This window comes from Colletotrichum chrysophilum (assembly GCF_026319265.1).
Source record: "Colletotrichum chrysophilum strain AFK26 chromosome Unknown scaffold_7, whole genome shotgun sequence".
Lineage (NCBI taxonomy): Eukaryota > Fungi > Ascomycota > Sordariomycetes > Glomerellales > Glomerellaceae > Colletotrichum > Colletotrichum chrysophilum.
The window spans coordinates 84,221-153,377 of record NW_026517294.1 but is presented as its reverse complement, the minus strand read 5'-3'; the positions used below and the strand labels follow the sequence as shown (position 1 = coordinate 153,377).

Below are 69,157 nucleotides of genomic sequence, written 5' to 3'. Positions count from 1 at the left end.
TCCAGGACCCCAGATGTTCCATTTGACCGGCCTTGAAGGAGTTGACGAAAGACGTCGTCTGGAGTTTCTGAAACCCGATCATCGCAGATTTCCCGCCCCGGTGGGTGTGGAGGAGCTCTGGGCTGACCAGGACAAGACCAGACTAAAACTTGAGCCCTTAGATTTGAGCGATTAGACCTGCTTGGGTGTTTAGGATCGGGGATTGAAAGGCCTAGGCCTGGAATGACCACAAACGACACCCCCGTTTTAACAGCGTGCGTCGGAGACGCACCCCATCTTACGCATCAATTCCTCAGCGTATTCAGCTCATCCGAGTGGACTGGGTGTGCTCGGATCGAGACCCGGTGATCCATACTTCCGCTGTCCACCAACAAGCGAATGGCGGCGAGGCGCAGGTGGTCGACATCACAGGACCACGGCGCCCTGTGACGCAGCTCGAAATCGGGCAAGGGGGCGTTGCTGCTGACTGGGACGCGCAGGCCCGGGACTGGCGATACGCAGGCAAGGAAAGGTCAACATGGAAGTACCTTCGGCGTATGTGCACCAAAGAGTACAAACGGTACATTCCTCTGGCACGTATCTTGCATGTCCACACCCACAGGCGTACATGGTTCCCTGTTGCCTTCACCGCCCGCTGCCATCTTCTTGAGACGCTTCCAAGCATACCGCTGTGAGCTGTACTCACCGCACGAAGAACCGCGAGCCTGCTTCTGCAGCATCTCCGTCCCTTCACGATTTTCTGCGACGATTTTTAACGCTGCAGGTGCGCGCCGAAATTTGTTCAACATCGGCGGGTTTGGTTTGACTGCGCATTCTGTCTTCTGGGTGATTCCCTTATTCTCGTGTCGGGTCTTTTCAGCCTTCATCTCCGCATTACCGCCATCCGTTCTCGCTACCACGGCGGAGCTCACGGACTTGGAGACAGCGGGATCCCGGCCATGACGGCAAAAATCTCGCGACCGTTTGACGTCGGCGGCAAGATCCGCAGTGCAGAGAGACACGGACACAAGTGAACAACAGAGTTTGCACACCCGCGTGTGCCCTGCGGGCTACCCGTCAGATTTGGGCAGCCGTTCTGCTTGTTGCTCGAACCGATCTGACCTGACTTAGGTAGGCTTTGCCTGATTTTCTCTGGCTCGCTCGGGCCGATATTGGCTGTTTCCCAGCCGAACTACTTACTTTGTAGTGGCTTCGACACGAGTTGGCTCCAGGGCCTGGACTTCGCCAGGTTCCATCAAGCAATGGCATATGTCATGAAACGTGGTTTAATCATTGCGAAGCCTGGTCTTCTTCACTCCACCTCCCAACCCAATATGGACTTGAAAGGCCTTACGAGACACACTCGTGATTGGTGGTGGGATCGGCAGTGATTGCAGCGTGGGTGTACAGAGATCGAGGAACACAGAGGCTAGACAGGACTGTGTGAGAAGGGGCGTCCCGCTTTGAGACACATTGGCAAAGGATGGAAATACATGTCGCCAGTGTAGAGACGGTGCTCACAAAGATCAGCTCAGGAAGTGATGAGAAAGAGCAACGGCCCGTGTCCATCCCTGCAGACACCACGAAAACCTAACTCTTGTCGCGTCGCGTCGCGTTGTGTTGCGCAGTCCGGTCTTAACCCTCTATCAAGGCAATCGACATACCGAACGAATTCGTGTCGAAACGACGGAGAGAGACGTCAACAGCAGCCCCTATGATCATTGACGAGGGCGGCAACAAGCCACGACCCCAAGGCAACGCTGCGTTTTGTTCTGACTTGCGGCGAGGCAATGCGATGCTTCAGACAGCAGGCGGTGGTGGCCGCCCCCAACTACCCAAGTTCCAACACACTGTTTGGCTTGCCTGCGGCCGGATCTGCGACCTCCGCCCGGGCTGGTGGATTCAGACACGGGATTAGGCGCGGCCAGTCCAGCCAAGGCGCACGTTTACCCTGATTGGTACCGCACTCCACAGCTTCCACCACATTATTGCACCGCACCACGCACCTCACCCACAGACGACACCGGCCAGGGCCGTACCTAAGGCACTCTCTACCTTGCCTTGCCAGGGCCCGACGGGACAGGGCAGGCCAGGCCACACGAGCAGGGGGGTGAGATGAGGGGGCCGGCTCGCAGCAACAGTGTTGGATGACGGGCAACAGAGACAAACCACTGGAGAAGACCGGCCGCGAGACTTCCACGGGTCCAAAGATGCACTTGTGAACACGCCATGAAGGGATCAACGCCGTAGGTGGCTATAAGATTCTGTGGGTGTATCCCGCGATGTCCGTACTGACCAACAAGCCAACCAGCTTGGTCGCCTTTGAGCCGTCCTCCCGTCCCGGCGCCGCTCTCTGCTGCGTTCAGGGCCCCATCACCATCACCATTCCAACAGCCATCGTCGGACTCCGTGCGGGTTACGCTCCTCATTTCAACACCATGTCCTAAAATTGACACATGCACCAACACCACCTGCGTGAACGCGGCACGACAATCCGCAGCAACAAGTGGGCTCAGACGGACGGGCACGCGTCCGATTTCCCCAAGATGCGTCGAGCAGACAGGCGCCCACGTCACTTTGGACAAGATTGAACCAGCATTCAGCCGCCAACGATGAGCGACGCGGGTCTAAAATGGACCCAGGCCGCCTCCATTCTCAGCCGCCCGTCGATAGTGATTTTGACTCTTTATCCCGTAATGGCTTGGCTGGAAGGTGACACATCCAATAGCTCGAGGCCCATCCCAAAACCGTTCCCCAAGCCAGCCGTCCAGCCGCAGGTACCTGCGGAGATCCTTTGTTCTTGATTTCTTTCTACATTATTGCCGCGTCCCCGGACCCTGGTCTGTCTTTGTCACGAGGTCGTCCGAATCCAACGATCCGGTGCGCGCTGGGACCAAGCAATGACGAGAGTCATTCATTGTCCGTCTGTTCAGGGAATGGCGATGCTTGGGGGAACTACTACCCAGGATTGGCACAACGGCGGCCAAAAATCAGCGGGCAAACCCGAGCACGGGGCGGCAACAGCAACGACGCCGGCGACCACCGCCAACGGCCCGCAAAGTGTTAGAGTCTGCAGCAAAGAAATTTTGCTAGCTCGGCGTGCGAAGTAGAAGGTGAAAAAGAAGGAGGGTGAGCCCCGAGCGAGGGGGTCGCCAGTCGGGGAAGAAGGGATTGGAAGCAGACCTTGTCGGTCTAGTAAGGCGATGGACGGGATGGTATACGGAAGCCGGAACCAACACGACGCCCCAAAGTTCCAAGTTCCAAGTCCCAACAGCAAACCCGGGTCGTCTCCCCACCCCGTCAGGTGCTTCCCACCACTTACGTGTAGGATTTGCGACTCTTTCGCGGAAGTCGCCGCAAGGTGAACAATTGCGGATTAGACCTATCTTGGGCCATTCATACCTAGCCGGCAGAAAACATTGCAAAGCGGCGGAAGTACCCTTTCAATCCCTTTGTTGGCCCCTCGCGCGGGCACACATAATACACACACCCTTGGAGGGCTCATCTGTCATGGCCAAGAGGTTTGTACGACCTTGCCATCCAAATGATGACTTGGCCACCGACGTCTTTGGAAGGCGGCTCGTTTGAAGCGTATAATGGATCGGTACCATGTCGAAAGTGCCACGGTGCATGGCAAGCTACCGAGCAAGGGAGGCGGCAGAAAGAAGACAGACGGGCCGGTCAAGGGAGCCAACGAAGGCAGCTGGGTTGCGGGCTGGTTCGCCTCGATGCTTGCCCATATTACAACCGACATTTTGGTGAAAAAAGACATTGACCTCGGAAATACAGTCTCTGTGTAGCATGGGATCGGGTACGATATGGCTGGCTGTGTATGGCCGGTTGTGGTGTTGCGGGTTCCCTTGGGCAACACTGCGGACGAGAGGGTGTGACTGAATTCCGTTGTTGGATGAAGTTTCAAGACGGGTTTGGCCGTGGCTCAGCTGTTGTTGGTGCGAAGAGCATTTCAAGAAGAGGGCTGGGCGGCTGCACTGCGCGATGCAAACCGAAGTGCAGCGGCGGGGGAGTGCTAATGCCAGACCGTTTGGGCCGGTGATGGGTTCTGGATTGTGAGTGGTTCGCGGGGGCAAGTGCCAACGGAGTGTGCTACCTGTTGGAAGTTGGAAGTGAGCCCGTCTCATGGAACCGAACCCAAGGACGGGAGCCCCTAAGGGGGAAGGGGGAAAGGGTGGAAGGGAGGGGGGATACTCCCGCCTTCAAGAAAGTCACCCATTGGGCGGCGCGACATCATCCGCCCGCTCTGCCATTCCCGCTCTCCACCACGTACTTGCACCGTCCACACTTTCCAGGTTGAGTGAGGATGGATGGGATGGGATGGGATGGGATGCACCGTGATGTCGATTAGGGGGCGTGTGACCCTGGCGGCCGGGGGAAGGGGGAGGGGGTGTGCGAAGGAGAGAACGGGTAGGTACTTTGCCCACCTCAGGTTGTAAAGGTGGTTACCTTAGCTTACCTAGGTACTGTGGCAGTAAGGAAGGTGCCCGTACGAATGAATACCTCGCCTTACCGTGTGGTGTAGCGAGTGCAGTGCAGTGTAGGAACTCGCAGCTACAGCTGGCCCAGCCTGCAGGTGCTTGCAGCGTGTGCGGATGCGGGTGCGGACGCAGGGCCTACCTTAAGGTACAGTAGAGCTAGAGGCAAGATGCGATGGTGCTTCTGGTTCTGCTGTCGCGACCTGCTGCACATTGCTCCTCTACTATGCAGTAGGTACTGTTGCACTGGTGATGGGATTCGGTAAAGGTGGTACTGGGTACAGGATGCAAAAAGGCAGGCAGGCACCTCGGACTGCAGCTGGGACCTGGACCTGGGCTACCACTTCCCAGGTAGGGTAAGGAAGGTATCGTACCTTTCTTGACGAGCGAGACCTTGGTGTCCACACCGTTGCGCCTTCCTCAACTCTCACCTTCACCTTTCCTAACCTTTTGTATGCAGGCACTTGTACCATGCACATGCAGTAAGGAACCTCGATTGAAAGAGGAAGAAAAAAAAAAGTGAGGAAGGTGCGGACAGGGTAGGGTAGGGAGCGTTTGGGCTATTCAAAGGATGTGCGTTCCGTGCCTTGCCTTGCCCTGCCTTGCCTTGCCGTCCATCGCCGCCTTTCCCCGGCCGCATCCCCGTGTATTATCCCGCCCTTCTTTTTCATCGACGGGACCTCAAGGCTCTTGTTCCCTTATTACCTACCTAGCTACCTTGCCTTAATTGCTGCGTACATACGGTAAAATAAGGTACCTTACGTGCTGCAGCAAAGGCACAGATGATACCCTACCTAACTTGTCAGGTACTTACCTACCTTCCTACCTACCCAGCACCCTGCCGACTTCATCTCACCTACTTTTCGCAGGTACCTTGATTGAGACCTGGACCTTGAGAGACTGGGACTGCGCAACAAGTCGTTTTTTTTTTTTTTTACCTGCCCAGGCAGCCTGCCTACCTACTTCAACTCCTGCACCTCCTGCATCATCGACACGCTTCATCACTCTTGCCTACCTTGCCTCACGACGCCTGTCGCACGCACGCACGCTCGCTCTTCTCACCATCCATCTCTTGTTTTGGACGGCATCTCTCCTGACCTCGACCACAATAACTCGTCTCATCTTGGTCTACGACTCTGCCAACTGGCACCTTCCGCGTGTTGTGTATTGCCAATACACTGCCTGGTAAACCACAGGCCAGCAGCAAGGACGCGCTTATCTAGAGTGTCCATACGAGAGGTATGTCGTTGGGTTATTGCCAGTACCATGGTGTCTCTTCACCTTACCCTCGCTGCCTTACCTAATGCTCTGGCAAAAGTCGACCACTGACTTCACTTTCTGCTACTCACTATGTAGCACTTTGAGCTGACGACGGATGGTTGTGGTAGTAGGAATCTTCCGCACACACTCGATTCACCGCGCATCTGGGCCTTTGGGCGTGCTTCCACGGTCCCTGCCACAGCAGCCACGGCGTGTGTCCACTGCCTGCTGCTGCCCTGCTGCCGCTGCCGCCGCCGCCGCCGCCGCTCCCTCTCCTTCTTTTGGGGCCAGCCTGCCGCTGCCGCCTCCGCCTGCCTGGCTCCTCCAACCTACCTGGGTAAGCTAACGTACCTGACCCCTACACCCCCGTCCGCACTGGACCGCACCGCATCGCACCCTTACAACTTACCCACCCCCCTGGGCCGGAGCCACACACCGCGCGCACGCCTACCTACCCTGCCCTACCCTGGCCCTGTTCTTCTTCTTCTTCTCCTTCTCCTGGTCTGTCCTGGCCTCCTGGTCGCTGGTCTCTGCCCTGTCCTGGGTACCTTACCGTCCCTAGCCCAGTGCCGTCCGTACCTTCCTAGTACCGCTCCGTACCGCACCGCACGGCAACCCTTCCAAGTACGAATACTGGGTTCGCCTACCTAGCCGTACTTCTTAGTGCGAAGTTGCTGCCGCTGCTCTCTTCTTACATCTTCCCATCTTTTTGGCGCAATCCTTCCCCTCTCTCCAGTCTGTCTCTTCCACACGCCCCCCCCCCCCTCCCAGCACTCCGTCTCTCACTCTCTCCTTCTCCCCACTGCCAATACCCTTACCTGGCACCTGGCCTGGCACCTACCGACCGACCTTTAACATTACATTACCCGCCTTGCCTGCCTTGTCTGGCTTTTACTTCCGACCTCTGCTTCTACCTTTCCTCCCAGCCTGGTCGTCCTCACCTGACCATACATTACCTGCCGACTGACCAACATCTTGTCCTCCAGCGTTCATCGCAGCCACAACTATTCTCTCCAACATCACCAACGACAACGACAGCGACGCAGTCTCTTGCTTCCCGCGGCGAAGGGAATAACCCGACGAAAGCACTCGTCATCACCGCGCTGCCTTCTCTCGCGCGCCAACCGCAGCATCGGCATTTGTGATTGACTGTCGCCGACCCGAGCTCACCTACATTCCTCGACAGCAGCAGCTTCCAACTCCTGTCCCACTTGTCGCCCGCCTTTGCGTCATTCGTCGTCGCCCAAGAAAGTCGGATTGTTATCGATTTCGGCCTCTTTTAAGATTAATCATTCCAGTTGCGCCGTGCTCAAAGTCAAAGCTGCGCGCTCTCTCTTTTGTTGCCGCACTGCATCGCGCGCCGCGCCGCTCCGCTTATTATTATTTTTTGCGCCTGCGCAGTCTGACGGCTTACACGGCACACCACTCTCTGACGTTCGACTTTCTTCGCACGACAGGCTGTGTACGGACAACCCGAAATCGCCAACTCGCTGACTGCGCCAATTCTTCGCCACGCTTTGCCTGGTCATGATTCTTGACCTTCCTGCGCCTGCCCGCCGAGTTTTTCTGATAGTGGGCTTTGACGGTTAGCCCACGCGCTTGCCATCATCAAAGCAAGCTTCTTGGTTGCGACAGTCTAGACGCCAAGACCTCAGCACATTCTACCACCTTTTTTTTTACTTCACTTTCAGTACTTTAGCATCGCAAGGCGTCCAAAGGGCAGGTTTCAGTCGCGGCATCCTGCTGGATTAACCGCAACCAAGGCATGGCAGAGGAGCAAGGACGAGGGCCGCCTTCTACTACACACAGAGAAGACTTGTCCGTCCAACAGCGAGAAGACGAAGCTCGTCACCGGTTGCCTCCTGTAGGAGCCCCTGAAGATTCTAGATATCACGACGACAGACATCAAAGACCAAACATGGCCGCACCAGTATCTCTCCCATCCATCCAAGATCCTCACAGCGCATACGGCCAGCCTGCCTATGCGAGGTCATACCCGCCGCATCCTGACCCGCGAGGCGATCCACGTGCCAGCAGCTACAATGCCTCTCCCAACTCTGTGAACGGATATCCTCCGCCGCAGCCGGGCGCTCACCAGCAGTTGCCACCCTTGCAGCCTCAAGGAGGCGATCCGAGATCTCCAGGTTACCCACCACCGCCTGAATCGAGAGATGATTTTTACAGGAGACAGCAACAGGCCCCTCCTCAGCAGTATGACCCCTACTATCAGGACCATTACAATCGCCAGGGTCCTCCGCCCCCAGGGCGTTATCCCGATTACCCTCCGCCTGGTCCGGGTGCTCCGAGATACGACTACGGTCCCCCGGGCCCGCCAAGGTACGAGTATGGTCCGGGAGGCCCAAATATGCAACAAGCAGCTCCGAGACAGCGAACTTCCATCGCATGCAGATACTGCCGCAAAAGAAAGGTTGGTCAAGATTCGCCGATTCAGGTCTTCTCTTGCTAACACCAGTATCTAGATTCGCTGCAGTGGCTACCAGAGCGCACCTGGCGGCAAATGCGTGAACTGCAGCAGGATGAACCAGGAATGTATCTTCCAGCCTGTGTCTTCGTCTAGCTCGACCGCCTTCGTTCCGGTATCTGCTCTTCAAGGTGGTATTCCTCCCGGCACACCACTCTACGGAGCTTACGGTCAACCACTGCCTCAGGGCTCGCTACCTCCGCCACCTGGTCAGGGATACGCTCCTCAGCCAGGCAACGGGGGCTATTACCCACAACAGGCCCTGCCCTCGCCGACAGGCGGTTACTCACCCTACGATGCGCAGCGAGGCAGAAGGCGTCCAAGGGATGACGATGGTGATGAGCAGCTTCGACCCCCACCACCTGACCCCAATTCGGCAGATGATCCTCGCCGACGATCTCCGGCGTCAAGCTCGAACCACAGCAGTCCGGGTTACATGAACTATCAGCCACCTGGGCCCGGTGGATACGACCCGAGAGCACCTCCGGCCAGACACAGCCCAGTACAGCCGTCTTCGGCTCCTTCGCAGCCCACAGGCGACGAACGTGCGGCAGCCGCAATCCAGCGCCAGAGCAATTCATCAACCCCTGCCGCATCCTCAAGCTCTGTCATGAGCCTGAACAATTTGGTGGACAACCCTGCGCCTCATGACATTGATAGAAACATGCTGGGACGGTTGAACAGACCACCTCCCAGGAGGTAAATCGGCAGAACCGCAAAGTCGCTCTGGCCCAGCCCGCCAACATGAATGTCTGGTCTCGACCGCCTCGCCCGGCCCAAAAAGGACGAATCTGCTGGTCAGGTAATCGGTCTCTGAATTCCCGAAGACGAAGACGACAAAGAAATCTCCACTCTTACCTAATACTTGGCGATTGCTGGTGGGCCGCTGATTACCGGCAGCAACAAAGGCGTTGTATGTGGTATTGTCTTGGGCGCATACAGACGAACTTGACTCGGCTCTGTTTGTTGCGAGCACGAAGCAAACGGAGAGCTTCCTTTGGAGCAAAAGAAAAGAGCGAGGACGATATTCCATTCGATTATCGGCATACAGCCAAACGGGCCAGCATCGTCTTGATTTTATGCTTTAGGTGTTTGCTGGGGGAAAATGGTGGGAGGTATTTTGCTTGCTTACAGACCGCATGAGGCCTCGATCACATGGCCAATATCGATTTCTTTTGCGCTTGTTTCATTTCATACAGTCATTCCCCGAAGGAACGGAGAGGGTTAAGAATGGTCTGCCTCACGGCACACGTCGTTTCTTTTGATTTTTTGGTGCGCTCTTCTACGTTATCCTATCGTCCACAATTCATTGCCACGGAATGTTTTTCTTGCGTCAATTGTGCTTTACTTGTTTTCATTGTGTCATTTCCGAAACTTATGTTACCCAAACACCTCGAACTTATTACGATGTGAAATCGCGCAAGCGGTAGGGCTGGGCGGCAGAGATATCACTTTTGCGTTTATTATCGACCTTGGCAGAAATTATTGAATGGCACCGCGAGGGCTACAAAATTCAGCTTTGTGTTCCCTCCCCCCATTTTTTCTCTCTTGCTCATTCACCACATCGTTTTCTCATCTTGTTTCTCATGTTTCTGTCCCGTCCACCATCATCGGATATAATGACGCACAATCATGAAAATGGGAGGGGAACAGAAGAAGCGGCAGTAATGAGATGAAAGGAGCGTAGCATACATTTTGTCACACACAAAAAATGTCAAAGGCCAGCGTCGGCGTCGTTGGGCGTCTACTGCAATTGCTGCTGAACTTCATGGCCCTTGCGTGTTATCTCTGAATCGTGTTTGACATGCCAGATGCAGTTCATTTGTCTGCTACACGCCATAAGTCTGCCAAAACGGACGTCAAGCACTAATATATCAATACCGAAAGCGTACGTGCCAACGACACACACACCCCCCGACCGAAAAGCTTGAGCCAGCCAGTCCGGTTTGGGGGCCAAATGACGGGAGGGGAGGGGAGACTCTCGGGGGAAAGGGGGGGGGGGGGAGGGGGGAGGGACGGACGGACAGGTCAGCGCACGCGCGTGGCAGTTCCCCAGCCCAGAAACCAAACCCAACCCAAGGTTTGGGGCCGGTCCGATGCCAGCCAGCCGTTGGCCGTGCCGTCTTAGCGGTTGGGAAGAACTGTGAAAAGCGACGTATTTCTTTTTATCGTTTGCTCCGCTCTTTTTTTTTTTTTTTAATCGGTTTTTCCTTGTGTGGTACGGCGCGGTGTGCGTGCCGTGCCCTTCTCTTCTTAGGTATCCATCCCTTGTTCCATTGCCTCCTTCGGTCAAAAGCCGGCGGCGAGGTTGCTGTCTACGGCATGGTAAGACACCAGAGAGTTAAAAAAAGGCGACAAAGCCAGTTTGTTCCTCGGGGAGACTCGAACAGAGCGAATCAGTAGAGGGGGGGCAAAAAGAAAAAAAGGGCTGATTCTGTTTCCAATGGGTCAGAAGAGCAGCTCTTCGGGTATCCAGAGGAGAATACAAACACAACTCGGACAAAGGAAGACCACGTCGACGCCACTGCAACAGCTCTGCCCCAGACAACAACACACACAAAGGTCACAAAGAACAAAGATGCTCAAAACACACGTCACCAGACAAAGCCGAGAACTATTACTGACAAGAATGGATCGTAATTAAGGATATCCAAGATGAACGAACAATAGGTAGTAGATAAATCCAAAAAAGATGTCAGCTGGATCTGCGTGGTTCGAATTTTATTGGCCCACATAAAATTAACGCCGATTGTTCGTTCCACCCTCTGTGCGTATTTTCTGTTATTTGTGTGGCGGCGGCGGCGGACTGGTGTTTGTGGTGGTGGTGCTCGTGGTTGGTGGTGGTGGTGGATGGAAGTCGTGTTCACTCTTCTTTCCCCTTCTTTTTGGACCTCCTTGTTACGGATGGATGTTGGTCAAGGTCAAGGTCAGGTACGGGCGGCAACAGTACCACCGTTTACCGTCCGCTGTCCCAATTCTGGGCAGGGCCACTTTAAACAACTCCGCGCTGGATGGCCGCTGCTGCGCGAGACAGGCAAGCAGTTCGAGGCAAAAGGCCAGGTCAAGGTTGGTACATTTTGGGGAGTGGACGAGGACTCGACAGGCCATTTGTCGAGATTTCGGGGACCCTTGACGCTAGTGCTCGTTCTTACTCCTCTCTGTCTGTCTCTCTTACTGTCACATTCTCTCACTCGCTCGCTCACCTTCTCTCTCTGTATCCTTTTTTTTTTTTTTTTTCTCTTGGTCCCCTTTGCCCTCCCGCCAATTCCCAGCTCCCCAGCGGGTCAACGACAAACGAGAGGCAAGCGGATGAGTGATGGGTTGGATGAGAGGTGGCCGGGCCTCGGTGCCCCTCTCCGCAATCAACAGTCATGGAGAACTGGGATTGGGTTGATCCTAGTTGCGCAGACCGCGCGAGCGTGCCAAGGCAAGGGGGGGTGTTCAAGAGGGGAGGGGAGAGGGGGTAAGGGCGGTCACCCAAAGGAGAATGCCGTTGGCGTCGTCGAGCACTGTGGTCCGAAGAACCGGTATGTACACTCGAGTCACACACACACACCACACACGCACGCATACGTTGCTCACCGACATGACACGAGGGGTGAGGAGGCTGGAGCTCCCTTGTCTGTCTGTCGCCCTCAATATCAGAACAGAGCAACACTCACACACGCACCACCACCATTACCAACCACCACCAATCACTGCTAACTACACTAGCAAAAAAGAAGGGAAGAGCAGATTCTGGATCTTTGAAAGTTGATAGGAGGTTTCCATAGCTCTAGCTCGCAGTTAGGGCGAACACCGGCTTCTCTGTCACCCGCAGGCCCAATTACTCACATACGTGACGTCTGTGCTTGATGGATGCAAGTCAGTCGGGGCCGAAGCGCCGCAGACGCAAAGTCAGGAGGGAAGGGAAGGTGGTGGCTTCCAAGTGAGCAGCTCCTCTGCCTTGCCTGGTCAGTGTGTCCGCGTTGCGCGCGGACGGTTCATGGGCCGTTCCAAGTTCAACGGTGAGCCCAGCCCCAGCCAGTCCAGTCCAAAAATGCGAACTACTACCACGAGGTACATGACTAAACTCAAGCACCCTTCCGATGCTTTGCAGATGAGCTAGGTAGGTGCCTTGGGTTTGCGCAAGATTGAAGCGGAGGCCGGAGGCAAGTGCGCGCGGGCGAGCAGGGAACGCATTTCTATGTACTTGGAGAGCAGTCCCTAAGAAAGGACTTAGTTCGGTTTGGGCGCGCTTGGCCCGACTTCCTTGTCCCGGCCGGACAGCCAGCCAGGCCCAGTAGGAGGCAGACCAGTGGGCGGAGCGAGTCGAGAGAGAGATGTGCGTCTGCGGCAATACCAGTCGTTGATGGGGACGGAGGGTGTGAAAGGGGGCTACATTGTCACCTACAGGGACAGCAGACGACGACGGGGACAAAACTCGACGGGGGAAGCTGAAGCTGAAGCCTGAAGGGCGACATCGACTACGGGGACACGTCTTACGGGGAAGCTGAAGGGCGATAAGCCGCCGGGTTGATACTACTCGCTCCTATCCCCGTCCCTGCTTCGTGGGAAATCCTTCGGACGCAGGTCCGCATGGCACGCAGGTCTGGTCTCTCGCTTTTTTTTTTTCTTTTCTCCATCTAGTCCATTTTGCCCTCTTAAAGTGGATATGGCGTGTGCAGAAACGTTATGTGGCAGCTACTTTCTGGACTCAAATATCCTTAGTGTGTTTGGAGCTACATGGACGTACAATCAACTTCCACACCACAAGCAGCGCACTAGACACCGTGCTCTCTTATTTGTCCATTTCTGGGGGGAGAAGAGGAGCACCAGGAGAGACGCTGAATCTAAATCCCAAAACATGGAGTGGATAGATGTTCAAAGAGGAGCAGGGTCGGGAGAGTCAACCCAGGCATTGAATCTCTGTGTGTACATGGCGCAAGACTCGTGATGTGCTAAAACGTGCCTTCAGCCGATTAAAAAGGCCTTTGGCTCTTTTAGGGCCAAGTCCGAAGGGAAGGGCTTGCTAGCCGGCGGAAAGACAAAGGAACGCAGCGGACTAGAGGAATTTGATGGCGACGTGGCCATCCACCCGGCTCCTGGTACGCTTGGAAAGGTGGCGGCGAGATGACGGGCCTGGCGGCCTGCTAGCGAGGCCAAGAGAGGAGGGACAGAGGTGCTACAGGCCGATAGAAGAGGCGCTATCTGGCGGTATGAAGCGGATGAATGAGATGACATGATATTAGCGGCCTTGCGTTAGTTCCCATGGACCGTATTGTCCAGCGGCTCTAGTTCGGTTTGCTAGGCGAGGAGGGGCTCATCTTTTTTGGCCATGAAGAGATTGAAACAGACGGTCAGAAAACCAGGCGGGATAGAATGGACGAATAGAAGAGGAGGTGTAGAGTTGGGAAGATGGGAGGGGAAGGGGGTGGGATCTTGCAGCGCGCACACCACCACATGGTGTGGAGGGGGGGCAATAGAGAAGGGGGAACGAGAGAAAAAGCCATCCGAGCGGTGTAATCGTCAGGTACCATCTACTTCGCTCCAGACACTGGGCACCAAGCGGCACCTGGACTTGACGGCTCGGGGCCACCGAGGAATGAGGGGAAGATCCGAATGTCCCTACTCACAGACCTGGAGGAGGCAGGCCGACGGGCGGGCGGGACACGGGACGTAAACACCAGACGTTCATCTGGCCTCTATTCGTTCTCGTCTGGCTCTGAGGTTACATCCTGACGTGCATCAATCTTGCAGGACAGCTGTCCATCCGGAAGCATCAAGGTACGTCCGTATGATCTTGGTCTTCGATCTGTCCGTTTAAAATCACCAGGGTGGTTATTTTGTCTCTATTCGTTACAGCAAACGTCGAGGCGCATTGTGAACGGCCATTCCAATGGGTCTTCCTACCTATTGTGGTTGGGTGGTCTTCTGTCGACTGGTTCGAAAAGGGATGTCACATGTCCTTGACGCTATGCGGGCGCAAATCCCCAGGATATGGCGACGTCTCTGCCTGCCGCCTGCCGCCGTGGGCAGTACAAACTGCGATACAACACCCTGAGGTACGTGTGTCAGACAACATCGGAGGCTGTACGGCCTTGTACCTGAGTGTCGTCTTGTGGCCAGGCACATACGTATTCATAGTCTCTGGGAATGAGAGAACCCGGGAAGAGTCCAAAGACGCACACTGGACAGACCAGACGGGGTTGGAGGGGGAAAGGACGATACGAACCCGAAGCTCGGACGATGGACGTGCCGCAGATGACGGAAGGGCGGCCAGTTGGTTTTGAAGGGGGTGGTGTGGGAATTGGGCGTGAGGGGCAACGAAGGAAGGGATGGAACGAGGCGTGCTGACTGAAAACGGCGGCGCTATGGATGTGTCTCTCTCCCAAGCGGCACGGATGTTGGATTTACGTTGTGGCTTTCCCAGCCTGGCTGGAGAGCTAAAGTTCTGGGAAAGGACGAACGTTTGGGCCGCGCCAAGGTACGAACGAGGGAAGAGAAGGGGAGTGTGTTGCAGTCTTGGATTGGCAGCAAACAAATAGGAAAGAACCTGGAAACCACGCCGCCATAGCAAACGTAATAAGGTAGGTAGGTGGTAGCAACATTTCAGCTGGAGGCGGCAAGCTATTTTGGACGGTATGGTGCCGCAGTGCTTGAACGTATAATGGCGAGAGCAAACTTTGAGACTCGACCGGTGAAGTGCATCGAAGTTACTTTCCATGACGTGCGAAGAATACCACGGGCATCTCGGACACGTGCTGCTGTGCTTTTCCTCTTGCTCACCCATCTTGCGGCTGTCACCATCCGGTTTCCAATCGATTTTGTTATGGTGGAGTTCTTGTGCCGCTTCTGAACTCGATATATCCCTGGCCGGCTGACAACATCGCGGTAGATCCATGGGCCAAGCACGTGCGGCGATTTCAGGGGACGCATATGTCTCTCCAGAGTCCAATGGTTTTGATTCAATGACCATCATCTTTCCCTCTAGTTCCACGGTTACCTCCACCCGTCCTTTGCTTCAAACTATGTCTAGCTAATTACATTCCTCCAGAAGACAAATAGCGATTTGTTATCAATAATAGCCCGCCGAAGGCCAATCCAACCGCAGACCTTTCCGTCGATCGAGAGGAAAGTCATCCGAGCGGAATGTGATGTGAAAGGCGCCGAGGGCCGAGACAACTCGAGAGCAAGACGAATTGTCCTTGAGACTGCAAACGACAAGCCTTAGCAACACCAACAGGCTATGCTTAATTTACATACCCCATCTCTCGACTCCGTTGGTTCTCCCTTGAACCGTTCGCGCTAGGCAGCCGAGGATACTTGTCGATCCCAGATGAATCATGATTATCATTGCGCATTCCTGGGATGGACCGGATTGTCCCTCCCGCCCACGCCTGTTTCTCGGCTCTCCCCGCTCGAGAAATCAAGGGAGAGTCACTATGACGGCTAGTGTCGAAGTCACGAAGAGATTCCAATCATCACTGACGAGGGCATTTTGGGCTCATGAGAAAGCATATGCAGAGATCGGAGAAGACCGACATTTTCAGTACAGACATTCCGAACAAGAAGAATCATGGTTATCAACTACTGGGTCTCTGTCTCACATCAGCTATTCAAGCATCCTGATGGTCTGAGCTAGCCAAAAACGATCAAAAACGATACCGCTACCCTTTCCGATCCCTTGCGGAATCTTCCTCCCGCCCGAAGGCCCGACTCCTTGGGACCTAAAGTGCCACTGACAGCATCATTGGTGTGGCTTCGAAAAAAGGCAGCAGATCGAGGAACACAGACCGAAATTCCTGTGCGAGTCAGCCGTAATATCGATCGAGACACTTTATCGAGAAGAAGAATTTGGGCGATCCAAAGCCAGCTTCGCGGCGCCTACTCCGAAGCTGCCAGTTTCTATCCGGTATATTTGCTGAGGCGTGCGCTGGCAGGGTGTGATGGGACACCAGAGACATAAGAATCAACATTCATGTTGAAATGCTCGACATGTATGGTTACTTATAATTATGGTTCTGTCAGTATCTCTCTCTGTCATGTCTTCTAGTTCTCTCCAGGGTTAGGGTTGTAATCGCTGGTGCAAATGTAGGTTTTGTTTACCGAATACAGTCTCCGCTCGAGTCATCCGAGGGCATACTGAGGAATGTCTGAGCTATGATACCAAAAGGTCTCGCAAGCATCCCGGGGTTAAGCGAAGGCGGCACGGCTGGGGCATGTCTTGCGGGCCATTCCAATTTCCATGGCACAAGCTAGTCTGGACCAGACTGTCGGGACCAATGTCTCATTGTTTACGCATACGGCTCAGTGGCAATAGTCTATTCTGAGTCGACACCCGACGCCGCCGTGAGACATTTGCCGTATTCAGTCAACGCTCAGGAGCGTTCGGTCTCGGCTTGTTTGCCCAGCAAATGCAATGTCTCGCCATACGTACCTCATGGGGAGACCGCCATGTTTGACTAGCAATCTGTCACGGGACATTGGGTTTTCCACACCGTGTGGAGCTTTTGTTTTGGTGCTGACCACCATGTCTCTATGGCGATGTTTGCGGCTGAGGACCCTCTTCAAAATCGTATCATTGCGAACCAACAAGGTAATGACCGACCTGGATGGAGATTCATCGAAACTGTATGCGGTCGAGATTCCAGCAGTGGTTGCTAGGTCGAATGTGACTTTGAGGATACCCGACAGGCAGCAAAATGATCCATTTTGCGATTTGAGTCCCTCGACCACAAATTCCAGTCAGCTTCGAGTGTAGTCCAAGCAAACCTTGGGTACAAGGGAAGAGAAGCGAAGAAAAAGGTCAAGTGGCCTTGGCAAGAGAGAAGCTCTGCGTCTGCTTGTTGCAGTTCGCATACCAACCAATGACGACAGGAGAAAAGTCGTAGTCATGAAGCAAGGCACCATTCGCTGTAACATCTGCGTTCCTTCCGTCTGTCTCCTTCACTCTCGTAAAAGAAAAGGAAAAACATTCAGAGACCTTGAACGCATTGAAGACTGATAGCCGATGCCCTCGTCCCGGTGGAAATATGCATTGGCATGCCCGTAGGCCGCTGCTCCTCTTACAACAAGGGGCTTCAATTCGCCATCTGCTCTGTCTCTTGACGTAGAATGCATACTCTCTCATAGCTTCCTACTTTGATTATGATATGAATATTTCGTAACCTTGAGTTGTTTCGCACTTTGTGAATAGCGAAGCTGTCAAGGGACCTAAATGGTCCGTCATTTAGGCCAAATAGGCCCTTTTTGACTCAGACTGATGCCATTTTACAGATATAACGGTATCATCATGCACTCAAGAACACCTATGGGCTTATCAGGCTTGCAGTGTGCTTCGTGGGTTCCAAAATAACTAATATTTACCTTCATGTCTCAAGTTTCTCGGCGAATCTCAAGTCCACCACAACACTCAGCAGGCAAGCGAAATACAAAGACCAAGTCACCAGGATCGAGTCTTCTCAGGAACGGCTTCAAATTGAATTAATTTTTTTCTGCCCACCTCTCATTTGTGTCTCGGTGAATAGCAGCTTGACCCACGATATCCTCATCTTTCACCTAGGTGAAGGTGTCTGTGCTCGAGTGGTAACCGGTGAGAACCTGTTCACCGAAAGACTTCACCGAAAACTTCACCGAAAACTTCACCGACGACTGTGGATACCCGGGACGGTTAGCAGACCGGCTCCCGAAGCCGGCGGCAGCCATGCCGCCATGCCGCCATGCCCAAGCGAAGCTACGACCAGGGGTGCCCCGGGGGGTTCCAGTCCGGTTCCGCGTGTCGCGACAAACACAAAGTTCGACCAACCCTTGCCATGTATGGGGGAGAGCTTAAGGGGCCGTCTGCGGTTTTGGTGCGAGCTGTCACCTGTCAAACCTGCCGAGGCGGAACGAATGAACCAACGGGCTGGACAAGGCTTGGCTTCACACCATGACAAGTCAACGTCGTCCAAGCCATGTGGTTTTGCTCTTTTATGCTTTACGGCTGTCTGCTCTTGCTTCCAATCTTCTGCCCGGTCAAGTCGCGAACGACACCCGTCTTGGGATGCTGTTCCAATTCTGGCCGTCGACACGTCATGCATGGCAAACCTTGTGCTGTTCGGTTAAAATGCCAAGCCAATTGCATCGCGCGGATAGTTTCTGGTGTCTGGGAAGTCATACCAAGCGCAGTAAAGGTCACAGATGCTCATAGTGCGGTGGTAGTGGTTAGGGCGACCGGACAGCCAGATTTAGAGATCATGAACGTCGTTGGTATCATTAAGATTAGAGAGCTAGTCTCGACCAGCCTCCATCTATGCCTGTGTGCCGGTGATGGCTCTGTATCTCGGCTTCCTTCCGTTTTTAATATTATGCATTCTTCGCATGCACTTTTCCGCCATCTCATCCATCCGCGCACGTAATGCTGTGATCCCTCAGACCCTTGCCTTTCCGTCAGTCGTAATCAGTATCCATGTTAGGTGTTGGTGGGTCAGGCGTTGGCGTTGACGAGCGTCCCTCCACGCTCATCTCCTCGCGGTAGTTCATCTGTCCATATTCATTCCTTTCAAGCACAAAGCATCGCTCGGCGTAGACGCCGTTCTCGTTCTGCCGGCGCCAGGCGGCGCTGAACCGGCGAACCATGACTTTCCGCCAGCCGCCCACGTTGATGGTGATTTGCTTCCAGGGCAGCTCGGGATTGGTATGCTCCCTTCCGCTCAACAGGAACTGGAAGGTGCGGACAGCTGCGTCGTAGTCGCGGTCCATGCCCGGGTGAACGACCTCCAGAGGATGGAGGACCGTTTGCACGTGGAGTGTGAGAGTCTGCAAACTGCGGAAGCTGCAGAGGGCGCGCAGGAATTGGGGAGGGTCGCAGAGAGCCACGTCCATGTCCAACTCGAGCGTATGGACGTACGGCAGTCCTTGCGCTAACGTTGCGATGTCTTCAGCCCAGAGGGTCGGGCATCGTCTGTCCTCTTCGCCAAATCCCACATGATCGCGGAATCGAAGTTCTTGTAGCGAGTTTCCATGCCTCAAGATACCGTCCAAGGGAAAGAGCTGGACGTGGCATGTTATGCTCAGCGTCTGCAGCGCCCGTATGTGGTTGGCTACAAGCAAGTACATGCCCCCTGTCGCCTCCTGGCGTTTGTCCACCAAGTGTGCACTGTAGTCCTCGCAGTGCAACCGTCGTAGGCCTGTCAAATCGGTGAAGTCGACGGAAGACAGGAAGTTGAAGACCGGGACGGATATCAGATCGAGCGACTCGAGATTGGCGAAATCCCAACACGCACGCGTCTCCTCCTTGGAGTGGTTCCAATCGTACGACTTAAGCACCAGGTCCTTCAGCGGAGGCATTCGCTCACCATTCGCAAACTTGAAGTTCGTGCCCTGGCCTCGGTCTTCGTAGTGAAAGGTCTGGAGACGGCGCGACAGCAGGAGAAGCTGTTTTAGCGAGTTGAGCCGGGTCGTGAGCGGTGGTGCAGGGCTCGCCAGTTTGAGGGAAACAAGGAGGTCGGTCGGTATCGCTCGAACGTAGGTGTCTCGCAGCTGCCCCTCGAACTCTCGGAGTGGAAGATCCTCTACAAACAGCTTGGTCCCGTTGAACCGCGTATGCTGTGGGTTAAGCACGTCTGACGGAAGCCATAGTCGCCCTGATCTGAACTCCGCGTCTACATACTGCCACCTGCAAAAGGAGTCAGTGGGTGTTGGAACCGCTGCCGATGCGTGGATCAGCTTACCGCACAGTTTTGAGCCTTTGAACCCGATCCAGCACTCTCCGAATGCCGTCCGGGTCCAGGTCGCTGCGAACGACCACGTGGTTGGTAAAGGTCGAAATATGGCGCAGAAGATTAGGAAACAGCGCTTCGGCGTCGGGCGCCACAATGCGCTCATTAAGACGTAAAGTCTGGTACGTTACGGGGGTCGCTATCGCATCAAAACGTTTTGATATACATCGTGATGCGGCAACGGCACGCTCGTCAATTTCTCGAAGCTGCAGGCTTCTGGTAAGTCAATGCTTTGAGTTGGCTTGCCTGTGGAGCAGTTGAGCTCGACCGGCAGGAGATACATACCTGCTCGAAAATCAGAGCTAGCAGCTCAGAGCTCAGGTCGTTAAGAGACCATTTTTGAGGAGGTGAGCGGAGGGAGGATGCGGTAGCCATTCGCCAACAAGTGGCGCTTCCACATGAAGGAGCAGGAGAGAGTCAGGGATGGATTAAGGTATAGGGGGAGGGAGGTAGAGGTAGGGGCAAGCAGAGAAGCTTCCTGGTTGGCATCGAGGGGGGAAGTAAAGGTCTTATCAACGGTTCCATCAAATGCGAGAGCGTTGTGCTGTTGAAGAGAGCTGGGATGGTCCGAAGTCATGATCCGCCGGTTGACAGACGGGGCTAATCTGTTTGCGGACAATGTCACGAGCGGGTACAATAAGATGACCCAGGTTAGCCAGCAGCAAGCTAATTAGCCGTGTGGCGACTGCGGGACGGAAGCGAACACAGAGGCGCACCGACGACGGCGACGAAAAGGCGGAGGATGAGGAGGAGGTCCAGGTGGAGGCAGGCTGGATAGATCCAGGGCCGGGATAGGGATGTGATGGAGTCAACGAGGGGCCATCTACATTAACTCGCGGAAGCCGCCTGCAAGACGAAGGCGTAGCAAGATGCAGCCCAGGTCTTGGTTGGTACGTATGCGTATGTACGTATAGATGTTGACAGGTTTCTTGGCTGCCGCGATGTCTCGATTTGGTGGGAGAGGCGAATATGGCGTCTTGATATTGGTCCGACTCCCGACTCGGACCGGGCGACTGTGATGAAGGAAAGGGACAAGGAAAGATGCCCAAAAATGGCGGCCCAGGCAGCGTTTGTGGGAGGCCACAGTCATAAAAAAAGAGGCGAATGGGTCAACAGAGGAACAAAAATGTGGACGGAGGTCGGGGCGGTAGACACTTTTCTAAGACTAACACGACAAGCGCCATCGAAGGAGGTGAAATGATGAGACAGGCCGAACAAGCGTGCCAGCGCTATGCGTTACACGCAGGCCATCAGAAGCAACGGCAGAGAGAGACAGAGAGACGGACAGGCACAGAGAGAGAGATACCAGATACTCACGAACCTGCGGGCAGCTCGCCGGGTGCCCCGTACCTCGTACATTTGGTGGTTTTGGGAGCAGCAGAGAAAAAAAGCAGGTAGGGATTGGAGAGGTTTGGGACCCTGGACATGGAAAACCAGACCGAGTGGATAGAACATGTTTCAATTGACCTGGTCCGCCTTGAGACGGGGGTCCTGGTCACTGGAGGTGAGGTACTGACTGCATAGTAAATGTGTACCCCCTGGTGCTAAGGAACGTCAATGAGCCAGTGGCAGGGAAAGAAACATGGGAGGAGGAGACGAATAGAAGAAGACAGGTGTATGTAATGAGGGCTGCAAAAGCGAAGGTGTGAGAGAAATGAACATCAGACGTGGTGGACGTGGAGAGACACGGCCGCGAGAAAGAGAGAGGGAGAGAGAGAAGGAGAAGGGAGCGCGCCCATTGGTGAGCAGCCGGTAGGTCAAGGGACGTTTCGCAAGAATGTCCCAAAAGGGAAATGCAGATTTCAGCAACATGGGTGGATCCCGGCAGAGTCTAGAAAGACCCCCTGGCTAATGCGGGGGTTGCAGCAATCCGAAGATCGCCGCCGTCTGCATGCATAAACACGGTATTTGTGCATATCCGCACCATGTATCAGAGTTCCTCGACTCCCAAAAGTCCTCGACACTCGCGAGTCCCACGCACCGCCCGTCGTTCATGACCCTCCAATCAACCGCTACCCGGACTCGCAGCCCGCCCTGTCCCTGCTCCCTGCCCTGCTCTGCGACCCTGTCTTGCTGTCGTCTCCTCTCGTCAAGACCAAAAAAAAATCTTCCGCGTCTTCGTCTCCGGATGGAACCACGATCCCAATTCCAATCCCAGAGCCTGGCTTCCTTGCAAAGTGCCCCTCTCCACTGCTTCCCAGCAAAACGGAACCTGCCTCCAACCCAACCTTGGGTATTGCTAGTACATCGTTCACCCGCGATTCAATGTCTCCAAACATTCTGGCCTTCCATACTACGCTACTAGACTGGCCACATCCATCTTCATTTCCCAACTTTCCCAAGGACCCGGCTAGCTGGCTGGCAGCAAGGGAGCTTACCGCTCGGTACGTCGCAATGGCTCGTGGATTCCCGCGGCCACCTCCGTGTCTTGTGTCGTCGCTGTTACCCAATCCTGTCCGCCTGAGGTAACGCATGTGGCATACCCTCGACCACCAGCCGTCCGCTCGTCATATCATCGGACGACGTTGGATGGGACCAACATGGCAGATGCTGCGTATGCCAACGTTGCCGCCCTGGCAGTCACTGCCAATCTTTAACCTCGTAATCTGCGATTCTGGGTCTGACCTGGGGCCTGCTGTTACAGTCCACGGCCACGGTGACGCTTGCCCGGTTGATAAGATGACCACATATGTTTGTCGAGATGACAAGCAACTCGTTCTTCGCTGATTTGAGGTATCCCGCCGGCTGTAAGACCGAGACAGAGCCACTTCGTTCTCGGGTACTATGGCCGTGCAAACCTGCTCTGCCCTGCTTGAGAAATGGGCATCGGTGCCTTGTCGAGCCATTCAAACCGGCCCAACGGGTGACGGGCGACAGAAGGATGTTGATCTCGACGACGCTCGAGTCATCAGCCTCCCTCCGCACACGTCTGGCACACCTGTCATCCAGCTCACAACCCAATCGCGAGCCGGGCTGCGAACAGACATGAGGTCGTAGGGGTGTAGGACCTGACACGTGAACTCTCAACTTCACGACCCAATCGCTGGTGAAAGTTGGCGACTGAAGACGGGATGGGACATAGGTGTGGTTTCCCTGCATGTCATGTCAAGCCATCTCCCTTTTCAGGAGGCAATATGGCATGGTATGTGTGGTATGGTATGCTTTCGATTCCTTCTCACAACGCATGAAGAAATGTGAACCCTTTGACTTGTGACGCTCAGATTCCCGCCGTCAAACTCGAGAGCCCCTGCTCGACAACCTCCGTGCTCCCTGCGACTCGCGGCCCGCAAGTCGTTTTGGATTGGGGTGGGTCGTGACTGAACACTCCCACCCAGTGACCGACCCGCGCAAACCAACCGGGACGGGACCCATATCCCATATCCCATGACGACCCAGAGCCATGGTGGGTTGGATTGTCTCCTACGACGTTGTCTGGGAACTTGTAGCAAGACTTCTGTCTTACGCCCAAAGCTCTCAACTCTGTGTGTACGAAGTACGCAGTATTCATACCAGCTAGGCATAATCGGCAATATTCCGTTATCCGGGCTGCTGGCCAGCAAATGGATGCGATTTGCTCGTCTGGTTTCTCGGCCGCACCCCTGCTGATGCATCCGTTGTCGAACAGGGCCCCCCGGATCGCCCGTGCCTTCTGCCCTGTGTGCGCGCGACTTGTGCTGAAGGTCGGCCTGCTTAGTATTCGTTTCATTCTTGCTTTTTCCTCTCCATCTCTCTCAATCCCCCGGGCTGTTGTGAACGGTGTACCGATTCTGCACTGCCGCAAGAAACATCCGCGCCGATGCGGCACAGGATTGACAGGCACCCAAAAACAACGTTGTGGTTCGGGGCAAAAGCAGCATCAATCCCGGCTGCCACCGCTCACACTTTCGTGCCGTCCGCGGTTCCACGCGTAAGATAGATGCATGCATACGGTACATGCATACTATGCATATGCAGTACGTGCGTACCTACCTACACCACCTTATGTGCGGCATGACATCCCACCTCATTGTGTGCACGCTCGTCGCGGGATTGCTATTTACGAACGAATGAATGCGCCCAACCAAGCCAGAGGAACATCCACGTCAGTCAGTGAGAAGCCGCAATGTCAGAACATGCTGCGTCAATATGCGTCTTGACTGCAGACTAGCCGTCGCGACGATTGCCCGCCGCGCTATTCGTGCACATATGCATGCATACGTCAACGAGCGAAACCGCTTTTGGTTCGAGTCGCGACGTCGGTACCAAGAAAGCCTTGACTGGCTGCAGCGCAGGGCAGCATGCGGGCGGACGGGCAAACGCGGCGGCGGCTCCAACACCGTTTAGGTGAATGATCCGCCCCACACACCGCAACGACACTGCTATCGAAATCCTTGTACTTGAATGGGGGGCGCTTGATGTCGAGTTCACTTTGACGAGCTCGTCATTCCACTCCTCAATCATCCGCCCTCACTGCACCTCCATACCTAAGAAGAGATCGGAACGATACAGAAGACCCAAACCCGCCTTGTGTATTACGTATGCGTAGGTCGACACAAATTTCGGTCCGAGTCCCTCGTGTTTTCCCGATCTCGTCTCGTGGCGATGCCGCTCTTCAACAAAGAGACCGTCGGTCAAACACATGGATACCAGACTAGTCCTTTACAAGCGCGCACCACGAAAGGCACTCCCAGGCTCCAGCACGACCACGTCCAATATGGCAACTTGTCCACTTCATCTGAAGACGTTTCCAAGCCATGGCGGGTGGCCCTGATTTTAGAACACCGGTGCGAACTCTAAATCGGCCCGCCTACAACGATAGGTACCGAGAGACACGCTGGCCATTGCCGCCAAGCACCAAGTATGTATACCCAGCCCGACACCATCCCTGACCGACACTCGATCAAACTCGACGTTCCTACTTTTATTTCTCCTTCCAGAACAAAAGGATAACACCCCAAGAACAGGGCGCACGGAGCCTAAGGTTGCTGAGGGGCTGGTCGATCTTGTTCCATCAGCCGCATCGTCTGATCTCCGCCCAAAGATTCCAGAGATGCGAGTGGTCCATCGCACCCATGTCAAGCTCCCTGCACAGCCCGCCGCTAGGTTTTCCACGTTGCATCCTGGCTAACCAGCCATTGACGACTTTCTTCACAATGTCCTCCTTGCCTGGCCTGGCCTGGCCTGGTTCCATCAACACTACCGCAGTCGACTGCAATGAATTATGGATACCAACGACTGTCATTTCCTTCTTCGCCCAGACTGCTGCTGCTGGAAAGAGGCCCAGCACGCAAACAATACCGTGGTTGGTTTCAACAGCCCGGGTTATCAACCAACGAAACAATCTGTCGAATCCGCTCTCCTGCAGCTGCATGTGGTGGTAACTTCCGTCTTGTCCTTCGCGCTCACTCACGATATGGACCTTTGGACGTGATCCGTGGGAGGTACCCCTCGCTGACATGATCGAACATGCTCTGTGCATATCCTCCGCCTCGTCACTTTTTTTTGCCCCTCTCTCCCTCTCTCGCCCGCACAATGTCTGATTCAAGGGGTTCATGAGCGTTAAGCCTACTTGACACCTTGCGTCTCCAACGCCCGAGTATCGCGGCACTTGCTCCTCTTTGATAGGGCGTCGTTGAAACAAGGCTGGCGGACGAGGGTTCCGAGCTCTCCCTCCAAACCCGTGAGTTGAGGCCAGGCGAACCTGGCATGGTTTGCCGCCTTTGCGCGGGAGAAGGTTTTACTATGGACGCTGGCAGCAAAAAGGTCGTCGTGCAGAGTAGGCTTCTAACGTCCGTGGGTAGAAGGGGGCTCGCGCTGACTTCATCGTCCCATCTGCCGAGACGGGTGTTGTTTGCAGCACCCAGCACGTCCCATCTCCAGGCGTTTCCCCAGCATACAAAAGTCTTCGCCTGCCGACCTTAGAGTTGGGGCAAGGAGGGACGGTCTGACTACGCAATGGATCAACCTAGCACAGTGGCGACGAGGGAGGGCTTCTAGCGCTTCAAGAGTTGCGATTGGTGGCGCTCACGCCTTCCATCGTTTCCCCTTTTAGGACTGGCTTGCGGCTCGAAATGGCTTCCATGGCTCTTGCCCGCGCTACGGCGGTAACCAAGAACGCTATTAGAATTTCTAAAGCCGGGAGCTTCAGTGGAATCGGATATGATTTATCTAAATACGTGTTGCCGTCTGGGGGAAAAGAACTGCCTTTACCCAGAGGTACTTATACCAATAAGCTCTTCCTCCACAGTACCGCATTTTCAAGTACGGACGTATGCCAGAGCCCGCAACGCTGCATTCTTAGTGAGTCAGCCACACGGGATCAGCTGAACTATCTGCCCTCGCAATTATCATCCGATCCGGCCATATTCATCTTCTTAAGCAGACGGAGAAATCTGACAGTTCCTCGTCAACGTCGGAGAATGGTAGGCGATTCCGTCCCATCTCTAGGGAGAAAGAGAGAGACAGAGGCACATCAATCGTCCCAAAATTTTCAATGTCGAATCCCGAACTCCATGCCTGGGATGCCGGCCCCCCATCCCGCAGAATAAACCATGTTGCTCCGCTCCTCCCACCAACCTCGTCCGTCTCATGGAAACGAGTCCACTGCAACCCTCAGGAGGGAGGATCTCCAGGTGGCTGCCAATATATGCAGAGCTCACGATCATCGTCTTTCTTGCCCTCCGATTCGCCCAATGCGAGATCGAGAAGACCCGGCCAGCGTTCGCCGAGACTGCCGGCGAAATACCACCGTTCTTAGCCTCGGGGGGAGACACGTAAGTGAAGATTTCATCTTGATTGCCGCAGGTAACGCCCGTGATCGTGAGCTAGACTCCCCATTTGTCAGATTTCATCTCGTCTTGCATGTTGCTTCGGGTCGGATCTCCGGATGTGAACAGCTAGCAAGGGTGAGAGATCTCTCGAAGGAAGCTTGCCATCTTCGAGCAGCCTCTGGCCGTTTTTGTCATGGCCTCGAGCACTCTATTAGCAGGCGTAGACACTACCCTCTGGCATGGATATCTCAAATGACAGGGTTTTCACCTCACGAGCATTGTCGGCTACGTTGGCAACTCTGTCTTGCCTTCATTGCCTCCATCCCCTTATATCGCCAGAGGCTGTCCGGCTAGGCCATTCAGGAGTCTGGGCACAGCTCGACTGGCAACTTAGGCAGAACAGCTACAATTCACCATCACATACGACCATACCCACTGGAAAACTCGGGATCCCGTCCGCTCTCCCATAGATAAGCTAGTGAGGGCTGGATTAGTAGTTGGGTCGGTGACGACTAGCGAATACTCGGTGTTGTATGTTTCTTGTGTTCTTTATAGCTAATTTTCTGATTTTTGCCGGTAGCGTTGTTTTATGATCCTCTGCAGTCACATTGGGAGCAAGGTAGCCGGCCGTGACAGGACATGTTGCTCTCTTGACCATGTCTCTGCGAGCCTCTTGGGTTTAACAACAAATCGACAAGTCGAGAGAGGCCTGCATTCTCACCATGCAAGATTCTCCATATGCCCAGACTCAAGCCCCTGCCTCCACCATCCGACCTCCTCGCCGTACCTGCGCCGGAACTGTTACCCCATTCGCGTTCTCAGCAAATGCCTTCAGACGAGCCACTCCAAGCCGAAAGTCGACCGCAGAAGCATGCAGTTCGCCAGAGGGTCCAAGCACCCGAATGTCCCAAGCCCTCACCAGGTCCCGTCTGCTCTCAGACTCCAGATGAGGACGTTGCTTTGCCAGACAGCAATGTCAGGGCGTTTTGCCGAAACAGAGCCGGTTGGGCAGGAAGAGAAGCGCACCTCGTTCTTTATTTAGCAACGCGGAGCTTCAAGTAAACCCGGCAGGCACTGCCGCTTTCGCCCGCGCAGGTAGGTGATGTCCGGCATACATCACGGGCGGCGAGGAAGAAGAGATCGGATCATCTGGGCTTCGGGCCCGAAATATCACGAGGCGAGGGGGCCCTGTGGCATGTCCGCAGCAAATCTGACCGTTTTCTCTTGACGTTTCGACTTCTCGACTTGATGCCTTGCTCCCCATCAGTATCATCTCTTGCGTATGGGGCGATTCTGTCTTTGTCGGGCAACCTTGAGCGTGTGAGTTGCTCGTCCAAATCTGACGACTAAATGTTGAGTAGACTTTGTGCGGACTTGCGCATCAAGTTACGACCGGGACGGGCAATACAGGAGGCTGAAGACGACGTCGCCCGGAGAAATAAGCAATGATCCCGGCTCTTAACCGGAGTGGATGGGATGGCACATGGTTTTTGTCGATCCACAAAAGCCCTCCCTCGGGTTGCCATCAGCCCACCGCCTCCTGGCGATTGTTTGCTCCTCGACGGATATAACCCCGGCGATGTCAACCCTCGAGGCCAAGGCATGTCGTGGCACATGGGTCCTTGTCTTGCTTGTCTGCATATCACGACATTGTCGGTGAGTATGCAGAGCCACACGAGTCGGGAAGTAGTTGCGAAAAGTCATGGTTCATGAATGAAGGGAAAAAAAAAAACCCGGAAATAAGAACAAAGAAGCTGGGTTGTCAAGAAGCGTATCGTGAATGGAAACTGTCAAATAGAATTGAAAAACAGATTCATGAGTTGTAAACGGCCTGATTCCACCCAAAGCTTCCCCAGCCAGACGCCATGCTTTGTTGATGCCTTAGTTCCAAATCATTGTACAACTTCCGCTTATGCAGCGTGCGTGACTCCTCCACGCCAAAGCTACCCATATATCGCCGCCAAAGGCTTCACTCTATCCCAAGTGGGCCTTCAAAGCCATACGCCAAGAGGATCGCCTCCAATGGGCCTCAGGAACAAATCCACCACTCTGCGCCTGAGCTTTATCAGCCAACTCAGTACCTTTGACCTTGGTTTCTCTTCTTCGGGGTGGACTCGTAGAGATCGTCATCAGATGCCTCCTGAGGCGCCTCTTGACGGTCTCGAAGGTCAACAGTCTGAATTGGGTTACCTGAAAGGGGGCCAGGCGTCGTGGCGGCATCAGCACCATGCATAGTCACCTTGCCTACGGCACTGTCCTGCCTTCCAAGATAGCTCGGGGTGGTATTGAAGCCTGGGTGGTACGGATCGAAAGCAAGGCGTGGTTCTTCGGATGGAAGTTCCGCTGCGTAGCCTGATCCACCGGCTTTGCTAGAAGACGAATAGTTGGTTTGTGGCTGGGGATCTTTGAAGGGATCTTCGGCCGGGGGTTCTGGCTGAGACTTTGGCGGAGGGCCGGGAGGCGGCGCAAACGACTCAGCTGCTTTTCCCTTCCCGTTACCTTCGGCCGGCCGGGCTGGCAGAACGGGAGCGGGCGTTGAGCTAGATGATGATGATTGCGCCTGCGACCACTGTTGTTGTGGCGGCTCCGGATGCTGGCCGGTGGCTGACTGTGGACTGATTGGGCTGGCGTTCTCTGAACGCGCACCAATACCAAGCTGCTTACGCGCACCAAGTACTGCCCTTTGATGCTGGTTCAGAGCAGATTGAAGTTGTTCGTTGGTATCAATTAAGTTCTCCATGGTATCGTTGTCAGGCGAGGGATTCTCGGCTCTCATGTACAGCTGCACGCTTCTCGAAGCGCTCTGACATCTATCAGCGAACTCCTTGATCAGGTCGTTGTCAAGCACCTCCTGAGGAGGTGTGTTGATGACTACTTGAGAGAGCAGTTTCGCGGACGTCCTCGCTTCTTCTAACCTGCTTGCTAGTTCTGAAGGACTCGGCAAGCTCGGGTTGTTGTGATGGCGGGCAAAGTAGTTTTGTGAATGGGGATCAAAGGGAGGCGCATTCATTGATCGCGGTTCAGGCTGAACAGGCTGCTGCTGCCTGGGTTGCTGCGTGAGTGTCAGCTAAGGGGCATATGTATGACTTGAACGTTGTGAGCCTTACCCCGTGCTGCTTGAAGCTCTTTTCCTTCTCCCTCTTCCACATGGCAATCAACTCTCCGAGGCCGTGATCATCGAACTTTGTCATCTCAAAGGTATCCAGCGTTTCCATTATCATCTGCCTGACACTAGGGTCGCGCGTAGAACGGAAGAGATCTTTGACGGTATCGGCAAACTTCTTGTCCATGTTCCGAGTGAAGGTTGGGCCCGGGTTGTCGGTCAGGATGCGAATCAACATAATGGCGTTGTACTGCCACGAGGCCTTGGCCATGTTATCCTTTGACAAGTATTTTCGAATGATGCGGGCGCACTCGGCCGCGGCTGCGGGAGAAGATTCGGCGGCCTCGACGATGGGCGGGAGGTAAAGGACTTCATCGCCCTAGAGGTTCGGGTCAGCGGGTGTCTCCTGAGAGTCGCGTGCGTCGTGAGAGAGAACGTACTTGGGCATTGGGACCTCCAGACTCGCAGAATTGTCTCTGACAAGATGATTAGCGGCGAAGATTGGTTCGGAAGAGGCGGGACTGGCGTACGACGCTGCGAGCTGCGATGGCTTCGGGGGTATCGTTCTGCGGGTCCGGCGCCGACACCTCGCCGGGTCCACTGAAGCCTGCGGAGGGACGTCGATCAGCACTCCCTTCGCGATGACCGTGCATGCCGTGCCGGCCGAGGAAGGAGGGCGGGCACGCGCGCAGGCGCATCTTTACTCACTTGTGGTTGTTCGCTTTTTGAGCGTGCTCATCATGCGATTAACGCTAAGCCCCTTCATGGCCTTCATCTTTGCGTCTGGTAGGCGGGCGTCGGAGCGCCTGAGTGGTTGTAGGGGAAAGGAAGCACGGGTTTCAAGGGTCCGAAGATGGAGAGGCGGACCAACCGGCGGAATAAAAAAGGCAGGGCAGTCAGGATTCTAGGTTGGGGGATAGGATAAAACTGATGGCGGACGAGCGGTGGGAGGGGGGATATCTCGGACGAGTGCAGCTGATGCGAAAGAACAGACAGAAGTGACAGATGTCTGTGTCTGTGTCTGGGTTAGGGTCGAAGGGTAGGAGCGAGCGGGTGCAGGACCAGCAGAGGTAAGGTAGGTGAGGTAGGTACAGATAGGTTGCAGCTGTTTGGGATTGGGACAGGACTGGATTGGATTGTCCGTGACAAGAAGCGACGGGCAGGACGGGAAGTTCAGCAGGCTGTTGTTTGTCGGAAAGAAGAATGTACGGATGCGCAGGGCCTGTCGAGCTGCAGCCTGGAAGTGACGCTCGGTGGTGGGAAGGGCCAGACGAACTGGGGGGTTATTTTAAATTAAACCTCAGCCCGGCGTCCCGCGCGCTCTGTGGTCCACGGGGTCCCTTGAAGTGCGTGGAGTGAGTGACGGGAGTGAGTGAGTGAGTGCGTGCGTACGTGCGTCTCTGTCTGGTGCCAAGTGTGTGTTGGATGTTTGTGGGTGCTGGATGGGCAGTGGATTCGACCGTTGGAGACGATCTGCTGCCGGCGCGGGGGTGGTTAGAGGGGCTAGTCTTCGTGCCTACGAATGCACTCGACCTAGGCACCTAGGTAGGCAAGGGTAGGTAGCTGACAGGGCCACCGCTAGCCTCTGGGCAGCTCGTCAGTGGCAGTGTGGCTATTCGTACTACCTACCTACAGACAGACACCTTACTGCTACCTTCTCAGTCTCAGCAGCCACGGGAGACAGCAGAAGTCGACGGCAAGGGCCAGGGCCGGGTCGGGTGTTTGAGTCTGGGCCTCCTTTTGCGATGTGCGACAGCGGAAGCCGGCGGTAGCGGTCTTGTGTCCAAGGTAACACGGGTACCGTAGGTAGGTTAGTAAGTTGGGTAGGTATGTAAGTATAGGTAAGTAGGGTACGAAAGATGAGGCAACGAGTTTAAGCTTATGGTTTGGTCGCTGCGAGATCTAGGTATATTCACCGCTGCGGAGAGAAAGTCGGAGGAATTGGGGTTGAAGTATCAGAGAGGAGGAGGGAGAGAGGCTGGAGCATCGGGAAGAAGGGCTTGCTTGCTGCGGCAAGGTGCCAACGCCAGGTATTCGTACGGCGTCCAGCCCCGTGTGCAGACGTGACGACGACGACGAGGCGACGCCATCGCAAAATCCCCATCCATCTCCACCATAAGGTACAGATAGTCTATCGTACCTTACCTGTAACCGTGCCTACTATGTCCCTACCGTAAGGTAAGGTAGGTAGCAGTCCCGAAGACCGGGGCGAATGCCGTCCCCAGACCAGTGACCGGTCTAGCAGCAGTCCACCCGCATGTAATCTGCAACATGGCATTCCAGTCAAAACAGACGACATGGAGATCAAAAACATCACGCACTTACTGCTGTGCTGTCATGCGCAGAAAAACAACACCGCAAATTATAAAAATAACAACAATAAACAACAGAGGAAAAAAGAAAGAAACTAAAAAATATGAGCAAAAACTGGAGTCGCATCAACCAGAGACAGCCCCCGTTTGGACATGTGCCGGTAAATGTCTAACTTGGAAAGTATATTCATGCCATAATTCAGGGTCCTCCTCCACCCGCTCCGTACCTAAGGTATTACCTACCCGCACTCAGTAAGGCAAGGCGATGTAATCATCGGACGGCCATTGTATGCCGCCATCAGAACCGCTCGCCCTTATTTCGAGCCCATGCCAGAAGCTAAGTAAATTATCTATTTTTTTTTTTTTTCCCTTTCTCGTTCTCTCTTGTCTTACACGGCTCACACTTTTCCAATTCCTTTACCGTGTCCGCCTAGTTCTCTCACTCTCTCCTTGCTGTCCATAAACTCCGGCTGCACCAGCCAAGTCGTTCGCTGCACAGCCTCATTATTCCACGCAAGCACTTGCCGCCGTACACCCTCATGACAGCTGACCACTTACGTGGTTATCAACAGCGCCACGGCACCTGCAGCTTCACGCACCTGTCAGTCCTCTCCTGTGGGGTTCCCAAGACACCCATAGGCCACGCAAATCAACCCTCTTAGCGCCCCCGCGATACTTCATCATCGGGCCCTGGCTGCCTCTTTCAAGCTTTGACATCTTTTGCGACAACACACTTCACTCGTCTGCCAAGACGGCTCCCGCTTGACATCTTCGGCGATAAGTTTTCTGTTCGGAGAGTCCGGCACAGTAGCGGTCTAGGCCGACAAAGCCGCCTAGGCCATGGGACCAAGTATGGCTGTAAATACTGCTGAATTGTTCTGTACATCATGATGCTGCCGCCGTCTACTCTATTAACCGATTCATCATATACCCGTCCTGCATAGAATGGGGCGGTGTTCTATGACCTGCGCCAATCAAGACGAGTAATCCTCGCCCTCATCAGAGTCCCCGTCTGCTGATACTTCCTCAACAATCAAGTTTCCTGACCGCCCGATCTTATGACCCATTGTCTCCTCTTTGCTGGGCTCGTACACTACCCGGGGCATGACTGATGAAATTCGGAACTGATACTCATGCTCGTAACCCTCAGGCTGCGCCGTAGGTTTCTCCGACGCCCCCACGAAGTCGTAGCATTCCACGAAAGCGTACAGTGCTTCCATGGTAGTGTCGCTGCGAAACCGGCGCACAATTCTGCCCGCTCCGGACGACTCGGGCATTTTCAATGCAACGCGGACAATCTCTTTGCTGCTGGCGGGAGGTTCGTCCTCGATCGTCGTTGCCCGCCAACGTTTCCACTGATCCCGTTGCTCTGCCAAATGCGCCGCAGCCTCTGCCTCCTCTTCCGCCTTTCGGGCGGCCTCTGCAGCAGCCTTTTCTGCGTCGCGTCGCTGTCGTGCCCTCTCTCTGTCCTTTGCCAGTGAGCGCTCGTAGGCAGAGTCCTGCTCATTTCTCAAGCTCCGTGCCACCTCCTGTGCTGTTCTCTCGGCCCGGACACCAGCCAAGTCCGGCGCATATTTATTGATCGCAGCTTGTGCTTCTGAGAGATACGTCGATGCGGGCATGGGTCCGGCCAGACGCTTGATGATGCTCATTCTGGTACTACCTTCCTTAGGGGTTAAGCAGACAATAGCCGAGAAGGGGTATTTCGTGCAATTGTACTCCTGCGCGACTTGATAGGCCTCCGAATCCAGGATGTTACCGCCCCAAAGGATGATATTGTTGGCCGGGTCATTTATGAAACTGACGACGTCGGGAGCGAGCAGAGTTTCGCGGGTGAAAGACTCGGTGTCGTCATGTTCGGGTGACATGAGGACGACCAGTAGGAACTTGAGTTCTTTCTTGGCCAGGTCCTGCGCCTGGGCGACTCCGCCTTCAAACCACGGAAGCTCGGTGTTGCCATACTCCTCCTCGAACTCCCGCTTGAATCGGGCAGCGGTGTCCCGCGGCATCAGCATGCGACGCCCATTTGTACTTCTCAGGCCGGCACCCGACCCAGCCGCAATCGCTCGTGGCCTTAGCTGCGCAGGCAGAAAGTTGAGCAAGTAGAAGACGGTGCGGAACAGCTTGGAAGCTATGGTGTAGCCGATAGAGAATGGGGCCAGCAACAGTCCGACGAGAAATGGTGGCCTGTGGTAGTTGTTCGGCTGGGGGACGATTCGCGGGGCGGGGTCGGGTCGATCTCTTCGGGGCGGCTGCGGGCGACCTGAGGAGGCCATTAGACTCTCTTGGAGGTTTTCGTGTCGTGCGGCTGTTCTGGGAATTTCTTGTGCCATGGCTTCTGCGACGGGGTCAGGCCCCTCGCCGTCAAAGAATTTGGCGATGGCAATCTGTAGGAAGACTTTTGTGAGCGAAAGCCGGGGCTAGATGCTATTTCTGGTGGAACTGGTGCATACCTGAACGTTCCATTGTGATCTTCGCAGTAGCGGTATCGCATCCTTCAATTCCTGATTCGTAACCTGGGTGTACTGCTGCAAAGCTTCTTGCTCGCTTGCGGACAGCTGTCCTATGTCGATGTCCTGGGTCTCTGCCATGCTGGGCTGTAGATCTGTCCTGGTGCGCTTGATGTACAATCGGTTCGGCAGCCCATGAGGGACGTGGATGACAAGCGGGTTGTGCCTTGGCAATAATCTGGAAGATTTTATGACAGGGTCGTGAAGACTGTAATGCTTGGTGGCGGCGACGCCAATGTCGCAGGCGGAACAAAGGATGAAAGAAGGCGGTTGTTGGAGAAAACCAACTCGACGGTGGTCGTCTAAAGGCAGGTATAGGTACCTTTAGGTAATTGGATGAGCCAACAAGGTAGCCAGCCGCGCACAGGTGAAATGGCTGAGAGGGAAGAGGCTAAAGCGCTGCAGAAAGAACCGAAGAGTAAGCAGCTGGCTTTGAGGAGGCAGGTAAGGCACCGGTGAGGTGTTTGAAGGCGGGCAGCCAAGAGCGGTCCACTTCATGCTGCCACGAAAGACGATAATCGTTGCAGGCGAATGTCGTCCGGTGACGACACTTGTCCGCGAGTGGAGGCTGCCAAAGCACCTAAGGTATCCGTAGGTGTCTATCTGTATTTACGTATCTGCTCTGCCGAGGAGAGTTCCCAACTTCCAGGCTACATACCTGGAATCGCGTCTGCCATGCACCGCGTTCGGGGCGTCGCAACGTGTTAAGAGGCTTATCGCTTATCGCGGAGAACATGAATCATGTCCAATGCGCTTAATGCACTTAGCGGAGGACATTGGCGCTTTCCATTACCTAGGTTAGGTAATTAGGTGCTTTCCAAGGGCTGTCCGTCCAGTCCAGTGGCTTCAGCACATCTGTAGGCTTGAGAGGTGTCGGAGGCCTTTCATGCGGGCAGGTGTCGGGTCCAGTCCAGTGTCATCATCTCCCCTCCTCCTGCCCCCGAAATTGAGACGGGACAGTACTCGACTAAGACAGGGCGAGACGCTTGCAGGCAAGGTACCAACGGTTAGGCACGTAGGTAGGGAAGGTGTCTGGCTGGCTGTCCCGCGCGTGCACTTCTCCCAGTCTCCCACCTGGCAGACAACGGAACAGGCCTGGCCTGCATCATCGTCCTCGCATCGTCGCGGCTACCACTCGACGTCCTCATCGTCCTCGTCGCTGCCGCCGACGTCGCTACGCCGCCCGACTTCACCTTGCGGTGAGCTGCAGATCTCTTGTCTCCTCCACCTGCGTCGTCGCGGCGCGCGCAGATCGATCGTCTGGTATCCCATTCGTTATCCCGTCACCACCCTCCTCCAACTCTTCCGACGTCGCCTTGCATTGTTTACCAGCCGCTCGACCTCACTTCACCAATTCTCTCTGCGAATCGCCGTCGGCCAACCTCAGCCAGCTTCAGCTTCGCCCTTGTCGTGTCCATGACCGAGAAGCCTACCCCACCAACATTGTTCGAAGCATGGGAAATGTCTGCAAGGATCAAGTGCGTCGGGCCAAAATTGTTCGCTCTACCACCCCCCGTCGCCCCAGCCCCACGCGAGCTCCAGTCCTTCTGCATCCATTCTGTTGCCCGCTTTGTCTCCCCCGCCCAGTCCAAGGCCCCGTCCCAGTTCCAGTTCCACGTCCAGCGCGCGCGCGTTCAACCAACACAAGGAACCACCTTCGCTGTCGAGATCATGGGCTTAGCATTTGGCTGACTCTCTGCAGACGTCGTAGCGTCGACCAAGGGGGCGAAACTTTCACCTATCAACCGTACTGATCATGGCCACCTCGCGATACCCGCAGTCCGACCTCCGTCGACAAGTCGGATCACCAAAGCCCAAAACCCGAGGCGAGTAGACAACCGCGACTCAACTTGCTACCTGCCCGACCCGTCAATCCTTTATGACTGACTTGTAGTCAATTCGCTCAGAGAACAAGGATACGCAATGCCGAAACGTTATGATATACGGCCACTGCCGGTACGAAAACGCTGGTTGCGCCTTCAACCACGACCAAAATCGACCCAACTCGGCCCAGAATAGCCCGGGAGGGCAGAGCACTCAATCAGAATTGTAGGTGATCTCCCTCTCTCTCATACACTCCGCCTCGCACTCCTCCCATTGCCCACCTTCCGCCGCGTTCTGGTACCACTACGAGACTGTCAAATCGTGCTGTTGCGAGCACTCGGATACACTAGGCGTCACCCCCGCATCTTGAGGACTCCCCAATGGAACAACTGCTCCATAGTTACAAATAAGGCGAACAAGGCATCACTACTGGACTGTGCCATTGCAAGGGACGAGCGCGTCGTTTCCACGACACATATGTTCAGGCAGACAGTGAAGGGGGGAAGATTCGCGTAGAGGGTGGGCCGTTATATCGGGAATCCTTGAACCAAGCGGTATTGGAAGAGATAAAGGCCAGGGGGCAAGGAAATCAAGTCTCGTTGAGGAATGAGACTTGACATGCTGCTTAACGAATATCTTAAGGTTTCCCACAACAAAGTCCAGGGATAATCGAGAGATGTCAGAGCTAGCCTTGGGCCGAAAGCTGGTGCAGGCATTTTACTTTGTCATCTGCCATAAAAACGATGGTAGAAACACCACACACAAACAAATAACACACATAGCACACACAAGCAATGGGTAGGCAGAGCTAACAGGTTTATAATAGCTCGAAGAAGACGTTTAATGTCGACTCACCCTCCTTCACCCCCGCTGGTCTACCCTCGACAGCATCTCCAAGCTCCAATGTCTTTGGGGCTTCGACAAAGAAATCAACGTTCTCATCGCAGGCTGCGAGTGCAGCAGTCTTTACTCCCAGGGGAGCCGGCTGTAAGTCTAGAAGTTTTGAAACTATGAAGTTGTTGCTGATGCCTGCCAGCTGCTACACCTGCTGCACAAGAGAATGAAACCTCATCAACCGTTTTCAACCCCGCCACGTTGCGAGAATTCACTCCCCAAAACTTTGAGTTAAGCACTGGTGTAAGAAGAGTCAGCGGAACATGTCAGGAATCAGAAACAGCCATGGCTAATTGTACCAGATCACCGCTAATGGTGCTGCCTCTGACACGGGGATCAATTATGATCCCTTCACAATGACAAGTGTTGCCCAGGCCCTGCCGACAACACAATTCAACCCCTATGCAGATGATCCGACAGGCCTTGTCGGTTCTAATGCAGCGTTCTTCCAACATCAAAATGCTTACACTGGACCCCTTCAACCCGTAAGAGATAGCTAGCCCGCAGGGTTTCACGGTTACTGACAATTGTAGCTGCAATATCATCTATACGCCCCTGTTGGTCCGTATCGAGACGATCTGGCCCCCTTCCAGAGACAGGTTCATGACTTTTTTATTCCTGATAAGCTTCGTGAGGACATGCAACGCAGATCCGAAGCTTTGCAGCAAGTTATGCCAAGTGAGTATCACCACAGGAACGACGGGGGAGGCCAGAAATGCTAACGACCCGGCAGACTCTACACTGCCCCCGCTGGACAATTACTTCTCTCTCGTTCCCCTGGACACTAGCCATAGGAAGAGCTCTAGTGTTTTTGGATACACGACGTGGGTGTACAAGGCAACGTCGTCCAAGAATGGCAGGACCTACTGCCTCCGAAGACTAGAAGGTGGTGGCTTGCTCCAGATTTACTCGTACATCAGCTGACAGTATCAGGTTTTCGGTTGACAAACGAGCATGCCATTCGCTCGGTCAAGGAGTGGCGACGACTTAACAACGGCAACGTGGTATCGATTCATGATGCGTTCACCACGCGCGCGTTCGGGGACAGTTCTCTGTTCTTTGTCCAGGACTACCATCCGCTCTCCAAGACCCTTGCCGAGCTACACTTCCCACACGCTGGCACCGCCCACGCCAGCAGGTTTGCCGCCAAAACGCCGATTGCCGAAGGCGTCTTGTGGGGCTACGTTTCGCAGATAGCCAACGCGTTGAAGGCCATCCACGCTTTGAACCTTGCCGCTCGGTGTCTCGATATGAGCAAAATCATAGTTACAGACAAGAACCGCATTCGCCTTGGCGCCTGCTCCATCTTGGATGTAGTTCACTTTGAAACACGTCGGCCTATACAGGATCTGCAGCAAGAGGACTTGATCCACTTTGGCAAACTGATTTTATCATTGGCGATAAACACGCTACCAAACCAGCTGACCAACCTGCAAGCAAGTCAATTAAAGGGGCCAATTGAGCAGATGGGCCGGACGTATTCTAAGGAAATCACCGATACTGTCTTGTGGCTTCTGACGCCGGCTCCTCCAGGCGCTACACCCAAGGGAATCGAAGAATTCGTAAGAGGCATCGCTGTCCACATGGTAGCAACCTTGGATGCTAGCCTCCACGAAGCCGACACACTCAAGTCGGAGCTTTTCAGGGAACTAGAAAATGGCCGATTGGTGCGGCTCATGGCGAAGCTGGGTGCGGTCAATGAACGCCAAGAATTCGACGGTGACAGAGCATGGTCGGAGAACGGCGAAAGGTATATGTTGAAGCTGTTCCGCGATTATGTTTTCCACCAAGTCGACGCCAACGGAAACCCTGTGGTTGATATGGGCCACATCATCCGGTGTCTGAACAGGTTAGATGCTGGCAGTGATGACCGAATCTGCTTGACAAGCCGGGATGAACAGACCAGCTTCGTGGTCAGCTATAAGGAGCTGAAGAAGCAGCTTGGCAATGCATTCGGGGAGCTTCTCAAGGGGGGGAAACAGCCGGCGGGTCGGGGATTTCAAGGCCCATCCCATTAGGATCGGAATGCTCTGCATCGGAAATCATGGAGCACACGGGCGCGCAAGTACCAGAAGAGGCGAGGTGGAAGATGAGATCTCGATCTCGAGGTTGCGTGTGAAACGGGAAGTCTCTGGCGCGACAAGACACTTACGGCCTGGAACCGAATATCGACGCTGGCCTATTGAGGTTTGGAAATGACTGAATGGACGGGGCTAGGATTTTATGCTTGGATGTATGACGGGAGCGAGAAACAGAGCACTTGCACGGTTCAAATGTTATCACAGCGAGTGCGTTTCAAGCGACCCCGAGTGGGGAAGGCGATATAGATACGAGAGGGGTTGACATCTCACTCTCCCCCTTTTTCGAGACATCGGTAGACGAGGTGATGCAGAGAGCAGCGAAACAGATTTCTTCCTGTTCCTTCTTTTCTTGCGCATGTCGATGTGGGGGTATCCATCAAATTAGACGCACCACCAGTACTACAACTGGCCACCAGGATGTCGAAGGAGGGTGGTTCCCATCGCTGCTAACATCTTGCGCAATTTTGATGCGCGGGAGTATTTCCTTTACTTCTCATGACCACAAATATTACGACATGTCCTGATTCATTGATGCCCTTGGTTGTGGGTATAAGTTGGACACCATGCAGCATAACCCGGGCATGGCGCCGGTAGCGTTGATTTTCCACCACATATCATGTCGTCTAGACTCGTTTCCAGGTTTGGTTGCTTAGGCCGATCAATCATCCTCGGGCTGAGCGAAGGGGTTGGCTATGGACTCGCTGCCGTCGACGGGGCTAACAAGGACAAGCAAAGTTCCACGAGCAACAACGAGGCCCAACGATCGAGTGGTCTCGTTTCCCTCCTCATCTAGTTCAAGGAATCGGGTTAGCAAACATTCGGCTCATTAGGCGGTGGGTGTAGCTGGGTGCGTTTACCTCTCATGACCTCCTGGACCTCGTCCAAGACCAGGTTCATCAAGGCATCGTAACCCTTGAGGGTACCAGTAACTATCACCAAGGTCAGCGAAACAACGGACTAAGTTTGGGTGATGGAGGGCGGCGAATCGGTACCCTCACGTCCGCCGTTGAACTTGACGGTGATCTGCTTGTCCATGTACTTGGACAGGTCGAGAATGTTTTCCTTCTTGGGTCTCTCGCGGTCGCCGCCGGAACCGTGGTTTCCTCCGCGGTCGCCTCCGCCGCCCCGACCTCCTCCTCCCCGCCCGCTGCGGTAGCCGCCTCCGCCCCCTCGACCGCCGCCTCTGTGGGATCCTCTGTCCGCCATCGTCGCGCTGTCAAGGTGTGTAGTAGTGGTGGCGGGGTTATGATTGTGTGTGCGTGGTTGTTTTTCGCAGTGCTTGCAATTGGCCGCTCGTCGTCGTAATCTCGTGCGTGGTAAGCGGTGTGCTTAATCGCCCGAGTACCTGGCTGATGCGCGAGCTCGGTACGGGTCTGGCTGGTGTGACGTCGTGGTGTGCCTGTCGCGCCGCTGGTCGTCGTTGGACTTGCTGGGGTGAGGTCGGTGGTGGCCGGCGGGAAGGGGAAAAAGAGGAAGCTTGAGCTTAGGTTGGTCCGGGCTGTAGTGGGGCCCGCGTCCCCCGCCGTCAAGTGACCCTTCCCCGTGATTGGCGGGGAACCTTGGTTCGATGATTTTGAGATCGGGACGGGACAGGCACTGAGGCAGCTTCTCCGGCCGGGTTTCTCGATGAAGCGAGGTGAGATGGGATTTACAAGTTGAACTGCATTGCATGCATGCATTCCACCCGCTACTTGCTTGCTTCGTAGTTGGACTTGTCACATTCACCCAGGGGCCCGAAGCTATTTTCGGCGTTTGTTACCACACCATGGCGATCGAGAACTCTGCTGTGTGTACAGACAGTATGGACATCCATTGCGTGCGCTTCACGGGATGAACTCGTTTTCACTTGGCGCTTCCTGGCCGCCATGTGAAACTCAAATAGGTCACCAAGATACCGGAGCTGAAGCAGTTGAGGATGCAGTGGAACTTGTCCAATGGATGACTGATTTCAGGCAGCGACAGCGGCAAGCGGCGGAACACACGTCCCAAAAAAGCACAGTGATGATCTCGACGCCAAGACCAAGGTGCAAACCCAAGCGATACCGAGCACGTCTTCGCAGTGCAGGGCAAATCAAAATCAACCAATGTGGTCGACTCGTCACCGTTGCGAATGCAGTGAACTGCAATCTAATTTCGTTCAGATCGGCCAGTCTGACTGGCGACTTTTGCAGCAAGGCAGGGGAAAGTGAAACGTCTTGGCGCGAATGGGTTAGGTTGGTGTCGTTCAAATGCTACGGCAGCGACGGCCAGTCTATCATCGTGTAAGTGATGCGTCGACTGGCGGAGATGGGCGCGCCCGGCATGGCGACGGAAGAGGGCGGAGGGGGAGGCCTAGGCCTACCTAACCTTACGCACACTGCCACTGTCATATGCAAGATGCATCATGTACAGAAGATTTGGCCCAGGTACTGGTCATCCAGGATCGTGGCGGGATGCAATTTTCTTGCCTGATTGGGGGAACTGTGACGCGTGGTGAGCGATATTTGTGGTGTCTGGTGTGAGGTTCGGCCGTTGTTCTGATTTCCAGCAAGTCTTGGCACACCGCTCCGTGCCACACAGGAGGTCTGCCATGCAGAGGGACGCGCTAAGCTTTACGTCAGGAGCCAGGGTTTTTGTCAAGTACCTACTTACCTTACCTAACCTTACTTACGGCGAACTTACCTTAAGCAAGTACATGCATACCTACTTCATATCCTACCTAGGTTCCTAGGCAAAGCGAGGTCGCGTAAGGCAGGTCAAAAATGCCAGTGGGAAATCTCTGCTTTACGGCAAGCCAGAGAGGAAGGCCGGGCTCCGGGCGCAACAGTCGAAATTGCGCTTCTCCGATAATCTGGTTCTGGACCACATGCCTTACGTACCGCAGTTACGAAGCGAGGGGGATCACGAGAGTCGGGACAGGGGGTCGCAATCGACAAGAACGACGGACGGGGACTAACACCCTAGGGAAACCAAACCAAACCAAACCAAACCAAACAATCTACATTGCGACGGAGGAGAGACCCGGCCGACAGTCTCAAACATGACAGGCCCCCCCAAAAATAAAGATGTTACTTCACTGGGGCAGAGCTCAGAAACGGTGGTATGCTGTGAGACAGTGTTTACTTAGTATTCGTGGTCTGGTCAGTCGTTGGTTGCCGAGAACTCTTTCTCGCCCATCACTGTCGCGTTGCAAGGTGTTGCATCCCACCTCAGCGGCCCTCAAGATCCGCACGTGCATGATGAGAAGAACTTGGGACGTTTGGACATGGACTTCCTGTCTTGTTCAGGAGACAGACAACGGCAAAGTCAGGCTAGATCCGGCAAAGACACTGTGGAGGAGTGCAAAAGTTGAGACTACCTAGATGAAAAGAAGCAGGGATGAGCCGGCGGGCACATACCATGTGAGATTTAGACATAATTAGAAGCGTTGCGGGAACATTTCAGGTCGACCCTAGGAACATGCCTTAATACGGCATCCTCTCAAGTGCCGTCTATTCCATTCCATGGCCTGCGCCCGACTCCTGCTGAGTCGCCCCGAAACACGACACGACGGGGCCGGCGCGCTGGCAGACATCCCAGGCGGAGGGAGGAAGCATGTTGCCGGGTACCTTTGCCTTTGCCCGAGAATGTCGGAGTACCTTACGCAAAATGGTTTGGTGTATGGTATGTACCGTGTGTGGTAATGGGAAAGTTGGTGTAGATACTTTGACAGCTCAGCGTAAGTTTGATACCCCGATACCCTTCCACCGTCCGTCTCCAGACTCCCACGTCTCCCTCGCGTTCCGCTCCGTCCGAAGGAGACAAAGCTTCCTAACCGTCGGGTCTCTGTGTGTTTCCAGTGCCAGTTCTAGAAAGGTTCCATCCATCCAAGGTTCTGTGCGCGGGCGAAGGCACGGCTTTTTGCTTCCCACGCCGCACCGCAAATGGGCGGTAATTACAGGTTTCGCACTGACTATCCGCCACCTCTCCGCTCCAGCAATTGCTCTGGTCTGGTCCCCGCGGGAGGCGATGTGTGAAGTCAGTCAGGCAAGGCGTGCGTGTATTCCTTTAACGTTATGCTTGTGTCTAAGCCCGGGCAGGGTAAGACGGCAGACCTGCTGGGTGATGATGGATGGAAATATGCTTCCACAGTCCACACACCACACTCACACTCACACATGGGCATACCTTAGGATACACACGGTGTATAGATCCACCGGGGGTTTTCCACAGTGCAGAGGCTCGGTGTCCTGAAGCGGCATGTGAACAGGTGAGGATCTACGAGTGATGGTCAGGGCCGCCCCGGTTTCCCACCCGCCAACCTTGCCATTCTTTCTGTTGGCGGATCGCTAATGGGAGTCTCACAATCCAGGCGGGCGGGCGGGCGTGTCTCACGGCAAGGTCAGCCATCGAATGAATGAATGTACAGTTACTTCTCTTCAGTGGACACGCAGCACCAGATTGTGGTGTAGTGTGTACGCCAGATGATAGTCGAGCTACCAGTGCCAGCGCCGTCAGTCGTTCTTGAAAGTCTCTCTCTTTTGTGTCATGTCCAAGCCGACTGGTCGAAGCAAGGCGCGGCGGGCTCCATTTCCCCAGTTTCCAGGCTGTGCACTGCACTTTGTTGGAGTCGTCGGCACCTTTGAAAACAAGACAGGCACCCCCAAAGGTTCTTAGGCCCGCTCGTCGTATTGTTTGATCTCTTAATTTCAGATTCGCTGCGCTAGGTGAGGTGAGGAGGCGGGAGGCAGGCAGGGACTTTACCCAAGTACACTGCGCCCAGCGGCCTCCTTCGGTTCTCGAGGGCCGGCGAGGGAGCTCGTTCAACGACGCCGCGCCGCCGCTGCCTTGCCGTGGTACCGCTGCCGTGGTGCCGTCCCTTGTCTCGTCTTTCTTATTAGTACTCGCCTTGCCCTCCGAGTGACATGGATGCCCTTCAATCTTACCTCATCTTAGCTAAGGCGCATCAGATCCGTACCGTGTCTGGGCTCGTGAAGAGGACTGGAGGTTGTTGCGCCGGGTCCCCGCGCCACCCCCGTAGCGATCTATTACCTCAAGTAAGGTAGTTCCTGTCGCAGTTTATTTCTCATTGCAGTGGGATATTTGCGACATTTATTCCGCCGGGCTGAGCTGGGCTGGGCCGGTCTGGGTTGCCTCGGGACAAGAGCGAGACGAGACGAGACGCCCGCAGAGTCGCAAGAGTCGGGGACGCAAAAAGGCGCATCATCGTCAGTCCCGAGTCGAGAAGGCAGGACCGCGCAGCGTACTTGGCACGTCCATAGGTCATCCATCATCCATCGTGCTTTTGGTGCCGTCACTTCCCTTACCTAGGTACCTAAGGTAAAGTAAGGTAAGGTAAAGTATCTGGCAAGGCAGGTAAGATACCTAGGTAGGTAGGTAGGTGATTATCCCTTGCGCTGGACCTGTGGATAAGGTAGATAGGGACCGATGGGGGGTGGTGGTGGTCCAGTTGCTTGCTGCCGGTGCCCGCTTTCCCGCTTGTCCCCCTTAGGCGTCCTCCACCCTCCTCAAAAGCTTCAACCAGCGCCAGCGCGCCCTCCTCGGGTTCCGTCTGTCCAAGCTTTTTAGGCTCCCTCCCTCCCGACGAACGAAAGAGGACGCCGGGCCCCCTCACCCTCCCACCCCCGGCCCCATCCGTTTAGTGGAACCCCGCCGCCCTTGCTGCATCTCATTCTCCCCCAAGTCCACCTCAGTAGTGTCCCAGTGTCCCGTTCAGCACCCACGAGCAAGCACCTACACTTACATACCTAGGTAGGTACCTTACCTACAGCACCTCAGTGAGTGAACCCGCCACAGACTCACACAGGTTCACGCAGTGTAGGGGGGTGGGAAACACGACACCTAGAGCCAGCTGTCTCCTCTGCGCCTGTAATTGGACAATTCGTCCCCCCTTCCTGCTCCTCCTCCTCCCCCTCGCCGCTGCAAGCTGCGCCCGCCGTTCTTCTCTCTTGCGCGGGCAGTGAGCCCGTGGTTCCCGTCGACCGTCGAGTAAAGGGAAGGCGAGGTGCTCTGTAAGTCTCGCTCTAACGCCTCCAATCGTTAATTACCACGCCTTACCTACCTTAAGGTACCTAAACGTCCCGTCGGGCTCTCATCCAATTCTCTCATTCTTTTTAGTCGGCAGGGCACTGTACCTTACCTAATTACCTACCTACCTACGGCACTGCGCTGCTGCACTGCACCGCAATCCCTCGCCCTGTCTCGCCCCCATTGGTCTCCAGCCTGTCCTGTTCAGTCCAGTCCCTCGTCGTTTCCCGCCCCAGGCCTGCCGTTGCCAAACGTCCATCTCCGTCCTTACTCCTACCTCCCCGTACAAATCCCAATTCTAACCCTCGCCTTCTTCTCACTCCACGCTCTCCCAGTCTCCCTCTCTCCTTCACTCTGTCTGACCTGGGTCCCCCCCTCCCACCACCACACAACCACCACCACCACCCCCGTCTTTCTTGGCCCGCCCGCCTTGTCGCGTTCCCCTCCATCAACAATTCTCTCGTTCCTCTTTCGTTCGAAGCTTGCTCCAGTCAAGCTCCAACTCCCACTCCGCCGTTACCTCAGGCATTCTTCGCCTGCCAGCCCTCGGCTTGCATTGCCACTGCACCTATTAAGGTGCTGCTTCGCCATGAACCAAACAACCTACTACTAGGTTTTGATCTCTCTTTCTACCCTCCAAGGCTTTTCAGCCTTCAGCCCTCTCTGCCGCCCCCGTTTTCCAACCTGACGCCGACAACTCATCCTTCCCATCTTTTGTTGTGCCCTTTGACTGGGGGAGGGCTGCAGCAGAAGCAAACCACAGAAAAGCAAAAGAGAGAGAAGGAGAGCCACACACACAAACACCTGGCGACTCCAACCACTCCGTGAGACCCATCATCAACTCCAACTCGCTGGTGATCTGCTCGCCATGGCGCATGCCCAGGATTCCCAAGAACCTCATAAACGGAAACGGGACGCAGACGACAGCGGCGGCCAGCCAGCTCACTCCGATCGCATTCCCCAGCCTCCTCCGCCTCAGTCAGGTATGTGCGGTGCGCCAGTGTGTGTGATCCATGCCGAACTCCAACAACAAGAACAAGACAAGCGGAAAGCATGAGCCGTCGATCTCGTCCATCAACTGCAACTGCATCTTGTCATCGCGCCCGGAGGCAATCGAGGTTAGACTCGCCATTGATCCCTCGCCCCGGCCTGCCTGCCAGCGCCGCCGCCCTTGTTATGCCCCTTCCCCTCTGTCTTGTCTCTTCGCATGTTTTCACTCAGAATTTGCATCGAGGCCTCTCTTCCCGAAGCCCGTTGCCTCACAGCCCTTGCTCACCTTGCCTTCCCATCCAAATACACTCTCCCCTCGGCCTCGTTCGCGCGCGATCCAGACTGCTGCCATGGAGCAAGTGCTAATCGTCACCTCCAAGGCAACTCATCCATCATCAACTACCTCTCCAAAGCCAGTGCTGGCAAGCTCAGGCTCATCCAGGGCGAGCCTGACACTTTTTCCGATGTTCTTGGCCTATTAAACCAGTATGAAGGTAAGATTTGCCCTGGTCCTGATTCGTGTTATTGAATGCCAAGACTTAGCCATGATTAGGGGTACTCAATAGACATGAGAGTCTGGCCGCCAACCTGGGCGCGAAACTGACAGGCCCCCGCCTGCTCAAGGCTATGGAGGGTGCCTTTGAAGGCCCCATCATCACAAATCCGCCCGCCGCATACGGCGCGCCGTCTGTGGGCTGGCTGGACATCGTCTCATTTGCCAAGACGAATCCAGAGAAGTTCGTCTTGACTACCGGCCACGATGGAGAGCGCACTTGCCAATTCTACCTGAACGGCTTGCAGGTCCAGATCCTGGAGGACGACTGGCGACTCATTATGAATGGTGCTCTGGACAGGTTTTCCATTGTCTCTACGGCCCCATTGGAAGAGGACGAGACGGCCGAAGTAGCCACTCTGGAAATCGTGGAACAACGACTGCAGGTGCTCATCAAGAAGGCCGACGAAATTGCCAAGAGGGCGCGACAATTAAACTACCATCTGAGTGGTCGAAAAGCCGGCATCAACTCACGCCATGGGGGCCAAACATCGAACAGCTCCACGTTCTCCTCCGTCAACCTTCCTCAACGTCATGTAGGCAGCCACGGTTCCGCTTATGACCTACATGCCGACCTACTCCAGCAGTTTCTGTCGACATCTCAGATCTATCCTCCGCGCGTTCCATCCAGTGCCGGCCTAGAGGTTCACTCCGGGCAGCATACACCCCCTGCAACGAACCCTCATCCGCACTCGCTTCCTCTTCAGGGCCGTCCGCCGGTCGCAGTGCATCCACCGGTCATCCCTCAGCGAGACTCTTCATACGACCCTTCATCCGCGCACAGAGGCATTATCACAGCACGAATCGAGAAGTTGAGCAAAGGGGATCAGATTTGGCCCCCGTGCGACCGCTGTCGTAGACTCAAGTCGCCTTGTGTAAAGCATTTGACAGCTTGCCAAGGCTGCACGAAAAAGCACGCCAAGTGTAGCTGGAAGACTATCACAGAAGAAGAGATTGCTTGGCTTAATCGCGAGGCAAGCAGCAGTGCCGATGAGGCGCACGTCGAGTCCAACCCATCAAGTCAGCAGCCGCCGCGAACATTAAGATACGATCCGACTCAGGATGATGGTCGATCCAACGACGAGGCGCCTCCTTTGGCAAGTCTAGTGCCTGGCGAGGTTTCGCGACCGGCAAGCCGAGGTCAGCAAAGCCACCAGAGCCACCAGAGCCACCAGAGTCACCAAGGACACCGCCAGCGCTCTCCGATGGAGGCTGGATCCCGCAGCCGAACGAGTAGCTTCATGGATGTGGAACACGAGCCGCCGCCTAATGCGAAACCCTGGATGCCAGAGCCGCATCGCGGCGAGCAGCTTCCCAGCCTTAAAAGAGACCATTTGCTGCTGAGTCATATGGCGTCGGCAGCGACTGCAGCGGCCGATGCCAGGGATGCTAACATTACGCCAACAGGAAACCTAACGGGGCGGTAAGACATGTGAAATGCTCTGCCGCCGAAACACCTGATACGGGTCACAACCTTTCAGTAATCCCATATGTCGCCTGCGAGAGCAAAAGACAGCAGCGAGAGTTCGAGATCGAATGAGCGAAACAAGTATGTGCGTTGTGCGCGTGTGTATGTGTGTGCGCGCGATGCATTGCGAGGTGCGAGAACAGATGAGGAAAAAAGCAAAAAGGAAATCAAAAAACCAAAAAAAAAGTCAGATACTCATAATGATACTCAATAAGTTCGCCTGTAAAACTCGCCTTTTGCTAGCTCCGCGATTTGCAGATGAGCTGACCTGCGCGCCATGAGATGAGTCTCCTCGTCCGCATGTGCCTGGTGATGGCACCGCAAGAAATCGATACGCCCAATCGAATGTCGTTATGAAGCCACAGGAAACGGATGCCGCACGGGCCACACCAACAGGGGCTTAAGTGGATCGCATCAAATCTGAGCGTGGCGCGTTCACTTATCGATGGGAGGAAAAAAAAAAGTTGCCCCAGCTCCATCAATGACGGCTTTCTCAGCTGCCCGCTCTCTTGTCCACCAATTCCGCCTGCTTGATTTCCACGGTCTGGTATCAACGTGGGATCTCACAAACGTTGCGCTTTCGCCATTCACTCTCAATCCTGGACATTGCGAGCGACCGCCATAAGAACTGTCCCCCTCCAGTCCCCACAAACCAACTCGTCGGTTGCGATCGCCACTTCGTCTAATGGCCCATTCTCCCGTGGCCGCCGAATACATGTCTGCAGCAGGCGACCGGGCGGCCTCAAGCCGCGCCCCGGACACAACATCCTACCCAACATCCAGAGAAACGGGCGATGTCATTCCCGACACAAAACAGAACCCCGCTGTTGACAGCAAAGAGTCGCCATTTGCCAAGTCATGGGTACATTTCGTTGCTGGCGGGTATGTCTGCACCTTGGCCTGCCTCTTCTCGTGAGAGAAAAAAGAAGGGCAGAGAAAACCTGTGAATCTTCGGCGCTGACACTTATTGCTTGACACAGTGTCGGCGGAATGACAGCAGCAACTCTTACAGCACCTCTCGACGTGTTGAAGACCCGTCTCCAATCCGACTTCTACCAAGCCCAACTGCGTGCCTCCCATCAAGCCCGCGCCCAGGCAGTGGGCAGCCTTAGCCCTCTCCGAGCTGCTGCTTTCCACCTGAAGGAAACGTTTCAAATTCTAGGCTCCGTCTATAGGATCGAGGGGCCGAGGGCTCTGTTCAAGGGCCTGGGACCCAACCTCGTCGGCGTCATCCCCGCGAGGAGTATCAACTTCTATACCTACGGCAACGGCAAGCGCCTCATCGCTGAGTACGGCAACGGAGGCCAAGAGTCTGCGTGGGTGCACCTGTCTGCCGGCGTGCTGGCGGGTGTGACGACGAGTACTGCGACGAATCCCATCTGGCTCGTCAAGACGCGGCTGCAGCTCGACAAGAATGTGGCGGAAAAGAGCGGCGGGGTGACGAAGCGGCAGTATCGCAACAGCCTGGACTGTATTCGGCAGGTCCTCCGTACGGAGGGCTTCACCGGCCTATACAAGGGCATGAGCGCGAGTTACCTTGGTGTTGCCGAGAGCACGTTGCAGTGGGTGTTGTACGAGCAGATCAAGAACAAGCTAGCCACTCGCGAGGAGCGCATCATCCGGAGCGGCCGTGAAAAGACATTCTGGGACCGCACGGTGGATTGGATGGGCAATGCTGGTGCTGCCGGTGGTGCCAAATTAGTCGCGGCCATCTTGGCGTATCCTCATGAGGTATGTTGTGGACGATATAGCGTCGCTTCTGGGACATGTAGGAAACACATTGCTAACATTACCCAACAGGTTGCGCGAACCAGGTTGCGCCAGGCACCGATGGCTAACGGCCAGCTCAAGTACACTGGCTTGATCCAGTGCTTCCGTCTTGTGTGGGTCGAGGAAGGGTTTATGGGGCTCTACGGCGGCCTCACGCCTCATCTCATGCGTACAGTGCCGAGCGCTGCCATCATGTTCGGCATGTACGAGGGCATCCTCCGCCTGTTCAACACATCGTCCAAGACCGGAACCAGCCTGTGAAAAGACGAAGGCGGGGTTTCCGTCCTCGCAAGGACGGGGCTCAAGTCACCACAACATCAAACGAAAACTAGGCACCACCACCACCACCACCCAACTCTTGGATATGTGTCTCTTGTACTATAAGCCACGACGATGAACGACTGCGACTCTGGGACAGATACGTTTCACTCATGCTCACCCCGCACTTGCATATCAACACCATTCCCTTCTCACTAACTTTTCTTTTTATGACACGTCTTCAACGATGACGGTACTCATCCCAAATAACCTCATGTCTTTAAAGCGGATGTACGATATGGAGCGAGTGGCTCTAGACTTGGCGAGGCTCGAACGGGATTTGGAGGGGAAAATAATGAGCCTTTGAGAAAATTCACATCCTGTGAAGGCGTATCAAGGGGGGTGGTCATGTACGAACACAGGATAACGGTATATGCACCCGGGTGATCTCCTGTCATTCAAGAGAGGAGAATCCTGTGCATAACGTATATAAACAGAAGAAGTAAAATACTACACTACTGGGAGAAGTAGACAGGGTCATCGCGGCAGACCAGAAACCCCCTCCATTCAAAGGAAAGGGCGCAGAGCCAAGGAAACCCTAGTTCGACGTCACCTTGGAAAGACGGCTTGCTTCTTCCCTGATCAATTGCAAAATCACACGAAGCTGAAATGTTTCGATTTGATTTCAATTTTGAGAACGCCAACCTCCCCCTTCCTCGAGGAGAAAAGCAACGCTGATGCGGTCCGCCTCGGCGGCTTTTTGTGCTCGGCGCGCGGGACATAAAAGCTATGAGCAGAAGGATAACACGGAAGGTCAAACGCAGAGGAGCAGCAAATGATGAAATAACCATTTGGATATGAGAGAAAACTGGAAAAACGAAACAAGCAACCACCAATCAAGTCCCACCCCTGTAGGATTGTCATTTTATCCCCTCTTCTGCTGATCATTCAAGATGGGGGGAGTTTCTTCGTAATTATCGAGACCGTTTTCTCATTTCCCGCCACCGCGCCTGGAGCATTTTGTCAGTCCCTCCAGCTGTGTATCGAAGCGATGGTGTTTGGGTGGTCGTTTGCGCAACTTGTTCGGTGTTCGCGGAGCTGAAGACGAAGAGGAGAAGGTGCCTGGCCAGCTGGCCCGGAGCTTCAGTCACCATGCATTACGGTCCCAGTTAGGATCTGTTTCTAGTGTTAGCCAGATTCTCGCCTGTTGACACTGCTAGCATTGTTGAAGGGATGTCGCCGGAGGGCCCTCTTGAATGACTTTCGTTCCACGCAAAACCCCTTGGAGGCCGAAGAGACAACCCACCTTGCACAAAGGCTGCCAGGACCTTGCTTCCCGTCTGCAGAAGCGGGTGGCCGACGACGATGCGGAGAAACTTTTCGAGACCAGCGCGGCGACCCTCAATGACGTCGTCGCTGAATCGGTTCGTGAAGACTTTGCCGGGCAGGGGCGGAATGGTCACGCGAGCGCTTTCGCGCTCGAGAATGTCGCGGAAGTACTCAAAGTCGGAATAGCGGCGGCGCACGCTCGAGGCTCGGAGCTTGAAGGCGGGTATGTTGGTGCGGCAGACGATCTCATAGTCAGTGTACATGCCGCGGCCCATGCCGTGGGTTCGGGGATTGCGGACCTGCGGCGAGGTGCTATGTCAGAGAGACAGAACAGGTGGGTTGGGGTGGCAGAGGAAGACGAGTTAAGTGTCAACGCTGAGCGGCAGCGGTGATGGCGCATTGGGCGAGACGAGGGAGTGGTCGCTCTTACCTCGATCTCAAGAAAGTTCTCGGGCGGGCCGTAGATCTCATCGAACGACTGCTGTCGCGTATCAGGCATTGCCTGCATGATGGGCCGATGAAAGCGCGGCGAGGCCTGGCTGCCCGCCTGTGATCCGGTCGGAGATGTGGGAGAGGATGGCTCAGCGCCGGTAGCGCGAGCTGCGTTCTGGCGTCCGGAATCCGTTTTGACGGCTGTTTGGGGAGCAAATCGATCGTCGAGGGCTTCGTCTTAGGGAGCCTGGCTGAAGGCTGACGTCGGCGCGATATCGGGTTTGCGACGTTGCTGTTGTCTCCCCTGGTTGGATATTAGTTGTTCGCGCGTGAGGTCGATTGAAGGCTGCAAATGAGTCGCTTGGGATTGGGCTTGTAGGCGTGTAGGAGGCGCAGCTGCACGAGGTTGACGTGAACGAGTGGCTTTTGCCAAAATAGTTGAAGTGCGGGAGGGGGCGGGGGAATGGTGCGAAGGCGGCCGATTACGATAGAAGAAGTTCGGGTGGTGTTGAGTTGGATTGCGGGGGAGCAGCAATCTACAATCAAGCCCGCCCAATGGTGCCCGGCCGTTGTCCGGCGATTGAGGTACCACATCTTGCCTACACTGGCCATGAGACGGTGCACTGTAAGACGAGGGAGGCTGAGCCAATGTCTGTGGGGGCCACCCCCGCTCGCATGTTTCCGGCTCTTCGTACACACTTACACTAACATCACAAATGTACGACGCCGACGCTCATGAGCCGCGCTGCCCGATTTAGCAAGTGGGGAGAGGCGACGGCTGTAAGCACCTCTACAATCTGGAGTATTGGGATCACCAAATTCAGTCCTCGTCAATCTTGTCATATTTTGAATTATACATTTACAGAACATCGTGGTCCTGTGTGCCACGGTGTCGCCCAGCTTGGCTCGGCCCGGATACCAGCGCCCCTCCCAATCTGATATAAAATTACAAAACATGTTGCTTACGACCACTCTTCCGATGCAAAGCAGTCTCAGTAGCTTATGTATGCCCCGTGATCATAATGATCCCTGACAATCTTTAGAAAAACAGCCCGGTGGCTAACGGTGGTTGAAGTTGGGCCGGAAGCACATGCTGAAGAAGCATTACATGAGTCCTGTGAACGCGAGTAACTTGAAGGCCAAAATCTCACCTCCAAGCTCTTCTTGATTGTTCGGCATACGATGCTAGTTGCGACTGTTAAACCTTGATTTTGGCGGGCCTTCCATGGCCGGGACCTCGTGGAGAACACTCGCTCGCAAATCGGGTTTTTGCGGCAAAGGCAGTGACATGCTCGCTGCCAAGCTCAGTGCCGAATGCCTCGTTTCGATATGAAAGGCTCGCAGCGCTGCGACACATGAAGGACCTTCGCAGACTGCGTGCGCCGTCTGCACCGCTTACTTCTTGTCTGCGAACCGTTGGTGAATGGCACGAATCTGCTCCTCAACGTTTAGGCTGTGCAGATGGTTAATATGCGCCTGGCTCTTGCCGTCGGGATTTCCGTCGAAACTGTGAATTGCAGCCTTCTTCCTCCGAGCGAGTTCCTCTTCCGACATGGGCTGGCCAGTGACCCCATCGAAAACGTCACTTCTCTGACTTGCCAGACGTTTCAAGTTGTTGGCTACATCCGCCGTGGACAAATTCGTTGTAGCATATCGCGCTTCAGCTTTAGCTCTTTGGTCTTTCCACTGGGGGTCAAGAAGCTCGACTGCATGTATCGTTAACATTCACCCTGTAGCAGATGTAGTAGGCGCAGCAGATGACTTACTTCGCATATGCTCGTCGAGCTCATTCATGGGAATCTGCTGTTTGCAGTTTGGGCATAATGCCGTCTGCACGCTTTGCTTGTTTGCATTGCGTTGCAGTGCTCTGGGGACGTAGTTCTCCTTGATCTTCATCGGCGCGTTGCCACCGCGAGCCTCCGCACGAGCCTGCTGTTCTCTGGCACGCGCCTCAGATCTCTCTTGTATCCTCCTTTCCTCTTCTTCCTCCTCTGCCGATCGCCGTGGTGGTCCATTTTGGTATTGTTGAGGCATCGGCGGGGGCTGTGTCTGGTACTGCTGTTGAGGCGCGTAGCCTGTGTGAACTGGCAGCGTGTGAGAGGCCTGGGGGTAGGCATTGTATGTCGCATCTTCTTCGCCTGGGAAAGCTTCCTCGATACGGAGGTTGGAACTGATAGACGCTTTGTTTCTCTCTTCAAGCGACGCGTACTGCAAATCAGAAAGGTTCGTTGGGGGCGGCAGGTTTGCATGGTCGTCGGCATCGGTGAAGACGATGGTCTCCACGACAACAAAGTCATTCCAATCGATTCGGGCGAATTCAGCTCGCTTCTTCTCGTCCTCTTCCTCCTTCTTTTGCTTCTCAGTTTCCTGAAATTTCGAATACTCGGCACGTTGCTTCGCGCGACTCAGGACATGATATTTGTCGTCGACGTTTTGCCGGAGATGGGCGATGCGCTCTTGTTCCAGCCTTCCGCCTTCGCCACTCAAACCACTGGCCCTCAACAAAGCAGTGTACTGGTCAACTTGATGTTGGAAGAAGTTGTGGAACGTATGGTTGGGAATGAGGAATTGGAATTGCGGGTTTCCAGCCTCGCGCTGGGCGAGTTGGGTCATGAACTGGCGGCCGTTCTTCGCTACGAAGAGAGCTGTCAAACGAATGACTTCCAGATCTTTTTGGTTGATTCTAGGCATGCGGGCGGAAAATTGGAAATCGGGGGGTTTGGGAGGGCCCTGTGGCTTCTGCTCGGCGGGGGCAGCGGCTTCGTTCGCGCGTCCAGCGGCTATGGCGGTGCCGCGACCGGCCTTGATTTCGTCGAGTCGCCATTGGTAATAAGCGTGGTAGGCATCGGCGTTGTTGAGAAAGCTGAACTTGGGGTTGGAGCGCTCTTTGTCGCGAATCCTGTCTTCGAAAACCAGGCCGTTTCGGGCGACATATCCGGCCGTCTTTTCGAGAACGTTGCGAATTTCGCGCGGGGGAAGGACAACCCCGGTAGGAGGTTTCAGACTGTCGAGAGCAGCGGCGGCATCGCCATTCGTCGCAGTTGTGGCCATGGCGGAGACAGAGGCGCGCGCAGTCAAGATTGTGAGGTGAAGATGCAGCGCGTGGACCTTCGCTAGGAGTCAAGCGCGCAGAACAAAAGCTGTTTGGGATACTTTTTTTAGGAGACGCTCGCAGCCAGATTGGCCAGTGTTTGCCTTAGTCAGTAATGGGTCGGTGGTGCACGGGCCATTGCCTTATCGATATGCGAGTGCGCAATGCTCAACCCGGGTTTGTCTTGAACTGCGATATCTTGAATATAATACTAACGCTGGAAATGCAAAACAGTGCCAAGATGAACCAGTAATTCTCATTGCTTGTTCACATAGCTCGAGATTTCATTCGGTTATTATTGGCTATGTTATTTTCCCAACAGAAAGCAATGCCGTCTGCGTGTATAGCGAAGGAGACATAAGGGCCCAGCGAGGGCAGTTGGCTGAACGAATAGCTGTCACAAACAAGGCGCTGATGTCATCTTATCTCACTAATGTATTTTTCAAAGGTCTCCATGTGTCAAGCCATTCGCTCGCTGATTGGGCAACTATCGATCTCAAGTAGACCCGTTCACTAACTACAGCCAACTTCGAAGAAACCTGGCCGTTGAGTAGAGGAATTGCCCGTCGACCGACAAGACGAGGGTGAAGGGGCGAAAAAAGAAGAAGGGAACAAATCGAAAAGTCAAAGGTACTTTACGACAAGATGTACGTCAGATAAGGTGGGAATTCGGTGAGAGCATGAAGGATGCGGAGCTTATGAGTCGAAGTGGAAGGGATGGCGCGGTGGTAGTGTGTGAAGTAGAATGCCTTACGTATGCCAGCGTGCTTGGATGTCCTTTTCAGCCTCATGGCAGCGCGCACTGGCCACATTACATCCAAAGTGGAAATGGAACGGATGGATCCAGCGAGGGCGTCCAGTGTCCACGGTCACTCCTCACGGAGCAGCTGGAGAACAGAGGCCGCACGCTGACAGAGAACAATGGCAGCCACGCCCGCTGTCTGCACCACAGGATTGGCACTAGAGAGGGAGCACGGGCACCTGTGCCGGTGTTCGCAGAAGCTACGACGATGCAGGTAGCTAACCTAACTGTGTGCTTACCATGCCTAGTCGAGGTAGCTTTTCCCAACGCCTCCCGACTGGGAATGTAATGCGTGATGTGACCACTTGTCTTGTTCAGCCAACATGAGCATCAGATCTGATTTGGGGTCGGGTGCCAATGCGACATCAGCCCCGAGGGCCGAGCTTCATGACAAGCGAACCGCGTAAAGTGCTTCCTCAGCTCAGGTGAGGTCTCCGTAGACAGCCCCCGATGGATCAGTGGGAGTGGGGGCACGCCTTCATATGCGCGTCCACATCGCTGGGGACACCTAGACCTGGCCATCGACCTCGATCTTTTCACTCTATCTTCAGACTTAGCCTAATTCTCCTTCTTCTACTCCGGCCCTGCCTCGATGCTTGCCGAGGGCCTCGAGACATCCCAGGCTTTCTTGTCTTGACGCGTGCACCTCAGGGCAATAAGCAATCCGTGAGCTGTGAGGCCCAAGGACACGACCCTGTTGTGATAAAGTGTAGCGCGTAAAATTAGACACGTTGGATCCATTGAAGGTGCCCCCAAAGGCCTAGAGCAGGGGTGAGGCAAAGCCCAAAGTAGCAGACGCGACGTCGAAGGACAAGCCGCATGCTGGCTGCACAAGACAGATGTGGGCCAGCCAGGGTGGACAGCCATGGGGAATCGTAGAGAGGATGCGAAGGGGGCGTGGAAATCATCCAAGGGGTGATCGCGAGAACCAGGCAGCTCCCGGGTACGCCCTAGCTTCAGCCAATTGCTGGCTGCCAAACAGGCCACTTCGCTTTTCACCCTGACCCCCTAATCCCTCCATTTACTCCCTTCCAGCCTGTTCACTGTTCTCCCCCCAGCTGTCATCAGCTAAACTTTCCGTCACCAGACCGGATTGTCCTGACTTCTTCTGTCCCTGAACCTCCCTTTTTTTTTCCCTTTGGCCTTCACCATACTTTTGACTACAACTTCCCGTTGAGGGCATTCATCAAGGTCGCCCGTCAACCTGCCTTGCACGAATGACGGCCTTTTAATGCTTGTCTTTTCTTCTTGACTCTCGTTGATTCTCTTCCTACTTCATTTGCGATCCATCCTGCCGGGGAGAGAGAAAAAAAACCCTCCACAGGTATCGGCCTCTCCACCATCGCCGTCGACGTCCCCCGTCGTCGTCGCCCCTTCCCTCGAAGGACGACCACCAGACCACCTCCCCCATCGATTCCACCTGGTCTCCTTTCCACTGCGATCTGATACCTACACCATGGCTGCTACCAAGCCCGTCCGCTCCCCGAGCCCAAGGCTCGAGAAGCACGCCAATGGTGCCAACGGTGCCAACGGTGTCAATGGCGCCAATGGCAAGACCCCCGTGAGGCGCGACAAGAGCTACAAATCAGATGGCGTTGATGACAATGATGTTTTTCTCCTGCCTGTCTCCGACTACCAGATCATGATCCTTCTGACCGTTCTCGCTGCCGCCGTTCGCCTGTTCAGAATCTACCAGCCCACCAGCGTCGTCTTTGACGAGGTCCAGTGAGTCCACACAGCCTCCGAACTTCCCAATCTGAACCGTCTCTAATTAGATCTCCTCTCCAGCTTCGGTGGCTTCGCTTCAAAATACATCAAGGGCAAATTCTTCATGGATGTCCACCCTCCGTTGGCTAAGATGCTTATTGCGCTGACCGGCTGGTTGGCGGGCTTCAATGGCGATTTCGACTTCAAGGAGATCGGCAAGGACTACCTCGAGCCTGGCGTCCCGTATGTCGCCATGCGCATGTTCCCTGCCGTCTGCGGAATCCTTCTTGCACCTCTCATGTTCCTGACCCTGAAGACCACCGGGTGTCGCACAACCACTGCCATACTGGGCTCCGGTCTCATTATTTTCGGTACGACATCTGTAATTCATTTTTGATACGGTTCGCTAACGTAGACATGTAGAAAACGGTCTCCTAACCCAGGCCCGCCTGATCCTGCTTGACTCGCCGCTGATGGTCGCGACTGCTTTCACCGCCCTTGCCTTCCAATCATTCACGAATCAACACGAACAGGGCCCTGAGAAGGCCTTTCAGTTGAGCTGGTGGTTCTGGCTTGCTATGACGGGCCTCGGTCTCGGCGTTACTTTCAGCATCAAGTGGGTGGGTCTCTTTACCATCGCCTGGGTCGGAAGCTTGACCTTGGTCCAGCTCTGGGTGCTTCTCGGAGACACGAAGAACGTCACGCCGGTACGTGTCGCTCACATTCACCTCCTGTGTACTACTCGGAACTAACACACAAACCAGCGCATTTGGGCCAAGCACTTCATGTCTCGCGCCTTCTGCTTGATCATCATCCCTTGGGGTTTCTACATGGCCATGTTCGCCATCCACTTTCTTTGCCTCGTCAACCCTGGTGACGGCGATGGTTTCATGAGCTCCGAATTCCAGTCCACTCTCAACTCCAAGGGCATGCAGGATGTCGCGGCCGATGTCGCCTTTGGCAGCCGCGTCAGTATCAGACACGTCAATACCCAGGGTGGCTACCTGCACTCTCACCCCCTGATGTACCCCACCGGTAGCAAGCAGCAGCAGATCACTCTGTACCCCCACAAGGACGAGAACAACGTGTGGCTGCTCGAGAACCAGACCCAGCCCCTCGGTGTCAACGGCGAGCAGATCAACGGAACCCTGGCCTGGGACAGTCTGCCGCAGCCTATTCATATTAAGGACGGCGATGTCATCCGCTTGTACCATCTGCCCACCTTCCGTCGCCTCCATTCCCACGATGTCCGCCCCCCTGTTACGGAGGCCGACTGGCAGAACGAGGTTTCGGCCTATGGTTATGAAGGCTTCGAGGGCGATGCCAACGACTTGTTCAAGATTGAGATTGTTAAGAAGCAGTCTCTTACCCCAGCATCCAAGGAACGTGTTCGCACCATCGAAACCAAGTTCAGGCTCGTCCACATCATGACTGGTTGTGTCCTCTTCTCGCACAAGGTGAAGCTTCCAGACTGGGCGTCTGAGCAGCAGGAAGTCACTTGCGCCAGAGGGGGTACCCTTCCCAACAGTCTTTGGTATGTCGAGTACAACGAGCACCCTCAATTGGTTGGCGACAACGTTGAGAAGGTTAACTACCGCCACCCGGGCTTCTTCGGCAAGTTCTGGGAGCTGCAGAAGGTCATGTGGAAGACCAATGCTGGCTTGGTTGAATCCCACGCATGGGATTCCCGTCCTCCCTCTTGGCCAGTCCTCAAACGTGGTATCAACTTCTGGGGCAGAGACCATCGTCAGATCTACCTGATGGGCAACCCAATCGTCTGGTGGAGCTCTACTTTGGCCATCGTTGTCTATGTCCTTTTCAAGGGTGTCGCAACTCTGCGTTGGCAACGCAGCTGCAACGATTACAGCAACGTCACCTTCAAGCGTTTCGATTACGAGGTCGGCACGGCAGTACTTGGCTGGGCCTTCCACTACTTCCCATTCTACTTGATGGAACGTCAGCTTTTCCTTCACCACTATTTCCCGGCCCTCTACTTCGGCGTCATGGCCTTGTGCTCCGTCTTCGACTTCGCTACCGCTCGCGTTTCTTTTGCCGGCATTCGCAACAACCCAATTATTAATCGCGCCAGCGCTGTTGCTTTCCTAGCCTTCACCATCGCGGTGTTCATGCTCTTCTCCCCCTTGGCCTACGGCAACCCCTGGACCAAGGCCGAGTGTAACAGGGTCAAGTTGTTCAGCTCGTGGGATTTTGACTGCAATACCTTCTACGATAACGTAAGTAACACTACCGCTCATGTGCCGGGACAGGGCATGCCCGAGAGAGGACTGTAATAGTTTGCCAATTGCCCATGTAATGCGCTTTGGTCCGGGAAAGTTCATAGCCAAATGCCATTTTCGATTCGGCTGAGAGACGTTGGGTCAAAGTGACGGTAAATTGAGGCTAACATGACTTTCTTGCCGCATAGTACTCTCAGTATACTGAACTGCTCACCCGCACCTCCGCCGCTGCGGCTCCAACCCCCGCCAAATCCGAGGCTCCAGCTGCTCCGGCCGGCGGCCAAGTCGGCCAAATTCCAGTTGGCGAGGCCCCAAAAGAGCAACCAGCGGCAGCCGAGATGTCGGAAGCCCCGGCCCAAAAGGTTCTCTCTCGGGAGGAGCGCGTGGAGTACCGGGACCAGGACGGCAACCTGCTCGACGAGGAACAGGTCAAGGCTTTGGAGGGCAAGGTCGAATTCAAGACAAAGTACGAGACGCGGACGCGCGTCGTCGACGCAAGTGGGAACGAAGTGCAGATGCCCAAAGGCGGATGGCCGCAAGAGCTTGGTCAAGATCAAGGGGACAGCGTCGCCCCGCCTCACCCTGATGTCCAGGGTGTCGACCAGGAGACCAAGTCCAAGTCTACAGAGAAGGCAGAGGATTCAGTCGTTCCCCCGGCTGCCGAGAGCGTCAAGGGTGCCAAGGAGGCTGAGCAAAAGAAGGCTAAGCCTGCTAGCGAGGGCGGCAAGGAGGCCACCGCCCAGGAGGAGCTTTGAGTATGAGGAATCGCCAACTATCTAGAGGCGATGTAATACGATGTATCACCTCTCCGTTTGCTGGAGCTACCACATGCCGGGGAAAGATCCAGGACGACGAGTGGTACGTTCGGGGGGAGAGGCAAGAGACGCAGAAGCGGAGGTATGGGCGTTGAAGCATCGTCCTTTACACCAAACCCAGTGGGGATGGATGTCACGAACTGTGTTTTCCAGCAAAGCCCAACACAACCCCGTTGTCCACGGAGTAGAAGGGGATTCCGAAAGATAAGGCCATAAAAATCAAGGTTTCATTTGTTGTCCAGAGCTAAGCAAGATGTGCGTGCCCATGTATGTAAACAGTCATCACAGGGGGGGTTCAACCCACGTCGTAATGATGGTGTTGTCTGCATTTCCCCCCTCGTGATTCAACAAGGACCAAACAAGCTATGTTGCGTTGTTCCTTTCGACAGGTCTAAGCTGGTGTTGACACAACTGCAAGGTCAAGGTCGACGGTTGATAGGATTGCCTGTCTGAAATCCATCATTCGGTTTCAGATCGTTTTTTTCTCTTTTGAAATAAAACGAAGTGCTGGCTAAGATTCAAGCATACCTTCAGGTGCCCCCTCAACCCCCCTTAGTGGGCACTTCCTTTGCTTGTTCTAGATGCAAGGGGTATGCCATTTGACCCAGAGCGGAAATTGGCGAGCATGCTTGGTAAGTTAACAATTAGAGTAAGCAGTGCAAAGGGCGTCCTTGTCTGTCATTCACATTTGCACAAGAATTAGGGCTAGTGAAGGGTGAACAACACAACATCTTCTCCTTGTGTCTGGTATTATCAGCAGTGCAGCGCTCACTGACTATTGTCTGTGTCCCGTCGACCTACTCCGTCCGTCTAACGAATGCCTGTCCTCTGACCTCCGATGATCACTGTTACTGTTGATGTGCGCTTCGCAACTCAGGTTTTCCTTCTCCAAAACGCCGTTGCCATTCCAGGAAAATGAACAGCCAGGAAGGTTGTCTCCCAAACCATCCGAACCAACCAGAATCACTCTCGTTCCCAAGGATCCCCGCCAAACCCTCCCATGTGGCCATCATTAGTAGCCCCGGCATTCCAGCTTCGTGGCATACGGCATAGTAATACAACATTGAATATTAGGTGTACGTCCTGGCAACTCAGTTGTTGCTAGGGATGAAAGCTCGCAATCGCGCGCCGTCTAATCGGATGTAATAGTTGCTGTCGGTTCCGGAGAGCTGGGAATGCTGAGCGACAAACGCTTCTCGCCGTCCTTTGCTCCGTCCTTTCCTTCATTGGCAGCTGTTTCGGGTGCCAATGACTGTGTGGACTTTCGGTTGCTTGTGTTCGGGGTTTCTGGCCTCGCAGGCAGTGCTTCAGTTTCCTCCGGTGTGTCCGCGTCCTTGACATCGGACTTGTCTTTCTCTGGTTTCTCATCGGCTTCGACGATGGCCGGTACTTGAGCAACCACCGGCTCCACGTCATTTGCGTCACTCTCATGGCTTGAGCGAGGGCTCTTTTCTGATGCGGATGGAGCAGGTTGACTTGCTGGGACAACTCCGCCGCCGATACGAGACCAGAACATCTGCTCCCTCAAGCGGACACTCTCTTCCCATGCAGCTTTCTCGGCGTCTTCATCATCTGCACGCCAATGACCATCTTTCAATATACGAAGAAAGTTGAGGAAATCGCATGTGGATCTGACGCGCCCCAAGCAGTACTTGCAGAGAGGGTAGCGCTGCGCTGACTCCGACTCGCTGGTTCGAAAGCGGTACGTCCGCAGATGTTCGTCGTCCTTGCGCGAATCGCCGCATAGAGAGCAAGGGTAAAATTGAGGCTTCACGATTGCCGCAAATGGCGCATTCGCAGGGATGGGTTCCACGACAATCGAGCCGTCGCTCATGGCGTTCAGCACGCTGCGTCGAGCTAGCCAAGACAGTCCGGGGGCGATATCCAATCGAAGTGTCGGTTCGACATCCTCTGCCAGAACACGCTTGAAGAATTTGGTCTCCTTCAGTGCTGGTGGAGGCGGGCCCAGGTTTGCTGAGGCGGTGCTAGAAACGGAAGCTGGGGTATTGGGGGTCTGCGGCGAAGATGAAGCAGGTGTTCCAGCGGTGGAGAGGGAAGCTGTTGATGCATTTGAAGGGTGTGCGCTCGAAGTGCTGCCGCCCATGCCAAGACCAAGCCCGCTAATGCCGTTGAAAGAGCCAGACGAAACACGACTGCCAGCACGATTGCGCGAGATGCGGGTAAGAGCGACAAAATCCTCGTAGGATCCCAAGTCCGTCCTGAGAACAGGCTGGATAAGATGGGTGAGGCTTGTTGGATAGGTTGGTGAGGAGGGGTCAACGAGAGGCGAGGCGAGCACGCCGTCGGGTCGTTCGTCATCCTTGAACTCAGATTTGCTGAAGCCGGGAGATGAGGGTGCTGTTCCGGTCGTGCCTTCTTCCCTTTCCAGTGCCATCTGCTCCATGACATGCTTGAGATCGGCAAGTTGCTGTTGCTGTGAAGTCAGCAGAGCCTCCATATCGCCCAACTGAGACCTCAAGTTGTCGTTTTTCCTTTGCAAAGCCTCCTGCTCAATTCGCGCCTCTTCCTTGGCTGAGATGACCATGTTGTTGGCCTCCTCAAACAAGGCGGTAGTAAGGTTTTCCAGCTCCTGCTCGATCTTCTTCTTTTCCTTTTCGACGTCCTCTCGCAACTTCCGTTCGTTTGTCACGCGCAGCAGAATAGTCTTCTTCTCCTCCTCGACAACTTTTCGACGCACCCAGATGTCGCCGGCGAGCATTTCCCGTTGTGACGCATTCTGCTCTTCTAAATGCCTGATTTGCTCGCGGGCTCTCTCCAATTCCTGTCTCGTAGCGGTTAACGTGTCATCGAGGGTCGTCTGGTGATTAATGGCGTTGATCAGCTTTGTGCTCAAAGTAGCTACTTCGTCGTCGAGATCGGGATGGTGGGAGGTATCGGCGTCGCTCGCAGGGCTCATAGCGCGGCTACGGGGATCGGGTAGAGTACTAAGTTCGCCTTCATCTTCCGGGGGCGAAACGGGTGTGGGTCGAAGAGATGGTGATGAAGGTGTGGACGCCAACGATGAGGACATGATGGGGACGTCGGCAACGGAAGGCGCCTTGCCTGTGATTCTCGTAGCCTTAGGGCTCGGAGATGGCGATCTGGCGATGGAAGAGAGGGACCTGAAATGGCCGAAAGGTCTGGAGCCGGGTTGGGGGCTCGCATGCTGAGCCCAGCCAGCAACCGCGATGAAGGAATCCATAGGTGGCAATGGCGGTTTTCCTATTTGTTGTGACAGAACGGGCTGTATGAGACGGCAACGTCAAACAAGTCTCTAGAACAGCCTAAAAGGGGGCGTTGGTGAGCCTCAGATGAAGCAAGACGACATGGCGGTGGTGTCGATGCAGGTTCTCGAACTGAATTCCGGCGGTTGAGTCGACGACGGTTGAGGGAATGATGGCGAGCAAGGTGATTGATTAGATCGGTAGATAGGAAGGGTAGGTGGTGTGGTATCGATTGCGGATGGTGATTCGTGATCGTAATGGCAGCGTGATTATTCGTATCGAGGCAGGCAAGAAGAGGGGTTCGTTGCAGTGGTGATCAAGTAAGGTGGGAAAGAGGAGAAGAGGTGACAAGTGAGGCAGGCAGGCAGAGGCAGAGGCGAATAGAAGTGAAGCTGAGAGAACAGCGGAGCGGGCCAAGCAAGCCTTTGAGTCTTTTCCAGTCGTGGCAGGAGCCGAGCTACCAAGCAAGGTACATTGTGCGTTGAGTTAGCTACCTACCTTGGCTGCGCTGCGGCGACCGGCGGTGGTTGTGCAAATGCAAGTAAGTGTGCAAGTACAAGTGGAAGAGCGACGGCGGCAAAGCGAAAAGAAGCCAGCCAGAGAGAGAATGAGATGGGCAGCAAAAGACTGGGGACAAGGACCAGGACTGGAACTGGGCGGATGACATGGGTGGCATGGATTGGACGGTTCAAACGTGACAGGGACCACCACCCTTACTGGGGTGGTGGGAGCGCCGGGCGCACGCACTTTTCCAGGTCTCAAAAGGTCCACGTCCTCGTCCCCGTCCAGGCCCATGTCCAGCTGCCCTCCTTCCACCTCCATCTGAAAGACGGGCAACTCGCAGGCAAATGTTGATACGCACGCCCGAGTTTCCTGACGGCACATTACAGTATTCATCAGTGTGCCAGCGCCCGCCGGTTCAAGGCAAGGCGAGTGTGTAGACAAGAGCCTCTGCAGCTAGCCACAATGCACTTGACACACAAATGGACGCCCGTAAAAGAGCCCGGCGGGAACGGTACTGGACCGGGCTGGACTGGGCCGGGATCAGGGCCACGCCGGAGCAGGGGTGGAGGCAGTGCAGTGCAGAGTGTGTGCAGCTGCCAGCGGCAGCCAGCAAACATAGAAGACGAAGTAGAGTGAGCGAAGCGAAACGAAGCGATGCAGGTGTCCGTCATCGCCCATCAGCCATCAGTCAGTCAGGCAGTCAGTCGGTCAGGTCAGTGCCAAGTGGCAGGCGGTAGCTGAGTGTGACGACAACCTACCTACCTTAGGTAGGTACCTTACCTTGCTGAACCACGGACTACTAGACTAGTGCACCACCACTTAAACACTTGGTTCTTAGTGTGCGCATCTATTGCCATCCATGGATCGCATGTTGCGGTGTTGCACCGGGCCCCGAGAAAAGCAGATGCTGCAGCGGCTTGTGACGATGTTGCTGTGGGGTTTGCTGTCGGTTGCCGCTTGGTCGGGAGTGGATGACGGGCCTGCCAGCCAGCCCAGCACAGGTGAGCTGAGGTGAGGTGAATTCAAGTGGGCAGACGTACCCAGGGGACCGACCAGTGTGCCAGTCACAGTGTCGCTTCCATGTCGCTAAGATGACGACCACCTCTGTTGAATGATTCGCATTCGCCCCCAGATGCCTCCGCCACAGCCACAAATCAATCAAAAAATCAACTCCGTCATTCCCGCCGCGTAAAAAGGTACCCGCCCTCGGAGCGATTCGTATCTGATTGGGTCCAGCGCCGAGGAGTCTCACCTAATATGCGCAAAAACCACCCGTACAGCAGTATACTGTAATCCCCGTGCATTTCAACCCGACCTCGGCGCGCCTGGTGACAATTACATGTAATTCCACGCTGTCACCAGCCAAACAAGCACTTCTACAAAAGGCAGGTCTACCGTGTCCCGTGTCCCCTGTCCCGGCCTCTGGTCAGCTGGCTGGTCACAACGGTGTCCGTACATACATACATACCTTAATTACCTTACGTGCCAAGGTGGCCCCGTCAGAGTTATGAACTGCTCGCTCATCTTACTTATACAACCATGTAAAATGTGCTTGCTGCTTAATGCATGGATAATCCTACCTGCCAGCGTGAACCGCGAACTGTGAACCGCATCACAAACCCACTCGAGTAAGCTCATGAGATCCTCTCGCCTCCCTTCTCCTGAACACATCGTCAAATCTGCCCTGCTTTATTGCTTCGCTACGCCGCAACTAGGGCCGACGCACTGCCCGTTCAAACGGACCCGCGCCTGGGACCCTGACGCGCACGCATCTCTGGAACACGACCCCCAGACAATAACCAGATTGAGAACTTCCTTCCACTCTTCGGCTTCCATCTTGAGGCTCCATCCCATCCCATCCCATCCTTCCCTGCCCCAACCTATCCGTGTCCAACCTTCCTCAGATCTGCGCTGTCATCCCCCTTCCCCTTCAGCCTATCCGTACATACCTACTGTACTGCATGGTACATATGCAGCGCTCATCTTTCTTGTGGAATGCTGCGACGTCGCTCCAATTGGTTTCAGGTCGCGGCCCATCAATCATCACCGACGACCAGCGAGTCTATTCTATTATTGGCATCTTCTACTAACATGAGCGACATGGCATGTGTTTGTTACTTAGCCTGCCTGCCTGCCTTCCATGTCCTACACTAACAGCCCATCCTCGGGGCCCTGCTCACCCTGCACTCCGAGGCCTTCTGAACAATTCTGTATCGCCGTCTGCTTCGCGTTTCGGCTTCACAATGCCTGTGTTCGCGTATGCAGCACTCCTTTCTCCATCTCCATATCTTGCGGCATCTACCGAGCAGCCCGGTCATTAACAGGTCAAGCTCCCAGGGATTGCTGATGCGTTGCTGCTGCATCACCTGCCTACGCTATCCGTACCCAATCTTGACCCAACAAAAGACGACAACCATTCATTCATCCAAGGTACCGGAACACGTACGGATGGACACCTTGCGCTCCACACGTTCCTTTTGTGCCTTCCAGAGCCGGGGACAAGGACCCTAGCGTCTTCACTCAAATTCTACTTGCGAGCCGAAATCTACGTCCTTCACAAAACATGGCTACCCCCTTCTAGGCCCCGGCGCAGTGCTTCTGCGTTTAAGCTGAGGCGCCTGATCGCCTGCCACCTTGTTGTTATTATCTCCTTGGTCCATTGGCATCAGGCGTCTTGGTTTCGATGCTTGCGGCTACTCGGACGCGTCTTCTTTGAGCATAGCCAATGGCCCCAAACTCTGCTCAAACAAACGTCGCGGCTGTCTAGACCTGTCCAACTGTCCTCAGGCCTTTGCATTTGCCTGCCTCTGGCTAACTTTCTTTGTCCAGGGCCGGCTTGGCTCCATCAGACGCCTCGGGCCTCACCGTCGGCACCCATCAAGCCTTCTCCAGCCACGGCCGTCTCTGGCCTCCTCTTTGGCCCGGGCCTGGCTCGATTTCCCGCGTTGTCCGGCAAGTTTGCCGCCGCCTTGGTTGATTTCTTTGCCTAACCTGGCTTGGCGGACAATGGCTCCCGCCAATGACTTGACCATTCTTCCAACGTTCCCGTGTTCCCCAAGAGCCGCGATCTTGCCAGCACTCGGACGGCGAGCAGCAACTATCGGAGTCATCCGGCCCTTGGAGCGCCATCAACGCCTCATCCCGCGCCGTTGCTATTTTTCGACTCAAAACTTACAACTACATTGTTCCTCCCAGCCCCTGCTGTGAGCCAAACGGCTGACGCCTCGTGGTTGACGCGAATGCATCCGTGCCACTCCCCATACTTGCCTTTCCCCTGTCCGTCCGTTCTCAGTGAGCTTCCTTCATCCCATCTCCCCTTGTCCTCGACCTTGTTTCACAGACATCCGACTGGTGAGCCATTCAGCATTCCCTCGCATTTCGGCAGCGAATTTCGGGTGGTTACTCTGTTAAGGTCTTCGATGCCGACGCCGGATCCTGTCTTGGTACGGCACGGATGTCCTCGTCCGAAGAGCCTCATTTTGCATAGCAACTTCTTGGACCCTGGAACCTATTCGAGGCAGCCCCCCACCACCATCTCCAGCCCATGCTGGACTTACTTTTGGAAATGCCTTAGGCTCATCGTCTCCGGCGCCGATTATGTTGGAGTCGCACGACAGAGGACAACTGATGGCGGTGACCTGCAAAGCTCCCGGCCGTGACAAAGGAGGTTTTGCGGTGTTGGCGTATGCAAGCTTGACATCCATGTCTGTGACCATGAACAACTGAGCAGCGCGTCTGCCAAATAAGTGTCAATCCATGACTCCCCGGCTTGGCCCGAAATTCGCAGACAGCTCGCCGCACCTATGGGTCTGAGACCCCGAGAACGCAGCCGGGAGTCCGTGCTCGGCAACGACATACCGTCGTCCCATGTCATGAGATTTCGTCCACTCGCATTTCCGATCAGCTCCCTTGAAACAGAAAAACACACTTTCTGCTCCCCGACGGGCATCAGACGCCCACATATAGCTTCCGCGACTGTCTGCGTCTCGATCTGCACCTGTCCATATCCCGCTGTCCAACAGCCCTTAGTTGCCCATAATCCTGCATGCGTGTCGTGTTTCACTTACAAATTGCCGGTGGGAGTGTCATTTTCTGCCTGTGTATTCCAACTGAGCTCGACATGAATTTATCTGTGGGAAATTGGCATCGCCGCCGTCTATGTGGCTCGGGTCAGGCCGGACATCAGGTGCGACATGCGGGTAGCCGGTCTCCTTGATCGACCACTGGTCCCCAATCAATAGCAATGCTCCGTGTCCCGACAGAGGGCTTTTGCAGCATGGATGTGACGACTCTCATGGTAGTGGTCGGCGAGCAGCATCCTCAAGTGCGTTGTATTCGGCAATCTCATGGCCGGCTTGGCTGCTAGGTGCGTACAAATATTCACCGCCCTCCTTTGAGGGTTGGGCGGTCGATCATGTCATGGGTATGGAACACTGGGCAAGAGGTAGGTTCGCGGCTCACACAACAAAACTGGGAAAGGGAGCATCAGCCCGCCTGGAACTTTGTCTACACTCAATGCCGACGTCAATTGTGTGTGACCGGTATC

General features: G+C 54.9%; 11 protein-coding genes across 11 annotated transcripts; 4 read left to right on the top strand and 7 right to left on the bottom strand.

The window, feature by feature from the left end:
• Positions 1–18,621: 18,621 nt before the first annotated feature.
• On the bottom strand, positions 18,622–20,327 carry COL26b_001560 (uncharacterized protein; the record flags this gene model as incomplete). The annotated part of the gene is made up of 3 exons (XM_053174508.1): positions 18,622–19,849; positions 19,905–20,071; positions 20,238–20,327. The coding sequence occupies 3 exons, from the start codon at positions 20,325–20,327 to the stop codon at positions 18,622–18,624; spliced, it is 1,485 nt and encodes a 494-aa protein (XP_053041439.1).
• An 8,448-nt stretch (positions 20,328–28,775) lies between these two features.
• COL26b_001559 (uncharacterized protein) lies at positions 28,776–30,579 on the bottom strand (the record flags this gene model as incomplete). The annotated part of the gene is made up of 5 exons (XM_053174507.1): positions 28,776–29,753; positions 29,809–30,183; positions 30,245–30,280; positions 30,335–30,411; positions 30,513–30,579. 5 exons carry the CDS (start codon positions 30,577–30,579, stop codon positions 28,776–28,778), a joined length of 1,533 nt encoding a protein of 510 aa, XP_053041438.1.
• Positions 30,580–33,090: 2,511 nt separating this feature from the next.
• Positions 33,091–34,707, bottom strand: COL26b_001558 (uncharacterized protein; the record flags this gene model as incomplete). The annotated part of the gene is made up of 2 exons (XM_053174506.1): positions 33,091–34,503; positions 34,570–34,707. The coding sequence occupies 2 exons, from the start codon at positions 34,705–34,707 to the stop codon at positions 33,091–33,093; spliced, it is 1,551 nt and encodes a 516-aa protein (XP_053041437.1).
• A 2,993-nt stretch (positions 34,708–37,700) lies between these two features.
• Positions 37,701–39,362, top strand: COL26b_001557 (uncharacterized protein; the record flags this gene model as incomplete). Its single annotated transcript, XM_053174505.1, has 4 exons — positions 37,701–37,829; positions 37,878–38,022; positions 38,078–38,230; positions 38,278–39,362. 4 exons carry the CDS (start codon positions 37,701–37,703, stop codon positions 39,360–39,362), a joined length of 1,512 nt encoding a protein of 503 aa, XP_053041436.1.
• Positions 39,363–40,083: 721 nt separating this feature from the next.
• LSM7 (Sm-like protein lsm7) lies at positions 40,084–40,631 on the bottom strand (the record flags this gene model as incomplete). Its single annotated transcript, XM_053174504.1, has 3 exons — positions 40,084–40,214; positions 40,283–40,354; positions 40,418–40,631. The coding sequence occupies 3 exons, from the start codon at positions 40,629–40,631 to the stop codon at positions 40,084–40,086; spliced, it is 417 nt and encodes a 138-aa protein (XP_053041435.1).
• A 5,668-nt stretch (positions 40,632–46,299) lies between these two features.
• COL26b_001555 (uncharacterized protein) lies at positions 46,300–47,514 on the top strand (the record flags this gene model as incomplete). The annotated part of the gene is made up of 4 exons (XM_053174503.1): positions 46,300–46,414; positions 46,802–46,915; positions 46,975–47,421; positions 47,474–47,514. The coding sequence occupies 4 exons, from the start codon at positions 46,300–46,302 to the stop codon at positions 47,512–47,514; spliced, it is 717 nt and encodes a 238-aa protein (XP_053041434.1).
• A 1,643-nt stretch (positions 47,515–49,157) lies between these two features.
• Positions 49,158–50,473, top strand: COL26b_001554 (uncharacterized protein; the record flags this gene model as incomplete). The annotated part of the gene is made up of 3 exons (XM_053174502.1): positions 49,158–49,324; positions 49,423–50,173; positions 50,243–50,473. The coding sequence occupies 3 exons, from the start codon at positions 49,158–49,160 to the stop codon at positions 50,471–50,473; spliced, it is 1,149 nt and encodes a 382-aa protein (XP_053041433.1).
• Positions 50,474–51,617: 1,144 nt separating this feature from the next.
• SNX3 (Sorting nexin-3) lies at positions 51,618–52,307 on the bottom strand (the record flags this gene model as incomplete). The annotated part of the gene is made up of 3 exons (XM_053174501.1): positions 51,618–51,646; positions 51,777–52,098; positions 52,230–52,307. The coding sequence occupies 3 exons, from the start codon at positions 52,305–52,307 to the stop codon at positions 51,618–51,620; spliced, it is 429 nt and encodes a 142-aa protein (XP_053041432.1).
• A 1,319-nt stretch (positions 52,308–53,626) lies between these two features.
• COL26b_001552 (uncharacterized protein) lies at positions 53,627–55,282 on the bottom strand (the record flags this gene model as incomplete). The annotated part of the gene is made up of 2 exons (XM_053174500.1): positions 53,627–53,937; positions 53,998–55,282. The coding sequence occupies 2 exons, from the start codon at positions 55,280–55,282 to the stop codon at positions 53,627–53,629; spliced, it is 1,596 nt and encodes a 531-aa protein (XP_053041431.1).
• Positions 55,283–57,580: 2,298 nt separating this feature from the next.
• On the top strand, positions 57,581–60,823 carry COL26b_001551 (uncharacterized protein; the record flags this gene model as incomplete). The annotated part of the gene is made up of 5 exons (XM_053174499.1): positions 57,581–57,849; positions 57,913–58,202; positions 58,255–58,538; positions 58,596–60,065; positions 60,257–60,823. 5 exons carry the CDS (start codon positions 57,581–57,583, stop codon positions 60,821–60,823), a joined length of 2,880 nt encoding a protein of 959 aa, XP_053041430.1.
• Positions 60,824–62,015: 1,192 nt separating this feature from the next.
• COL26b_001550 (uncharacterized protein) lies at positions 62,016–63,914 on the bottom strand (the record flags this gene model as incomplete). Its single annotated transcript, XM_053174498.1, has 1 exon — positions 62,016–63,914. One exon carries the CDS (start codon positions 63,912–63,914, stop codon positions 62,016–62,018), a length of 1,899 nt encoding a protein of 632 aa, XP_053041429.1.
• Positions 63,915–69,157: the final 5,243 nt, after the last annotated feature.